General features: G+C 41.7%; 2 protein-coding genes across 2 annotated transcripts; both read right to left on the bottom strand.

Moving 5' to 3' along the window:
- Positions 1 to 46,479: 46,479 nt before the first annotated feature.
- Positions 46,480 to 47,421, bottom strand: LOC308705474 (olfactory receptor 13C9-like; the record flags this gene model as incomplete). The annotated part of the gene is made up of 1 exon (XM_081390496.1): positions 46,480 to 47,421. One exon carries the CDS (start codon positions 47,419 to 47,421, stop codon positions 46,480 to 46,482), a length of 942 nt encoding a protein of 313 aa, XP_081246622.1.
- A 16,591-nt stretch (positions 47,422 to 64,012) lies between these two features.
- LOC308706099 (olfactory receptor 2D2-like) lies at positions 64,013 to 64,951 on the bottom strand (the record flags this gene model as incomplete). The annotated part of the gene is made up of 1 exon (XM_081391482.1): positions 64,013 to 64,951. The coding sequence occupies one exon, from the start codon at positions 64,949 to 64,951 to the stop codon at positions 64,013 to 64,015; it is 939 nt and encodes a 312-aa protein (XP_081247608.1).
- Between the last annotated feature and the right edge of the window lie 7,138 nt (positions 64,952 to 72,089).

Below are 72,089 nucleotides of genomic sequence, written 5' to 3'. Positions count from 1 at the left end.
GCAATAATAATGTTGTCATTTAGAAGAGGCCACAGGATTAAACATAATTAACCTGTTAAGCTTCACCAGTGCGTGGGCGCACTGAAGCGTTTTTTTATTTATATAGTTGAAAGTTACTATCAGATTTAATGTTATACCTTGACAAACTATACATCATTAAAAAGATATAATACTCAAGTTTCAGTATTTGACCACTATTGTATTCTGAGAAACTTATAGTGACAGTTATGTCTTAATTTGTGTCAGGAGTTATGAAATGAAAAAATGAGTCGATACCTTTAATATGAATTATGCGCGTCAGCCGCTTTCATTCATAAAAAACTCCCGTGCTGTCGTCATGACAGCGATACACAAAACAACGTCCTTCAGGGCTTTTAGCTCAAAAATGTGCAAACTTGGAGAAATATTGATATATTCTCATAGATTCACGTCATATTTCTAAAGACAGGAATAATATTTATTGAATTTATACCCAAATGCGTCGATGTAATCATTATGATCGCTTCTTACTGAGATGTGCAGTGTTTTCAATTCATACCAATAGCCTGAGGGCGCTATATGCACAAAAAACAATCCATATATGGCACATGAAGAAGAGCCATAATCATGTGACATTCCAGGACGTCACTGCTACACACAAAGCTACAGAGATCCCGCTGTAATATGCAGATAAAAGATGTTTTGAAGACAATAAACATGTTTGCTATGATATTTGATTTGCCTGTGTTCTTCAAGCCATGCCAGGTATTTCCATAATAATAGATTATATTTATAATGTAATGCTAATCGATATAGACTTTATCAATGTGCATAAAACTATAAATAATGTTTTCTGTCTGATTTTTTTTTTTATCTGAAGCCAAATTATATCACAGAAGATTATTTAAAACACTCGATTGCATTATGAAGTAAGTTTGGAGCACAAACATGGTTTTAATCTCATAAATGGTCGTGTATTGATGGTGTGCTAAGCTAACATGCTAGCTAGCCCAGGTGCACCTGCCACCAGGGGTTATTCTTTTATGAATTTTGTTCTAAATAAGAATGCTTACTGATATGTTTTAGTGCATTTGACCACTATTTAGTGCACTTCAAATGTGAAGTGAGAACTTTGATAAAAGAAATTAGGGATTGAAACCCTGTGAATAGCCAGTCGTTAGTAACTATAATGCAGACAAAAGAAATGCATATTTCGAGCCATAACCAGTCTGGAGAGGTGTGAATGTGTGCAGGGGGAGACTGAGACTGAATGGGGCTCGTTTGCACCACAAAACAATAGAGACAAAAGACTGAATGGATGCTTAGACGATGACTAAACATCCGTAGCATTTTTAGAGTAGCCTAATCAAAATAAAGTCATGACATGATCTTGAAAAACATTTAACTAAATACAGAGTTTTAGACTTATTATCTTCATATTTTAAATATAACATGGTCAGACATGTGGCTTTAGCTGTAGTGCATTTCTAGATTGCTCCAGTGCCAACTTCAATTTTATTTTCATTAATATGTTTCATAAAAAAAAAATTCTAATAACTTTACAAAACTTTGAAGCTATTTAAAAAAAAAAATCATTATGACAATAATAAATTCTACATTTACAATAAACTACCAGGTGTCAGCTTTCAAATGAGATCATACTTGTGCTTTTAGTGCAAAGGGTTCATGAACTGTATCTGTTTCAGTTTGGGTATGTCATTTCTGGGGATTTTTCAAAAGTGGGGTTGCAGCTTAACAGGTTAATGTGTAGGCCTACTCTTCTGTTTCTAACAGTTAAAAGTATAAATAAATGCATGCTTCAAGTGCTCTATGTAAATTAGGATTGTTTACCATATAAATACTCAATATTGTTCAGAGGAATGCACGTTTCAACAGTTCATTATACAGGTAAATTAATCGCTGTTGTCAGAAGGCTTGTCATACGAGCTTGATGATCCGGATAACATAGACAAACTTGGCAGCGAGTGGATGAACTGGTTGGAGGAGCGATTTCGGACAGCTCACGATTTGCACTGTGCTGGACGACTGGCTGTAGAGGTGCGGGGTTGGCAAACGGCTGGATTGTGACTGGTGTACGGATGGTAGGAACTATTGTAGATTCTGGAAGCAATCCGGAAATGGAGGATGATAAGATTGAGGAAGATAGTGGGGTAAATTCAAGTTTAGGGTGGAACGTAGTTAAAACAAAGAAAAGGAAGAAAAGTCGTGATTTAATTTCAGACTTGGAAAGCGACAAGGGAAGTCAACTGGCATAAAGAAAAAAGGAGTATAAAGTACTGATAAAGTTTGCTACCGACTCTGTGAGTAACATCAACCCTTTGAAACTTACAAAGCAATTAAAGAAAGTGTAGGGATTGTAGAGAATATAAAAACTATGAAAGATGGAAGACTGTTGTTATTTTGTAAAGATAGTAGGCAACAAAAAGCAACTTAGGTAATTAAATCAATGATCAGACATAAAATAGAATGCTCAATTCCAGAAGAGAGAAACTGGATTAGAGGTGTAATCTGGAATTCCTTTGGATGTTTCAGATGAGATGATCAAAAAAATGTAAAGGGAGCAGCAGTTAAGGAAGTAAGACGCTTGAAATGTTTCAGAAACAATGAGAAATCAGATAGTCTTTCAGTTATGTTGGTCTTTGATGAGTTCAAATTACCAGAAAGAGTATTTTTGGGATTTGTCAGCTATGGAGTCAGATTATACATTCCTCCTCCAATAAGGTGTTTCAAATGCCAAAAAATATGGACATGTGGCTGCTGTATGTAGAGGCAAACAAAGATGTGCAAGATGTGGAGGAGATCATGAGTATGGTAAATGCGGACAAGGTAAAACCCCAAAATGCTGTAATTGTGGGGGCGAGCACAGTGCAGCTTATGGAGGTTGTGAAGTAAGGAAAGATGCAATTAAGGTTCAAAACGTGAGAATGGAAGAAGGAATATCATATGCTGAAGCACTTAAAAAAGTAAAACAAACCCCCAAAGTAAGCATAGTAGAGGAGGCCCCTGTTAGGATACAACCACAACCAAGTAAGATGCCAACACCAAGGGAAAAAAATGAATTGATTGAAGACAAAGTTGCATTCATAGCTTTTGTGGCAGAAGTGGTGAATTATTCAGACTGAAAGTAGATCTGAAAGGATTAAGATAATCATTAGAGCTGCAGAAAAATATTTGGAATTGAAGAACATATCAGTTGACATGATAAATTAAAGACTCGTGGTACAAGCAACAAACAGTCAGACATCATGTGGGGGCTCATAATGGTTTTTGTAATCTTGCAGTGGAATACAAGAAGTTTAATTGCAAATGGGCAAGAATTTAAGCATTTTATTGCAAATTGTGATGTGTACCCAGATATTATTTGTGTTCAGGAAACGTGGCTTAAACCACAGTTAAATTTTCTTATTAGTGGGTATGAGACAATTAGGAAAGACAGGAATAAAGGAAATGGTGGTGGAGTAGCAACTTTTATTAAACAAGGTATAGGGTTTAGTAAAATTGAAGGTAATAATGAGTATGAGGCTGTGGTAGTGGAGGTATGGGAAGGAAATCAGAGTATTAGGGTAATTAATTTTTATAATCCATGTGACAAGCTAACTAAGGATATGATGGAAAATATTGGAGGAATTGGGGATTTTAAAGGGTCATGAAACCCCCCTCTTTCAGCTCAAGTCTAGCTCATAATCTTTTTGAAAAATGCAACTTAAATGGGCGTGGTGGCTGTGAGAAGAAGGGAGTGGTCAAAGCCAGTGGCCAATGCATATCGACCGTCACTGTCAGTGGTAAAACGTGAGGAAATGCTAGATTTTTTATAGCTGGCAAAGTTAAAGTCTAATGAAATACACTGACACCTCATTTTTGTCCTTAAAAAGTAACTGAATGCCCTGCTACACATATTAGCCTACTACAGTAATCATTCTATTTAAAACATATACATGTACATGCATATCGGCCATTATAAAATATATATTTGTTTATATACACTAACACTATAAATGCATATATTTGAAAATAATAAATTTTCCGCTTAAAAAAAAAAACGTTCCGTAAATAGCCTAGACTACACGCCCCCTAAACCCACTAAAGATGGACAATGAATGTGACATAAATTTGCACAAACTAAGCATGCGTTGATGTATTATCGAAATATCTACATTTTAATAACGAGTGATTATTTAACAAAAGGCAAGTAAAAACGGTCAGGGTTACATTTAGACACAAACACACACACACACACACACACCTCTGAAGCGATAGAAAAGTCCTCGGGACCGCATCACTAGCAAGACGAAACCTGCATTGGTGTACAAGGCTGAAGTCCACCATTCTCCAGTTGAATGGTTGCTACACACACATAGTTTAGATGTGCCCGTGGTTGATGGCCAACCAACCGCCCGCAGTCAGAGTCCAGCCCTGGCAGCATCGCGGGGAAAGATGCACTGGAACTTTTGCACCATGAAAACAAACGCGCGTCCCATCATTGCCTCTTTCATCTACTACGCGATATCACAGTTTGACATGTCTGTCTTTGGAAAGATCCACGTGGTATCATGATTAATTCAGTGAAGTGTCTTCTCATTGGATATGAAGGCTCAGCCTCATTAATAATTATGAGAGAACGATGAGTCATCACCGGACGATCCGTACAGAAAAACGTCACATCCTGTGACGTGGACTCGATGAAGATTTCAAACCCGGAAGACGAAAATAGCCGATACAAACTCAAATTTAACCATTTATATCCTATTATTAAATTTTACAGATTATAACAATGTCTTCTTTGGTGTTCAACACACCTACCTCTGTTAAAATCTCAGAAAAATTGGTTTAGGGTTTCATGACCCTTTAAAATGGTGTGGTGTGGTGATTTTAATGCACACAGTACTTTATGGGGGAGTTCTAATACTGATTATAATGGATTGATCATAGAAGATATGCTGGACTGGGGAGAGCTAGTATGCATTAATGACGGAAGCTACACAAGAGTTAATCTTTCTAAATGCAAACATTCTGTGTTAGATTTGCCAATAGTGTCAGAAAATTTAGCTCGAAGATGTGATAGTGAAAGTGAAAGTGTGAAAGTATTGAATAAAAGTACTATTGGTAGTGATCATTTTCCTGTTTGTAGTACAATTGGAATAAACTTATTAAAAACAGGTATGGAAAGAATTCCTAAGTGGAATTTTAAATCAGGGGATTGGGAGTTGAACCTAGAGATATGCCATAACAAAATGGCTGAAATTAATGATGTTGTTGTGGAAGATATTGATGTTTTAAATTCAAAAATTAGTGAGGTTCTTAGGTGCACAGCAGAAGAAGTATTTGGTAGAAAGAAGGCATGTAGTAGGAGGAAAATTGTTCCATGGTGGAATGAAGAATGCAATGTGGCAATTAAAGAAAGAAACAAAACGCTTAAAAAAGTAAGAAGATCTTTTAGCTATGATGACTTTATTGTTTATAAAAAAGCTCAGGCAATTGTGAGGAGGGTTATCAGGACAGCAAAAAGAAATTATTGGAGAGAGTACTGCAATAATATTGGGGAAAACATTGAAATCAACGAGGTTTGGAATATGGTTAGAAAGATGGGAGGAAAACAAAGAAATAATAGTACTCCGACGATAATTCATAATGAGGAAGTAGTTGTGTCAGATAGCAGGAAGGCAGAGATACACAAACATTTGTGAAAGTACATAGTAATGAAAATATATCAAATGACATGATGAAGATAAGGGAACAGAGTGTGAGGAAGAATCCATATATATTGGAAGTTAAGGAGTCAGCTGGAGATTCATTGGATTATGAATTAACTTTGTATGAGTTAAAAAGAGCAATTGCAGGGACCAAACAAACTTCTCCTGGTAGGGATGAGATATGCTATGAAATGTTTAAGCATTTATCAGATCCTTCATTAAATGTCATTTTAAATCTGTATAATAAGGTATGGAATTCAGGAAAGCTTCCAATGGAATGGAAACATGGAGTAATTATCCCAGTAGCAAAACCAGGAAAAGATCATACGCAACCCATCAAAGGGGGGGTGAAATGCTATTTCATGCATACTGAGTTTTTTACACTGTTAAAGAGTTGGAAGTTTCAAAAATTAAATTGTATGTTAGAAGGAGTCTTTCTGTGCCAAAAATACTCCTTCCGGTTTGTCACAAGTTTCGGAAAGTTTTTTTTTTTCGAGTATGGGCCTGTGTGACGTCAGATGGGGCGGAATTTCCTTATACGGGTCCTAAGGGCACTTCTCCCGGAAGGGCGCACGCGCATCCGTAGACCAGAGCGAGAGAGCGAAAGCAATGCGCCCATCAAAGCGCTGTGCTCGGCTTTAGGGAAGTCAATGTCACCAAAGAAGTGGGTTTTTGGTTGCCAGGGCAAGACAACCCTGCACATATTCCCAAAGAACCCAGCGTTAAGGGACCAGTGGATGGAGTTTGTTTTTCCAGAGCATCAACGGAGTTGTGCAAGTGTTCTTGTTTGTTCCCTGCATTTTGACGATGATCGTTTTATAAACAAGGCCCAGTTCGATGCCGGATTTGCAGATCGTCTAATGCTTAAGGATGGAGCAGTCCCAACGATAAAGGTTCACGGTCGTGCGTTGGAACCGCAGGCGGTGAGTAAAACTGCTTCAAATGTCTGTGTTGTTAGCTATCGGCGCGTAAGCACAGCTTTAGCTCCGCCCACACAAACTAAAGACTTTTTGGAGATATGAAGGATGCAATACTACTCTATAGGTACTCAAGATTAACATGAGATTGACGAAACTGAGTGTTTCACCCCCCCCCCTTTAATTATAGGCCTATAGCTCTAACCTCAAATTTATGTAAGGTTCACGAGTTCACACTTACAAATAAGTCAGATAGAATAAATGCGTATTTGGCGTGCTGTCCGAGGAGAGGGCTCCGGGCTCGGTATTTGGCCCGAACCCAGAGTACTCCCCCCGTATTCCTGGCTGTGAAAGAACAAGCCAAGAGTGAGGAGTCGGGGTGGTGGAGGGATGCTGAAAACTGTCAAGGAAGTTAGGTGAGTTGACAGTGAATATATATGCTTCCTCTCATGCTGATAGGGTAGACATGGTAATTGTTTGATGAGTTGATTGATTGATTGCTTGATTATTTGATCGTGCTCCTCCCGAACTTTGTTAATAAAACATAATTTCACGAGTTCACACTTACAAATAAGTCAGATAGAATAAATGCGTATTTGGCGTGCTGTCCGAGGAGAGGGCTCCGGGCTCGGTATTTGGCCCGAACCCAGAGTACTCCCCCCAAAAGCTGCAAATAAATGCCGGACAGCCACCAGAATGATGTTGATGACCCCCCAAAAACTTGCAGAGTGCAAAGCTTAAGGTATCAGAAGTGGGAAAGGGTTAGTCGCTGGAAGGCTTCTTGTAACATCGGATGGGAGTTGGTTATCATGACGTTGGGATGGTTGTGCCTCTCCGGTAGTAGGCTAGGGATGGTACGTAATGTACTTTTGCGGAAGAGAATGGTATAACCGCTGCAGTGTGATGGAGCAAGTGTGATGATAATTAGTTCCTGCAGGAGCGGAGGAGATGACACTGCTGCGGCAGTGGATCAAACTTGATTTCGACTTGCTTTCCAACTATCTGATGCAGAAGGATGGAGAATTGAGTACTTGTGGGAACGGAAGAGGAAACACTGCTGCGGCAGTGAAAGCGAGTTGGATGGAGAAACGGAGCTCCTTCGGGAGCGGAGTAGATGACACTGCTGCGGCAGTGGACCAAACTTGCTTTCAACTTGCTTTTAAATATCCAAAACAATTTGGACATAGAACTGAGCTCCTGGTGGAGTAGATGACACTGCTGCCGCAGTGGAGCAAGTTTGGACGGAGTAACAGAGCTCCTGAGGGAGCGGAGTAGATGACACTGCTGCGGCAGTGGACCAAACTTGCTTTCAACTTGCTTTTAAATATCCAAAACAATTTGACGTAGAACTGAGCTCCTGCGGGAGTGGTGTAGATGACACTGCTGTGGCAGTAGAGCAAGTTTGGATGGAGTAACGGAGCTCCTGCGGGAGCGGAGTAGATGACACTGCTGCGGCAGTGGATCAAACTTGCTTTTCAACTTGCTTTTAAATATCCAAAACAATTTTGGACATAGAACTGAGCTCCTGTGGGAGCGGAGTAGATGACACTGCTGCCGCAGTGGAGCAAGTTTGGATGGAGTAACGGAGCTCCTGCGGGAGCGGAGTAGCTGACACTGCTGTGGCAGTGGACCAAAGCTTGCTTTTCAACTTGCTTTTAAATATCCAAAACAATTTTGGATATAGAACTGAGCTCCTGCGGGAGCGGAGTAGATGACACTGCTGCGGCAGTGGAGCAAGTTTGGACGGAGTAACGAAGTTCCAGAGGGAGCGGAGTAGCTGACACTGCTGCGGCAGTGGACAAGTTTGGACAGAGTAACGGAGCTCCTGCGGGAACGGAGGCGATGGCACTGCTGCGGCAGTGGACAAGTTTGGACAGAGCAACAGAGCTCCTGCGGGAGCAGAGTAGAAGACACTGCTGCGGCAGTGGACCAAACTTGCTTTCAACTTGCTTTTAAATATCCAAAACAATTTGGGACATAGAATTGAGCTCCTGCGGGAGTGGTGTAGATGACACTGCTGGGGCCGTAGAGCAAGTTTGGATGGAGTAACGGAGCTCCTGCGGGAGCGGAGTAGCGGAGCGGAGTAGATGACACTGCTGTGGTAGTGGACCAAAGCTTGCTTTTAAATATCCAAAACAATTTTGGATATAGAACTGAGCCCCTGCGGGAGCGGAGTAGATGACACTGCTGCGGCAGTGGAGCAAGTTTGGATGGAGTAACGGAGCTCCTGCGGGAGCGGAGTAGCTGACACTGCTGCGGCAGTGGACCAAACTTGCTTTCTTAAATATCCAAACTATTTTGGACGGAGTAACGGAGATGCCTGTGGGAGCGGAGTAGAAGACACTGCTGCGGAAGTGGAATAAGTTTGGACGGAGTGACGGAACTTCTGCGGGAGTGGAGTAGGTTAGCTGTAGTAGACTTGGTTGACTTGCTTTTAACTGTCTGATGAGCCAGTTGGGTGGAGAATGGGCTCCTGTTGGAAGAAGAGATGATGCTGCTGTTGTGGTGTTGGAAACAACTTGCTTTCAAACTGTGATCCGAAAGGTGAGTGGGACAGAGATCTGATCTCCTGCTGGAGCGGAAAATAGCACTGATGTGGCAGTAAAGCGATTTAGGATGGGGAACGTGGCTCCTGCAGGAGTGGTGGTCTGTAGGGTTGGGTGTATGAGAAGTTGTCAAAAGAATTGATGAGGGTTCGTTGGGCTTCTTTGATATGGAAGCGATTTGAGCAGATGTAACTCGAAAGCCTCCGCTGACCAGCGGCCAAGTGCTTGGATCTGCTGCTGAGAGAGGCCTTTTTTGGGCAGCTGTTGCTGCGCCTATGCAAAATGAATGGCTGGAAAAGTGGTCTGCTGGGATGCCTGAATGGAGCAAAATTTGATCTGTCTTACTTTGCTTTATGAAGTAGGAGATGGTTTCATTGTCTAGCACTGATAGGTCTGTGATTGTGGGGTGGACTTTTGGGTTAAAGCTGGAAGTGATGGTGAGTTCTGAGCATCTGAGGAAACTGAAAAAAGCCACTATGAACATTGCGTCCAGTGTGCGGGCAGTGTTGGTGGAGTGGTAGCCTTGGCGGAGGGTGGAGATGCATATAGTAAGTATGTCTAACGTTATTGGTTGTCTGGCATCTGGGCGAGTAGGTTGGGTTATGAGGTTAATTGCTCATGGAAGAGATGGGTTTTCATTTGTCTTTGAATGTTGCCAGGGATTCTGCATTCCGGATGAGGGTGGGGAGAGCATTCCACCAGCATGGAACTGTGAATGATAATGTACTGGAAAGTGATTTTGTGTCTCTCTGTGATGGAACCACGAGACGTCCCTCGTTGATCGACCGTAGGCTTCTGGTAGGGATGTAGGCTTGTAGGAGTGGGTAAAAGTAGGAGGGAGCTGAGCCTGTGATAGATCTGTGAGCAAGCGTCAATGCCTTGAACTTGATGCGAGAGGTAGCCATTGCAGAGAGATGAACAGAGTGACGTGGGCCCTTTGGGCTCGTTGAAGACAAGACGAGCTGCAGCGTTCTGAATCCTTTGTAGATGTTTAGTTGCACATGATGGAGGTCCAGCTAGAAGAGCATTGCAGTTCTTGATGCTGTTGAGATAGGATATGAATGAAGTGATGGCGAGCAGAGAAATTGGGAAAAGGTAGGTTGTATGGGAAGTGGAAAGACTTATAAAGCTTCCATGCGGTTAAGTAGGATTGTAGGGTGCTGGGTGAAACGGCTTGAAAAATTGAATTAAGATAGGCGTCAAGAACTGGTTTCAATGGGTGGTTAATGTGGATATCAGCTCTGAAGTGAGGTACTGAGGTTGGGAATGGGTCCGTGTCTGGTGCCAGCAACCTGAATTTCTGGAAAGCAAAACGTGATCCGGGAACATGTTTTGCAGTTATGAAGAACTGATCGCAGGCTGCAATCCAAATGAGGCATCTTAGAAGAGGCATTACTGCAGGGGAAATTTGAGCGGCCTTGTTGATGCAATGCACGGATGCTTCGTTGTTGCAGTGTACTATGATGCTGTTAGAGGACCATTCTTTACCCCACAGGAAAGCTGCTTCCACTAAAGGATACAACTCGAACAGCGCTGAGGATGTTAATGACTGCGGTGAGTCTAACAGCTGGGCGGGCCATGTAAACTTGAACCAACGGCCTTGGTAGAATCCCCCGAAACCGATAGAGGGAGCTGCGTCGGTGTACAGTTGGATATCCACAGGGAGAGAAATCTGATTTTTTATAGAAAAGGACAGGCCATTCAATTATTTAAGGAAGGTTAGACAGAAACTAAGCTCCTGCGGGAGCCAATGGTCACATCACTGCTGCGGCAGTGGAGAACATTAGCTAGAGAAACTGAGCTCCTGCAGGAGCGTGGGGATACATCACTGCTGCGGCAGTGAAGTCAATGTTAGCCAGAGAAACTGGACTCCAGTGGGAGCAGAATGGACTGCTGTGACAGTGAAGAAGTTTAACCAGAGGAACGGCAGAGACGGAGCTGCTGTGGGAGCGGAGGAGATGACACTGCTGTGGCAATGTGAGAAGCAAATGGGATCCTACGGGAACGGTGGGGAAAGGTGGATATGTTGAGCTTGTAGGTTTAGAGTTTAGAGAGCAGCCTTGCAGGATTATGCACATCTGAAGTTTAAGTGGCCGAGCGAAGATAGTAGTTCGCGTTTAGGACAGCTTAAAATGTCTGAGAAGGTGGATGAAACCAGAAATATCCTTTGCAGTGCAGTGCAGTGCAGCCTGGAAATTAATTGTATCCAAGTTAATGCCCAGAATTCAATGGATGTGGCTAGACCCATGGTTTATCCTGGGTGACTGGAATCCAAAGCTCACCAGAACCGTGTGGGGCTGAGAGATCGATTGCTAAATTATTTTAATTTTATTTATTTTGAATGAATACATTAGAAGCCTAAATGGTTTATAACCTGATTTGATAACGCATCGATTTGATACTGTAGTTGTTTGATCATCAAACAGCAAAGTACAATCTGATTTAGATGATCGTTTGTTCCTTTATCGGTTGCTGGTTCATTTATTTAGCCAAGTTCAAAATAGACTCACTTATGGTAAAAGACAAAGCTTCATAGAATTTTGCGCCTTGAATTTATCCAATTGTGTTTTAAAATCACTAAGGACTTCAAACTTTGCCGTGGAAACACACTGCTTGTGTGTATTTAATCTAAAATTTTCTCTTCAATTCTATGGGTCACATTACCTGCCGATTTTGTTCGTTCTGAAACTTTTTTTTTTTTTTTTTTTTTTTGCTATAACGAAGTTTCGAAGCGATTTTGTAGATAAATTGCAAAACAACGTTAACGATAGGTTCTTAATGATTCTGTGTGCGTGCAATCCAATGTGCGAGCTACTGTTTGTACGTGAGAGTTTAAGCCACAAGGAAGCAGCGCGTTAATGACGTCAAATAATTTGAACAGAAACCGTTTAAAACGTGAATTCCCCCGATCAAAATTAATATCCAGATGGCATAACTGTGCTTGAGACTCGACTGAAGCGATGCGAAATTTAACCAGGGACAAAAATGAGAAGGTTTTGAGCTGAGCACTCACGGAGTAGAGCCAGCGGGTCTAGAGTGTGAGCTGGCCGGCCGGGACTGAATCTGAATCGCGGCTTACTGAGGGCCTGCTGCGGCGGCCTGGTCTTGGAGAAAGACCCATTTGTTCGTGTGAAGAGGGCGGCATTGCCCGAGACGCGAGCGTGGTGCTCGGCGGGCCTTATAGTCCATTTCTCTATTGCAGGAATTATTGAATGGTCCGGTTTAGAGCAATGCGCGGAAGGAGATCGCGGATGTTTCGCCCGTGGTAGTGAGGACCCGGCGTTTGTTTGGCCTGACGCCCGCGTGATAACACCAGAGATTTGCGGCAAAGATTCCTGAAGGACGAAAGATTCTTCATTGGACGGGAGAGCTCATTTCGGGAATGATAGGAAGGTAGGGCGAGGCCAAATGCTGAAAACTGTCAAGGAAGTTAGGTGAGTTGACAGAGTGAATATATATGCTTCCTCTCATGCTGATAGGGTAGACATGGTAATTGTTTGATGAGTTGATTGATTGATTGCTTGATTATTTGATCGTGCTCCTCCCGAACTTTGTTAATACAGGGTACCCGCGGGGTCTTAAAAGCATTGAAAAAGTCTTAAATTTGATAATCTCAAATTAAGGCCTTAAAAGCCTTGAATTTGGTATACAAAGTCTTGGATTTCGTTACAAAGGTCTTAATTTTTTTTTGCCTTTTCTATGAATAAATTCATACCGTAACAAAATTAACTGTTACTAATGTAGACTAATTAAAAATTAGTCGTGTAACGTTAAGTGCACCTCGCGCTTCACGTCATAGAAGAACGCGCGAAAGCGTGCGCACCCGTTACTATGGTTACTAATCAGAGCTTTTCTGTTAAAAGAACATGTTTTCTACCCCGTCTTTTCAGTAGTATCTGGCCACAGCCATCCACGCGCGCGCTCTCTACATTGTTGAAGAAGCGCGGATGATCTGAAAACACAGACAAGCTGGAGTTCAGCGATCTTCATTTGAGAAGATCTGTCACGAGCCGCTTGCGCTGTTTGTGCGACTAAATCTGCGATCAAAATGCAGGCTGATATACAGCAGTGTTTTTAATGTTGATCATTATGCGAGCAAGAATGCAATGTTTCCCGACTATCCACACGATTTCAAATGTGACATTGATTTTATACAACAGTATAAAAAAAAAAGAAAAAAAAAAAAAAAAAAAAAGGGTAACATTAAGTGATGTACTACATTTTAAACAGTATTGTCAGGCTTAATGCTCTATTTTGCAACAAAATCTGTGGCTTTGACAAAGACAATAAGTTACCGCCACCTACTGGCGATTTTAATATCATATTTTTATTAATATTAAACGTTTTTTTAACATTGAATATTTATTGAACATTGTTTTATTTAAAGCATTATTTATTTTTTTAAAGGTATTATAAAGGTGAAAAATGAAATGGAAAAATCGATTAAATGGGGCAAATATTGTCCCTTAATGGAAAGATGTGACTGCAGTCTAAGTGGAAGAGAGGGGGTACGGTACTCTACAAAAATTGGAGAACTAAGGAAAAGGGATATGTAGAATTGCACAAGTGCTACTGCTATAGAGTGCAGTGTCAATACAGCCTGTTAGCTTAATTTTAATTTCTCATAAGCTTAATCGAATTGGCCTAGAGAGAATAATTATGACATTTTCTGTCTAAAGACTACATATAAAATAGCTACCAAAATTAAAGTAACTGCAGTTTGACTAAAAGTAATGACTAAAAGTTGACAAAAAATGCAAACACATTTCGTCAACTAACACTATGAAAGGCAGAATGACTCAAATGTGACTAAGACCGATAAGCATTTTCGTCTGAAGATGAAGAAAAAGACTAAATCAAAAATGGCTGCCAAAATTAACATTGGCCTACACACGTGCACGCTACAACGCTGCTGCGTATATATTTTATATGACTGATAATTTACATAAAATGTATTATTTAATTCAAGTAGTCTACTTGTACATAATTATTTTTTAGGGTTTAAAATGTATACAGATTTGACATTTTCCCCTTATACTTCTGTCGGAATTGGTACGAAGTTGGCATTGAATTTCATTTGAAATGGTATTAAAAAGGTCTTAAAAAGCCTTGAATTTAAGTTGGAGGAACCTGGGGGTACCCTGTAATAAAACATCATTTATGGAGCGTATGGTAATGAGCAGGCTGGCTTATGTTATCAAGAGGAGGGATATCTTCTCCCCTTACCAAAGTGGCTTCAGAAAAGGGAGAAACACTATGGATTCTGTGCTGTGTTTGGAAGCTGACATAAGAAAGGCTCATTAATAAAGAAGTTTTGGTAGGTGTCTTTCTTGATGTTGAAAAGACATATGATATGTTGTGGAAGGAGGGACTTTTAATTAAGATGGATATGATGGGAATAAAAGGTAAAATGTATAACTGGGTTATGAACTTTCTGTTAAATAGAACTATTCAAGTCAGAGTGGGATGTGAGTATTCTCCGATTTATGTAATCGAAAATGGAACTCCTCAAGGAAGTGTCAGCAGTCCAATTTTGTTTAACTTAATGATCAATGACATTTGTTTCTCAGACAGAAAAGGGAAATCCTTATATAATCCTTATCCTTAAGTTTGTACAGGAAAAGGTTCAAAATGCTGTCAACTTGATAGAAAACTGGGCTAATAAATGGGGCTTTAGGCTCTCTATGGCAATAACACAAGTAATTTGTTTTTCAAAAAAGAAGACGAACCCTACTTTAAATATTAAAATGGATAGAGAAACATTGGAGCAGACATCAGTTGTTAGGTTTTTAGGAGTATGGATGGACTCAAAATTAAATTTCAGAGTACATATACAGAAAATAATAGATAAATGTAAAAAAAGTGATAAATATAATGAGATGTCTAGCTGGAGCTGAATGGGGAGCATATCGACAATCGCTCAAAAGTATTTATGTGGCACTAATTGGAGCAACTATAGATTATGGTAGCATGGTGTATAGTTCTGCCTCAAAAACTCAACTTGCTAGGATTGAGGCAATTCAGAATCAAGCATTAAGGATATGTTGTGGAGCAATAAGATCATCACCAGCGTCATCACTTAATGTTGAGACGGGAGTAATGCCATTAGGAATGAGAAGGATTAAGTTAAGAATGAGATACTGGGCAAACATGAAAGGTCAATCGGAAAATCATCCAGTTAAGAATGTTTTAAGTGACTGTTGGGAATATAACTATGAAAAACTAACAAGTTTTGGATGGTTTATTAATGAGGAGGCAAGAGAAATAATTAAAGATGTTAATATTGCCACCTGTGTTGTTCTGCCAGCGATTCCTCCTTGGTTTTTTTCCAATGCTTGTTTTTTTTCCTATAGATATCCAGTTACACAAAGACAAACACAATGAGGAGAATATCCTGGATAGCGTAAAGGTACAAGATTACATAGATCATATATATTATAGTGCCATCCAGATATATACTGATGGCTCAAAAGATCCAGATTCTGGTATAACATCTGCAGCAGTATTTATACCTCAATTTAAAGTCAACATTTTGAAAAGAACATCAGATTACATTTCAGTATTTACATCAGAATTAATAGAAATTATATTAGCATTACAGTGGGTCGAAGAAGTTCAGCCAATCAGATCAGTTATATGCACTAGCAAGTGGTATTTCTACAGCTAGACAGGACTTAATTTATGAAATATTACAAAGTCTTTTTAGAACCAGACAATTGGGAATCATTATTCATTTTCTTTGGATACCAGCTCATATGGGGGTGGCAGGAAATGAAGAGGTGGATAGTTTAGCCAAACAGGCCATAAAATTTCAAGAAGTTGATATTAAAATTGCATTGAGTAAGACTGAGATAAAAAGTATAATAGCAAAGGAAATTAGGAAGAAATGGCAGAAGGAGTGGGATAGTGGAAATAAGGGTCGACATTTATACAAAATTCAAGGAACAGTTGGTTTAGAAAGAAGAAACTTTGGAAATAGGAGGAAGGTTATAATAAAGTTATAATTTCAAGAATGCGCATTGGCCATTGTCTACTAAATCAAAGTATAGTCAGGACTGGGAAACACCAGACTGGGTATTGTGACAAATGTAGTTCCGAAAATATGGAAACAGTAGAACATGTATTATTAAAATGTGAGGCTTATGCAAGAGAAAGATTTAAATTATTTCAAGCATTAAGAGAAATGGAAATGGAAGTTTTTTCTATCCAAGCATTATTAGGTAATTGGCCCAAAGCAATTTCAAATATATGAAGTAGTGTTGTCAAAAATATCGATATTTCGATAAATATCGATACTGAAATATCTGAACGGTACCAATACTAATGTCCCGAAGTATCGATACTCCCATACAAGCCGAGCTATCACTTTCACTTCTCTCCAAAGGCGCGTTGACAAACACCACACGTGACCGCACTCGTCTCTATTCGCTCTGGTTAAATAGCAAAAGCGAAGTGTATGGAAAGATGGCGAGTGCGGCGCCCTCGCGACCGACTTTGGTTGATAAAGAACACCACGAGCTGGCGTGTCGGAGAATAGCGCGGACACGCGCTTCACACTGCAAGCGGGCTGCGGGCACCCAAAAGATTGTTTGGCTATCAATATCCCATCACTCATTTTTTTTAATTCTGAAAACAGACTTAACGAACAAGCTCCAGGGGGACCATTTAGCAGCATGTAGGCCTACCTGTATAATGCTACTCAGCATCAATGGGTCACCTCTTTCTGAATTCCCCTATAACTAACTGTAACCCCCCTGTAACTTCTCATTTTAACGTTTCTGAAACATTAACCAAGATGGCCTAGTATTGTTGTTATGAGTGTGTTGTTTCGTTTTTTCACTGTAATTCTTAAAGTTAATATAATCTGACTGAGGAATCTTATAAGTAAATATTTTAACTGTGGTCAAATGTAAATTATCTTGTGCCTATTTAACTTTATTCAAAAAAATATTATTTAATTCTGCAATTTGCCTTCATTAGCGATTATCATCAATTTGATTACACAGATATAATTAAACTAAACTGAGCTAGACAATGACATCTCTGAATTCAATAATGAAATGCCTTTAACTGAAAATTGAATGTTTAATCTTATTATTATACATTACTGACACTCTATCCTCCAATTTGATACTGTTAAGTGCTTTGACACAATCTTGTCAAGCACTATATAAATAAAGGTGACTTGACTTCCAGTCGATCCAGTGAGCATTGTTTTTGCGCGTGATGCACGCACGTTTGTGTTTAAATCTGTTCATCAAATAACGTTAATGTATTAACCAGCATTTATGACCGATAAACAATGCATTTGTTACAGTATATTTTAATCTTTGTTATACCATGGTCTGGGTGAATACTCGATTCTGATTGGCTGCAGGGTGTCCGTTAAAAAGTGATAATGTACACCTAGGAAAGGTGTCCCGTCAATTTGCCTGATGACAGTTCTAAATGATTGCGCTGGCTCAAACTTACTGATCAACTGCTGCGGTCGGGTCGCTGTGGCCACGTTGCTTGGCAACGCCTGTATACGGGAGATATTAAATAGTGCGCTCGACTTAATAAATAAAAACCCTCACGATTTTTACTCTAAGACACATTAAAGTATTATTAATTGATTAAATATTTCTTTCTTTCGTAAGTAACCATGGTATAAGCGGGTTAATGCCCTTCGAGGTGTCCATTATCAGGTTTTAATGGACGACGGCGAGGCGTGAACCGTCCGACGCACTCGTCGGGCATTAACCCTTACATAACAGTAGGTAATAAAAATACAACGGCTCATGTTAGCTCTGGTCCAATGAAAAAATATTAACAGATAGAACTCAGGACATTTTTGTAAAATATACCTCAGTGTCATGTTCTAGACTTGTTATATTCAGCTTTAAATAAAAAAAATACCCCCTTAATATTGTGGCAGTTTTTTAGCGCAATTTTCCACCGGACAAAATTGCGATTGTTAACTCATGATTTCTGTTCTGTCTGTGCGCACCAATCTTGCACTTCTATCTACTCCTCAACCAGACCACCTAGAGACTTCGGGTTTTCGGCATTATGTTAAGGAAGGTCTAATCTCGGGAACGCACAAAAAAAAATCCAGGAAAAGATTTACTATCTCTTAGTGTTGTGATCCCATGACGTGAGAAAATTGCGCTAAAACACTCACTGAGTTTTTATTACTTGTTTCTCCGTGGTATCGAAAATGGTATCGAATATCGATATTTTTTAAGGTATCGTATCGAAGTTAGAAATTCTAGTATCGTGACAACACTAATATGAAGTATTTAATTTCTTAAAAGACACTCATTTAAGTAACAGGATTTAGGTCACTACTACCATAACGTTATCCACACTCCAATCCAGTAGGTGGCGGTAATGCACCATTTAAGTTTGGTTTGCCAACCACCATTAAACTTGAAAAGAAGAAGAAGAAGAAGAAGAAGAAGGCTTGTCATAGGAACCAAAATAGTTTTTTTTTCATACGGTCTGATATCAGTGTTGTACACAAAAAAGACAGGACTGCAAATGTTCGTCTGTACACTTAATTTATGTTTTGTGAACTGTGTTTGTGCATCGATGTAAGTCCACAAAGTCTTTATTCATCTGGTAGTTATTGTTGATGCTTGTTGTTTACATTGGCGAGTTCTGAGCGTTTTATCGCGGCTGTAATTTGGCGCTAGAAATGCACTAATTATTAGCCACAGGGTTATTATCATACTGTGCCTGGTGTATTTATTTTACAATCATTTCGTTGTATTTACTGTATTATTGCACTTTACATTGATTATATTGATATTTTTGTAAGACACAGACCTGGGGCCCGTTCTTCGTACGTCGCTAACTCAGTTAGCTGGATTTGATTGTTGACGATTTGGCATGATCTTGGATTGTTTGGTTCTTCGAAGCTCATCCTGGACTTGCTGTCATCGTGAGCAGGCTTATTTCATGTAAACAGGATTAGACTGCGGCTTCATAAGCGGAGCTGATGCGGGAAGTCCAGCGCAGCGTGATAGTGCACTTTCTGAGATATTTTTTTCTCGTGACTCGTGAGATTGTCGTTTACATTATTAATTTGTTGGAAACGCACATTTATTTCCGACTTGTCGGAGTCGGGCTTTAACTACAGCACAAACTGTTTGCATTGCCCTAAGATTATTTGCGAGTGGCTCTTTCCTTTACACTATTGGAGATGCGGAGAACCTGATGGAAAGAGCTGTCTGTCGTGTCATTCGGAGTTTACCTGGCACTTTTAGGTTTAAAACTTTTAGGTTTTAGGTTTTTTTTTTTTTTTGTGGCATTGCCAAGCCACTTAAGACCCAATGTTGTAAAGCCATTTTTTTAAAGCAGTTTTTTTTAGGCTATCATAATTTTTTATGAGGATCATACAATCATGACCGTGCCGATTACAGTAGCCTATGTGTCACTCAGGCTTAAAGGGATACTCCACTTTAAAATGAAAATTCTGTCATACTCACATACTCACCCTCATGTTGTTTCAAACCTGTATGAATTTCTTTCTTCTGCTGAACAGGAAGGAAAATATTTAGAAGAATGTCAGTAAACAGACAGTTTCTGGTCTCATTGACTTCCATAGTAGGAAAAATATATACTATGGAAGTCAATGAGACCAGAAACTGTCTGGTTACTGATATTCTTCTAAATATCTTACTTTCTGTTCAGCAGAAGAAAGAAATTCATAAAGGATTGAAACAACATGAGGGTGAGTATGATGACAGAATTTTCATTTTAAAGTGGAGGCTGCCATCAAGGCCTCAATGAAGGGGATTATGTAAACAGAAAGGGGGTTCACAATGTAAATGTGCAGCCCAGTTACTATTGTGATTCTTAATATTCTAGATTATATCAAATAAAAAAGGCATTTGACTAAAATCTTCCATAACACAAATGAGAAAGCAAAATGGCCAGGATCTGTGCATGACTTAAGAATTTTCAGAGATTCACATGTATGCACGTTATTTGAAAGTAGTAAGGAAAGTCCCTGTATTACATATACTTATGCTGATCCTAACAGAACTGCATTTTTTCATAGGTGATTATGACATGTTCCTGCCTGCAGACAGGTGTTTTATGACCCCATTCCCTGACCCAAACCAGTTACAATGCAGCTCTAGCCAGGACAAGGGCACACAATGAAATTAACTTTGGCTAACTAAAGGGAAGATTTCAGTGTCTGAGGGTTGCACACCTGACAGGGCCTGCATGTGACATTTTGTTGCATGTGCCATATTACACAACATTGCCAAAAAACACTTTTCATTAAATGTTTAATAAAAGAGAAATATGCTTAGTTCCCCAATTGTTCTTTGTAAAGAAAGGCCAGTGCTCAAGTGCCTGCAACAAGAGATATTAGACACATGCCTCATGCAACAAATAAAAAGGAAAAGTTGGCTATACACTGCCCACCTGTATGCTTATATCTCCTCTGTCTGTGCAGACTCTTCTGTAGGCCTTTCTGTAGATGTGGAATCCTGCAACTTACTCTGTATATTCCAGCCATAAAGCATACATGTATAAATTAAGTAAAGTTATTTATGCACTTGCAGGTAGGCTAGTTCCTCCATATGACAGTTATCTGAGAGGGTTTATTCACTGTCCAGTGCAATGGAAACAAATTGACATTACAAAGTCTTATACTTTCTTTCCATTGGAAAGTTACAGTAGAAAATGTCCACTTACTGCACATATTTCAGCCACCACTTTCTTGGGAACAGATACAATTGTTGGTGTATTATGTAAAAGTGCACAAAAGAGGAAAACACAATGTCATTACAATGAACTACACTCTGGAAAATGTGATCAATAACTCATGGCAAAATATTTTTACATTAACATAAGTTTATTAGTTTTCACTTTCACAAGTCAAAGCAATTCATCATTACTCAAGATTTAACAGTTGAAATGACTATACGTCCTTAATTTAATGCAGACAAAATAATTTTACAGTGTAGGCTACTAAGATTTTTTTTTTCAGCCTTTTTCTTGGTTGCTTTTATAAACAGACAACCAATTATTTAACAGTGCCTTTTATAAAATACTATAATATAACTAAAAATTACCATTATGTAGAATATTTTTGTACTTCACTTTTATTTGTTCCCATGTTCTAGTGTGGTGACTCTGACACTACAATGAACAAAGTAATTATGCAATTATTAAAATACAAAAATATAGGCTATAAAAAACATCTAACATGGCCACTTCTAACAGATTTAAATTGTCTGCTACTTTTTGCCAGCCCTCTCTCCTGGCTTTTGCAGACTTTGAGATGTTCCCTGGTGTTTTGATTAAACATTAAAAATCTGAATAAACTTCGACTATTAGTTCTTACTCTGCTGCGGAGAAAAACTGAGCGTGCTCTTTGGCCACGCTGAGCAGCCAATAGCAGCGTTGCTGATCAATGTTTCTTCTATCGATACATATCCCCTTTTAAACCAGCGCATGAACGCGCAGTTATCTCAGATAACTCAATCCAGCTATACTAATCATATCCGGGAAGTGTGTTCGAAGAACCTAATTAGCCGGAACATGATTAGCACGATGATATCATCTTGGATGTCTCATTTGATCTCGGATGTTTTAAGCAATGTACGAAGAACGAGCCCCTGATAGTCTAATCTGTGTGTATTGTACATATATTATTGATATTATTACTAATGCAAATCATGTTATTGTAACTCTTATCTTAATAGAATATTATTTGTAATTTTAATTCTTTATTTCTTAATTGTCTTAATTGTTATGTTTACAACAGATATCATCACCACAGATATCAATATTAGTATTGATACGCTGCACATACAGCGCAATCACACACTCGCTAATGCATTCAAATAAATGTAATCTTACTGTGCTATTTGTACATGATTAGAATGAACAGAAATCTAAGAATATTTTTCTTATTTTATTAAAGCCATTTGAGACTACAAGTAGGCCTAAGCATTTTATTACTAAGCATCTATAGGAGGATCTTTGTTGACATCTTTGTACGCATGCGCGAGTGGTTGTGTGGCAACAAATCAAACAGTATACGCTGATTTCACTCAGCCGTTATTTTGAAATCGAAAGCGAGGCTCGGTGGGAAGAAAACCGGAAGTGTCGCCTTTAATCACAGGAGAGTCGCGAATGCGATGGCGTATTGTTGTGTTTAATGATGTTTTGTCAATTCTAAAACTGTACATACATTTCTTTCATACTTTAGACTATATACAGTGAAATTCATTTATAAATAAAATATATATTTTTTATATTATTCAGAAAGTAAAAAAAGAAACAGGAATGAACTATATAAATATCCTATATTGGATATTAACATCCAAAAGTGTAAATCGCGGCAGCAGCTTCAGGTTGGTAGTCCAAAGGCATTGTTGTTTATCTTTACTTCCGGGGTTTTTCCCACCGGAGCCTCACTTTCGATTTCAAAATGGCGGCTGCGTGAAATCAGCGTATTGCGGGCTGTAAAGACGCGATGAGCTCTTTCAAGAGAGTTAGCGGGCAAAATCCACAATATATAAGCACTTTAACATCTGAAGACCGGAGGAGGTTTGGAGAGAAGCTCAAAATTTGTATTGGTGACAAAATCGAAGTTATTCAAAGCCCATATGAGATCTCCGCTGACTGTGCGTGCAACTCCCCAAACAGACGAGGCATTTATACTTGACGCAACTGTTTTGTTTTAGACTGAACACCCATACAACTGATTTAGACGCGCAAACTGGGTGATGATGAGATGTACTAATATCCGTCTGCTCGGGCAGATTCGGCTTAAAGTCGTGCATCTGCGGATGTGGAGGCGCGCGCTGTTAAGCCGAATCTGCCCGAGCAGACGGATATTAGTTTTTTTATTACCTTCGCGCTCATGCGGACGCGTCAAGTATAAACAAGGTTTTACAGCTCAGCCACTTGTTTTTTTCATATTTTTTTGCAAGTGGAAGATCTTGGTTTACATTTGGACTTGGATGTGATCTTATAGGCTTGAAAAGGTTGGTGACCACTGCATAACGCAAACCCAGTCAAACGTTTGACTGCAGTATCTTCTATTCTATGCGCCTTATAATCCGGTGCGCCCTATATATGAAAACAGTTATAAAATAGGCCATTTATTGAAGGTGCGCCTCTGCTTATAGTGCGGAAAATACGGTAGTCTGGGTGCTGTGGATCGCGGTTTGGGACACCTGAATCAGAACGCGAAAACATATGACTCGGTTGATTTGACTCAGTTTTATTATTTTTTATTTTATTCAATCTTCTATAAATACATAGTCACTAAGACTTAGGCCTACCATGAACAAAATGAGCCTCACAAACTCGATCAGGAACGTTAGGAATCCAGGCTTCGGAGCGTCCAGGTTCAATCGCCTAATTGCACGCAACCATTTCTTTCGTTTTTCGCGATCCTTTTCGGAGGGAATTCGAAAAAACTTTTTTATCAGGCCCCCAACGAGCCGTACAATCGACCACACAGCAAGAGTGAACCATCCTCTTCTCTAAATCCTCCTCCAAACGTGCAAAACAGTCAAATTACAGGTATCTAGCGGTGTTTCCTGCCACACGATTCCTGTGATGCAACGCGGCAAACATAAACAATGACATCACAAAAGATCCTCCTATTTAAAGGTGCCATACAACTGAAAACTGTATTTATCTTGGCATAGTTGAATAATAAGAGTTCTGGACATGGAACTGACATAATGTGAGCCTCAAACACCAGTGTTTCCTCCTTCATGTGTAAATCTCCTGTTTGCAAAAGACCGCTGAAAAACGGGTGAATCCCAGCATAACACCGACTGTGACGTTGCAGTCAGGATCATTAATATGTATGCCCCACAAATTTGCATATACCAGCCCATGTTCTTGGCCAGGCAGTGTTAACGTGGACCTGCTCAGCCGAATCATCAGAAGTTCTGCAGGTATTGTAAAGAAGCAAGCAAGGACAATAGTGAAAATGGCAGATCATGTTCCAGGCTGTGCAGCGGATTTGAGAACTTTTCATTCCCTTCACCAAAGAACAGAACTGTCAACAGACATGGTTGATGTTTACAACAGGATACCTCACCATTTGAATTCAAAGTTCTTAGTTTGCTCTGCCCATTTCACCACTGACAGTTTTTCTAACCTGGGACAATATCAAGCAGGTTTCACTCATTGTTTGATACTGAAGAAGGGGGCAATTCCAACTAATGTTATATTTCCATTACAACCCCTACCACAAGCAGAAAGTAACGATAGTGATTTTATCCACTTCTTGATTGTTGAAGCCATTTCTGTTTCAGAGATATCAGAGAACAATTTAAAATATTGTATCAATGCATATGGCACCTGTAAAAAAATTATTTAAAATGGAGGTCAAACCATAACATCACAAAAACATGTAAAGGGCTATAACCACCTGACTGTTAGTCCGATTGACTTGAAAATTGGCATGCAGCGTCTTGGTCCAAGGTGCCATGTATGTCCATGACGACGCTGGCATATCTCGAAAAACATGGCTGCCATCGGCCAATGAGGATTGTGCAACCTATAAGACATGGTTAAGGGAGGCTGATCGGAACAAAACTCAGTGGGCATGTTCAACCTGTGGCCCTAGATGTCTGTAAGAATTCTGAAAGAAATCAACGTTGAACTTTTGCATTTGGATGGGTATAATAGGGTCATTTATAAAATGGGCGTGGCAAAATACACTAAAAAGCCTATAAATCCTAAATGAAAACTCATACAAAAATTGGTGGGCATATGTGACAAAACATAGTAAACAATCATGCAACATTTTATGGAGATCTGATCATAGGTGGCGCTATAACTGTAAAAAAGCTTTGAAAACCATATATTTCCTATGGTAAATTGCCTGTATTGGCTGTAAATGGACTTTTCTATCCGTTATTTCAGTGGTTAAAAGCTAGCAAAATAAATTAAATGCTTATGTGCTTAAAGGCCATAAATGCTTGAACCCCGATAAATGCTGCTTGCAGCTTTAATTTGTATTGTCATTGAATTTATTTGTAGTGTGTGCAAACACCATGAAATAAATTTGACAAGAAGAAATATTTGACAAGATATATTTTACAAGAAATCTGTTTTTACTTTAAAAAGAGCATATATTTTTGGATGTGCCATTGAATTCACAACTGAGAGATATTAGATTTGAGATACAATTCACAAGTGAGACGAGGAATACAAAGAAAATCTACAATGTTAAGTTTAATTAATTAAAAATATTGAAAGTTTAATTAATTAAAAATATGAAAATAGTTCCCTTTCGTGGTCACTACGAGTTACGTCAGTGACGATGAAATGGGGGGTTTCACTTAGAAGCCTATCATCTTCGAGTATTACAAAACGAGCCAATGGCAATGGAAATGCCATGGGTCTGCGGAATTTACATGCTTAACTCCGCCCTACCTCGTCGGTATATAAGGAAGTACGCCGCAACATGCAGATATGTTTTTGCTTCGGAGCCAAGAGGTCCTCTTCAGTCCTGTAGCCTGCATTCTCTGAGTGTCATCAAGTGTTCTTCGAGGTGAGCTGCTTTCCAGTCTGTGTTGGTCTCCAGTCTCTCCCCATCAGGCTCGACTATGCGATTCAGTTCGTCTGTCGATCTCAATCTCCTCCCCGCTTCAGGGGAGTCCGCTACAATATGATTAGGTGGCAATGCCCCTGTCATGCATGCGGAAATCGCTACCTTACTGGTGAAAGGTGCGATCGAGATTGTCTCTCCAGCCGAAATGAAGTCCGGGTTTTACAGCCCCTACTTCATTGTACCGAAGATATCCAGTGGGTTATGGCCAATCCTGGATTTTTGAGTTTTGAACCGATCCCTCTACAGGATTCTGTTCAAGATGCTCACAGCCAAACGCATTTTCGAATGCATCCAGCTGCATGATTGGTTCACAGCGATCGACCTGAAGGGCGCCTACTTCCATGTCTCCATTCTTCCTCAACACAGACCATTCCTTCGGTTTGCTTTCGAGGGGCAGGCATACCAGTACGCAGTTCTCCCATTCGGGCTAGCCTTGTCTCCTTGCATCTTTACGAAGGTCGTCGAGGCAGCCCTTGTGCCGCTTCGGCTACACGGGGTTCGCATCCTGAATTATCTCGACGACTGGCTGATCCTAGCTCATACTCGAGATCAGGTTTGCAAGCACAGGGACCTAGTGCTCTGGCACCTAGCTCGTCTGGGCCTTCGGGTCAACTGGGAGAAGAGCAAACTTTGCCCCGTGCAGAGGATCTCTTTTCTCGACGACGCACAGGTAGATCTGTTTGCCTCCCACGACTCTTCCCATTGCAGCCTGTTTTACTCCCTGACCGAGGGCATGCTCGGCACGGATGCACTGGTACACAGCTGGCTGCGGGGCCTCCGAAAGTATGCGTTTCCCCCAGTGAGCCTTTTTGCACAGACCCTGTGCAAGATCAGGGAGGACGGGGAGCAGGTCCTTCTGGTTGCGCCTCTTTGGCCCACCCGGACTTGGTTCTCCGAACTCATGCTCCTCGTGACAGCCCCTCCCAGGCCAATTCCTCTGAGGAAGGACCTCCTTTCTCAGAGACGGGGCACACTATGGCACCCTCGTCCCGATCTTTGGAACCTACACGTGTGGCTCCTGGTCGGGTCGAGGCAGGTTTGAGTACCCTACCACCAGCAGTGGTGGCTACCATCACTTCCGCTAGAGCATTGTCCACGAGACATGCCTATGCGTTGAAGTGGAACCTCTTCGTCACCTGGTGCTCTTCTCGCTGAGAAGACCCCAGTAAATGCCCGATCAGTGTTGTGCTTTCCTTCCTGCAAGAAGGGTTGGAGAAAAGGCTGTCTCCCTCCAACCTTAAAGTATATGTTGCCGCTATCGCCGCACATCCATTGGAAATCACGACCTGGTCATCAGGTTCCTGAGAGGAGCGAGGAGACTGAATCCTCCTCGCCCTCCTCTTGGGACCTCTCAGTGGTTTTAGCTGCCCTGAGGAGTGCTCCCTTTGAGCCTTTGCAAGCAGTGGAGCTTAAGTTCCTGTCAATGAAGACAGCACTCCTGCTTGCACTGGCCTCCATCAAGAGGGTAGGGGACCTGCAGGCATTTTCCATTGACGAAGCGTGCCTGGAATTCGGGCCGGCTAACTCTCACGTGATCCTGAGACCCCGGCCTGGATATGTGCCCAAGGTTCCTACCACCCCCTAGATAGAGATCAGGTGGTGAACCTGCAAGCGCTGTCCTCGGAGGAGGCAGACCCAGCCCAGTCCACTTCCAGGACTCCTTGTTCTTTTTTACGCTGAAGATAGTTCTTAATGACTTTCGCTGTATGTTTGGGGTCGTTGTCATGCTGCAGAATAATTTTTTTGGCCAATCAGATGCCTCCCTGATGGTATTGCATGATGGATAAGTATCTGCCTGTAGTTCTCAGCATTGAGACCATTAATTCTGACCAAATCCCCAACTCCATTTGCAGAAATGCAGCCCCAAACTTGCAAGGCACCTCCAACATACTTCACTGTTGCCTACAGACACTCATTCGTGTTCCGCTCTCCAGCCCTTCGGCGAACAAACTGCCTTCTGCTACAGCCAAATATTTCATGTCGCTTGGCCTTGTTTCCACATCGGAGGTATGGCTTTTTGGCCGCAAGTCTTCCATGAAGGCCACTTCTGACCAGACTTCTCCGGACAGTAGATGGGTGTACCAGGGTCCCACTGTTTTCTGCCAATTCTGAGCTGATGGCACTGCTGGACATCTTCTGATTGCGAAGGGAAGTAAGCCTGATGTGTTTTTCATCTGCTGCAGTAAGTTTCCTTGGCCGACCACTGCGTCTACGGTCCTCAACGTTGCTCGTTTCTTTGTGCTTCAAAATTCAAAAGAGCTTGGACAGCACATCTGGAAACCCCTGTCTGCCTTGAAATTTCTGCCTGGGAGAGACCTTGCTGATGCAGTATAACTACCTTGTGTCATGTTGCTGTGCTCCGTCTTGCCATGGTGTATGACTTTTGACAGTAAACTGTATTCAGCAACCTCACCTTGTTAGCTGAGTTTGGCTGTTCCTCACCCAGTTTTATTCCTCCTACACAGCTGTTTCTGTTTCAGTTAATGATTGTGTTTCAACCTGCATATTGAATTGATGATCATTACCCCCTGCTTGGTATAATTGTTTAATCATACACCTGACTATATGCCTACAAAATCCCTGACTCTGTTGTGTGCCGGCGTCCTTTTGTAGCTTCCGCTTATGCCGTCACACGTTACCAACATGGCTGGACTGGCCATTGGGCATACCGGGCATTTTCCCGGTGGGCCGACGTGCTTTTTGGGACGATACATCTCATACTCATACATACTTTTTATTATTATTTTTTTTTTAACGGGCCATAAAATTTGTACATCGGCGGCCTATTCGTTTTGTTTTGTTTTGCTTAATTGGCGGTGCTGGGTTTGTGCCGGTGTAATGCATTGGTCAAAAAAAGTCAGTGTTAGTTTTTTTTTTTTTTTCTGACAGACCAGCCCATGAAACACGTAGATCAGCGGCCCATTGGCTCTTTTCTTGATTGACACTGGGCTGGCCCAATCACAACTTTAAACGAGCAGTGTCAGTGTGTATCTGTCAAAATAGTCAGCGAGGTGGAGAAGAAACGCAAGGAATGTGCAGAGAAATAGCGTGAAAAAATAGAACCAGGCCCTTCAAGCAGACACTGTAAACTGTGTCAAAATATATGTTTTCTGACCTTCATCAGCTCCAGTGGCAGATGATGATAGTGAGGAGGACCAGGAGAGAGATGAGAAAGTGTAGAGTCCGCGGTAAGCAGAACTACTTTCAAAACACTTAGGCTATGTCATGAGTGTAGGAACCCATAACCCAGTTACAGATAATTTCCAAATCTGCATAGTTGACGATTGCCGCAATTCACTAGAAATTTAATGAGAGGCGTTTGTAAACCATGTTTTCCGCCAAAATAAAAGCTTGATGCAGTTTGCGTCAAAATAAAAGATCATGTGCTTATCTCTTTCAAGTATAGAAATTGGTACAACACTAATTATGAAAGTTTCCTTTATTTTTTAGTGCATTTGTTTTACAAAATATGGCTATTACTGTCGTTGGATTAATATTATAACTATTATTATGTAGTAGGTGTAATGTAAATAGACACTGTAACTGTTTGAATTTTTCTTTGTTTAATTTGCACACTGAATATGGGTTGGAGCTTTTAATTTTGAACTCTCAAAGTGCACCAGATTGATGAATTTAACAATAAAATGCACAAAATTTTCTCACAGGGGGGCATGTCCCCGAACCCCCCTAGAAGGACCGAGGTCCCACCACTATAGTTTTAACAAAAATCCTGTAAGAAACACTTGGATTGCTATGCCAATGCAGCTTATAGCTTGTTTTAGGATTCATCACTGTGTAGTATAGTTCAACTGTATTAATAAATGTCAAATTTTTACTTATTTCATCTGTTAACTCTCATTCGTTCCTATACTCACTCATTACATGCCATTAGTGGTTTTAATGAATAGGAGTTGGTATGCATATAATTAAGGGCGTGCAAAGATGGGTGGTGTTTATGATCATATAGTGGGCCGGTCTGGGCCAAAATGCCCGGGCCGATTTTTTGTCCCAGTCCAGCCCTGGTTACCAATCAAGATTGGCTTAGTTTCATTCATACTTCAGATGCGCTACGCTGAGGGGCATTCCCCCAAAGTTTCATTCGACGCAGTTCGAGTTCCCTTTCTCAGGGAACAAGGATTACAGTCATAACCCGAGACGTTTCATTCAATACATTATGTAATGCTTGATACAGCGTCCAAGTTTGTACAAGAATTAAGTTCAACATAAGCCTACACTATCATTGAAGTGGGGTCTATGTTTTTTAATCTTTTTTTTATTTTGATAAACATGACACAATATCGAGGGCTTGGAACCAGAGGGGCGTAAGTGGCATTTGACAAACTTTACAGGAGAGCCAAAACAAAATTTTGACCACACTTCAATCAACTGTATTTATTAACCTTCAACCGCAACATTGCAACCACATACATACTTATATGAGTAAGTTCTTAAGTGAACATATTATGGCATATTAACACGATGAACATATTCTAAAACCTTGCAAAATCTTGAAAATATGGCAAAAACATCAAATACGCCTTTTTGGCACCAAACATTTCCAATTCTTCTAAAGAAAAATAGGGCATATCTGCTGATCAATGCAGAATGATTGGTCTAAACATTGGATAAAAACACTTCATAACTTTTCATTTTATCTAAAATACTGTATTACATAGTCATTTAATTTCATCATTTCAAACTGTTTAACATTTCATTTCTAACCGTTTCATTTCAATTCTCATTTATGAGTTCACATTCATGTCAAACATTTTAACATTTCATTTCAAACAGTTTAATTTAAATTTTTATTTATGAGTTCACATTAATGCATTTCAAACAGTTTAACATTTAATTTCAAACAGTTTAATTTCTATTGTTTATTACACATTTCACTTTTTAGGCACCAGAACCACACACCCCAGCTCATTGTATGAAAGTCCTCCACCCAGCCAGCAATGACATGTGGGGCCCAGATGGGTTAAGTACGGGTTCCATGGTTACTGTGTGGGCATGGGCTTTGGCTGGGTGAAATCAGCAGGTCCCATGTAGGTTTTGTAGTATGAGTCCCACATTGGAAGCCCATATGAGCTGATTACATGGGTCCCATAAGGGACAGGCATGGGCCAATTGGGCATGGGTTTGAACTGAGAACACATATATGGGTCCTGCATAGCATATTTATGGGCCAAGTGGGCATGGGTTTGATCTGGGAACACATATATGGGTCTTGAATGGCATATTTATGGGCCAAGTGGGCATGGGTTTGAACTGGGAACACATATATGGGTCCTGCATAGAATTTTTATGAGCCAAGTAGGCATGGGTTTGAACTGGGAACACATATATGGGTCCTGCATAGAATTTTTATGAGCCAAGTAGGCATGGGTTTGAACTGGGAACACATATATGGGTCCTTCATAGCATATTTATGGGCCAAGTGGGCATGGGTTTGAACTGGGAACACATATATGGGTCCTGCATAGCATATTTATGGGCCAAGTGGGCATGGGTTTGAACTGGGAACACATAAATGGGTCTTTAATGGCATATTTATGGGCCAAGTGGGCATGGGTTTGAACTGGGAATGCATATATGGGTCCTGCATGGCATTTTTATGGGCCAAGTGGCCATGGGTTTGAACTGGGAACACATATATGGGTCTTGAATGTGTTACAAGCCTGGCTCAAAGCAAGCAACAGAGTAGGGAAAGACCACACGCGGAATAGCAATATAAATACATTTATTAAATAAAGAGAATTTTAACAAAATAGATTTTATACAGTCAGTAATGAAGTTGGCTTTGAAAAATAACAGTGTATGCAATCAGTATAGTGTGGTGTAGTGAATAAACGAAACAAAAATCCTAAACGGTGCGGGAGAGACGGAACAGCGGCGGCCGATCCTCCCTGGTCTCATCTGAAGCGTTTTTAAAGACCTAGACCAGGAACTGATTAGCACAACTCCAAACACCTGCGCCCAGCTCACCTGTAGGAGACAGACGCAGCACACAGACAGGAGGAGGAGCCTGGCAAAGCCGTGACACCCCCCCCCCCCTACGACAGAGACCTGTCAAAGAGAGAGTCTGGAAAAATTGCATCCCCTCCCCTTAGCACCCAAACATCAAACAAACATATCAAATATAAACCTTTTTTTTTTGTTTTTTTTTGTGAATAAACATCAAATGTTAAAAATACTTAACTTTGTCTAGGGGTTATGACTTGGACACTCCGCCCAAGCCTGCAAAGCAGATGCAAAAATGGTTACTTGAATCCATCAGGCCCACCCCCTCTCTCCACTCCCCAGTAGTTCCAACTACCCTCCCTCAAACTCAAGGCTCCAGCAAATCCCGGTACCTGGAAAGCAAAATTTTAAGGAGACGAGGCAGAGAAAAAGATAGGAGATACCAGAGAGAAAAACAGACAGGACAAGACACAGACTCATTCCGGCTCAGACGGGGCACGGGACAAGGCGTCAGCCATGATGTTATCCACACCCCGAATGTGCCGGATCAGTAGGCTATACGGTTGTAAAAATAACACCCAGCGCATAAGGCGCTGACTTGGGCTCTTTAGAGAATATAAGAACGTTAGTGGGTTGTGATCAGAATAAATGGTAACCGGAACAGCACCCCCACTTAAATGAACATCAAAGTGTTGTAATCCCCAGATTAAAGCTAGTGTTTCTTTCTCGATGGTCGAGTAATTTAACTGGTGACGGTTAAACTTTTTTGAGAAGAAACACACTGGCCGATCTACGCCTTGCTCATCCCTCTGCAGGAGCACCGCCCCAGCACCCACGTGGCTAGCATCGACCTGCATCTGGAATGACTGGTCCATGCGGGGAGCCATTAAAACAGGAGCAGATGTTAACAACAACTTTACATTATCAAATGCGGCCTGACAAATTGCGGTCCAATCAAATTTAACACGGCCCTTCAAAAGGTCGGTCAATGGGGCAACGACAGTGGAAAAGTTAGCACAGAAGCCACGATAATACCCCACCATTCCTAAAAAGCGTCTGAGCTCAGGTTTGGTAGCTGGAACAGGGAAATTATCGATAGCCACCACCTTAGCGTGCACAGGCCTCACCTGGCCTTGTCCCACCACCTTCCCCAAATAGACAACTGTCACCTGGGGAAACTCGCACTTAGCGAGATTTACCGTAAGCTACCGTAAGTACCGTACGAGTTTCAACTAGCCGCGCAAAAAGAGCCTGGATACGCTCAAGATGTTCAGACCACCCGTCACTATACACGACCACATCGTCCAAATAAACCGCACAGCCCTGTAAACCAGAGACTATGCGGTTCATTAGTCGCTGAAATGTGGCGGGCGCATTTCGTAACCCAAAGCTCATCACAGAGTACGAATACAGGCCAGATGGCGTTATAAAGGCTGAAACCTCCTGAGCCCGAGGTGTCAAAGGAACCTGATAGTAGCCTTTAAGTAAATCAAATTTACTTACGAACCTGGCCGATCCTACCTGGTCAACACAGTCTTCAACCCTTGGGAGCGGAAAAGAATCTGGCTTTGTGATGTTATTTAGCTTCCTATAATCGGTACAAAATCTATACGTCCCGTCAGGTTTACTAACTAAAATGCAAGGTGAAGCCCAACTGGAATAAGAGGGTTCTGCCAAACCATTATTCAAGAGATACTTCACCTCTGCCTCTAGGTGCTGCTGTTTCTCGAGTGACACCCGATAAAACCTCTGCCTTATCGGCTCAGTGTCACCCACATCAATGTCGTGCTTGATCAAATGAGTGCATGACGGTGTGTCTGAAAACAAAGCAGGAAAGTTACAAATCAACGACTCAACTTCTAATGCCCTCTCCTTGGACAAATGCCCCAATAGTGTCCCCAACTCAGACAACTTCTCTGAGTTCTTCAACCGAGGCTGGAGCACACAGTCATCTGGGCTAACCACATCCTCATCACCACACGCTGCCACCATGTGGGGAGAGAAGCTAGATATCCCAGCAACGGCAGCCAAAGCAACTGACTTAACCTGATCACCAGTCTCTGCTGCCCCAGAAACTGGAGACCTACTGTAGTAAGGTTTCAAAAGATTAATGTGACAGAGTTGCGTATTACGCCTACGATCAGGAGTTGAAACTAGATAGTTCAGGTCTGACACCTGCCGAACCACCGTGTAGGGACCTGAGTATTTAGCAAGAAAGGGAGAACCGGTTATCTGCAACAGTGCCAGAACCTGATCTCCAGGACTGAACACTCTCGGCTCAGCCCGGCGGTCATACCAGCTCTTCATTTTCTTCTGAGCCTTAGTCAGATTTTCTACAGCCATCTCACAAGCTAAGAACAATTTCCGGCGGAAGCCGTTCACATACTCCAACAAGTTAGTAGGACTCTCAGGACACTTCAGCTTATCCTGCAGGACAGCTAAAGGCCCCCGAACTCTATGGCCGAACACCAAATCATTAGGTGAGAAACCTGTACTTTCCTGTGTTACCTCACATGCTGCAAGCAACAACCATGGAAGCCCTTCCTCCCAGTCTTTGCTGAGCTGAACACAGTAACCCCTAAGCAGTGACTTGAGCGTCTGGTGAAACCACTCCAATGAGCCTTGGCTCTGGGCCTGATAAGCACTACTAACCTGATGTTTAACATGCAGCTGCTCAAGCACTTCTGAAAACATACGTGATGTAAAATTGGAGCCTCTGTCACTCTGAATAATCTGTGGGATGCCAAAGATGGAGATAAACTGAGAGAGAGCCTTCACCACAGACTTGGTAGAAATTGTACGTAACGCATAGGCAGCGGGGTAACGAGTGGCCTGACACATCACAGTCAAAAGGTAAACACACCCTGACTTGGATGGAGGCAGTGGTCCAACACAGTCAATTAGCAAATACTCAAATGGGTTCCCTAAAGCTGGAATAGGGTAAAGTGGAGCTGCCTTGATCACCTGATTAGGCTTTCCAGTTAGCTGACATGTATGACAGGTCTTAATGAAGCATGCCACATCCTTCTTTAGGCAAGGCCAATAGAAGTACTTCATAAGTCTGTCATATGTCTTCCGCACACCCAAATAGCCCGCTATATCACCATGAGCCGTCTGTAGTATCAAGTCTCTAAACTTCACAGGCACTACTATTTGGAAAACAGGATCTTCTAACATCTCATTAGTCTGAGGCATCCACTTACGAACCAACAACCCATCCTGAACAAAATAACCCCTCGCTGCACTATGTCGCTCCTCAACAGGCAAAACCCCAGCAAACAGTTCACTCAATGTTGAGTCCTCCTTCTGAGCTACAACAAAATCACTAAATGACAGAGAAGGTGGCAAATCTGGCAAAACAATAGACTGTAAATCAGGCTTAAGATTTTTCTCTAAAACCTCAGTTCCAGAGGCACGGTTCATGGCACGTGTTACTGCACAGGCAGAAAACACCTCAGGTAAGCTCTGCAGGCTACTATCAGCACCTGATGGGATAGATGGAACACTCTTAACCACCACAGGTGGCGACACATCACGCCAAACACGCTCTCCAGCCAAGTTATTACCTAAGATGAGATGTACACCATCTACAGGCAACGAATGGCGCACAGCAATGACAACCTCACCCTGAACCAGGTCTGACTGTAGCTCAATCTTATGCAGAGGAACAGTTACAACCTGTAACCCAATTCCCCTCACTAAAACATTACCAGTGCTGGACTCACTAGAAAGAGGCAAAACAGACTCTAGGAGAAAAGATTCACTGGCCCCCGTATCTCTAAGAATTTTAACTGGCACCTTGGCAGAACTGCCCACCAACGATACGAAACCATCTGTAATGAAAGGAGAGTAATCATTGACATCGGCTTCACTTACATCCGAACGGCGATACTGGCTAGATCCACCAAGGCTGTCTGCAGACAAGTTAGAGGAGGCCACACCCACTTCAGGGTTTGACCTAATCTCTGTGTGGATAAACTCAGACTGCGCGCGCGCACCAGAAACGGCAAGAGCAACAGGTCTTGCCGCGCCAGGTTTGCTCCTCTGGCCCCTCTCTTTCAAGGCTGGACACTCGTTCTTCCAATGCCCCTTCTCAAAACAGTAACGACAAGCATCCGGATCTGCCTTGCCACGAGACTGCTCCTTGGCAACTGACTGACTAGTGGCAGTATTAGAAATTCCTGAACGTTCACTGAAACGTCCAAAGCGCTGCTCGCGGTAGCCCCTTCCTGGATTATATTCTTTAAAATTTTGCCTGTGCGTTAAAACGTATTCATCAGATAAAACTGCGGCGTCTGCTGCTGTTTTTACCTTCCGCTCATTTATATATACTGCGATTCGATCAGGGAGGATGTTTCTAAATTGCTCTAAAACAATTAAATTACACAACTCTCAAAGGTAGAGACGCCTACTGCAGCACACCAATGATTGAAATGACAATTCAGCTCTCTTACTACCTCTGTGTAAGTCTGCTTTTCTCCCTTCTTCCAGTTTCGAAATCGCAGCCTATATGCCTCCGGAACTAACTCGTATACTTTAAGCACAGCATCTTTCACGCTTTTATAAATCTTTCTTTCAGTCACCGACAAAGCAATAAACGCCTCCTGCGCTTTTCCAACTAAAACTCTCTGGAGTAACAACGTTCGTTCAGGATCACTCCAACCACGATCATCTGCCACACTTTCAAACAGTGAAAAGAACACATCCGGATCTTTCTCATTAAACCTTGGTAACAATCTGGCCATATTAGAGATATCAGGGGTGCGCGCTGGTCCAGTCGGAAAATCGCCACCAGTATCACCTCTAATTTTCCCTTCTGCAATCAACCTAAGACGTTCTAAAGCAATTTCTCGATCACTTTTGATTTTATTATATTCTAGTTGACGTTTAGCTTCTCTCTCTCTACGTTCAGCTTCTCTCTCTCTCTGTTGCATTTCTAACAGCTCTTTTTGTTGTTCAAAGGTAAGACCAAGATTACTACGAGACTCACCCAATGTTGCCAATGGCGTTGAAGCACCTTCAGGCTCCAAAAAATCCATTGAAGCTATTGATGGGAGAACTTTTCTTTCAGCCAATTTAGTTCTAACCGCCTGCCTTACCTGTGCCAATTTCGCATTTTTTTTCAAGCCCAATTCAAAATTATAATGTTCACTAACGTCACACAACTGCTCCTTAGTCAACGTATCTAAAACCTGATCTGATAGAGTAGCAAAAAAAATTATCCAAAGTATCCATTTATTTCCTTTGCCGTTTTACTTTAACCCTTAAACAAACATTTTTAAATAAACACATTTATCAATGTAAGTGCGGCCACCACACTGCAGCTACAAGACAAAAACAAACGGAGCTGCCCTGCACACATCGATCCACTTCATGCATACCCCAATTTTTTATTTTTCATTTATTTTTGTCTCGCAAACACAGCGAAGGCCCGCACTTACCCAACAATGAGCCACCCGCAATACTTTAACCTGGCTGTATTTAAACAACCCCAGGCACAAACAACCCAAATTATCTCCTTGTCTCCCGCACCGACGTAATACAAAAAAAAAAATCAAAACCTAATTATACTGATCCGCGTGCATGTCTTTCCCAAAAATTTACCATGCGTTAAATGCCCAATCAAACTTACTGCGCCGGATCACCATCCGAATACAGACAACAAATTTAGGCACGTTAATCAAAACGGCCTACAATACTAAGTGCGTTTCACAACGAACACTATTAAATACTCCAACTCAATTGAGAAATGCAAAAAAAAACCCGCATATTTACCGATCGATGGTTCAAAATCCAGGACGAGATCCCCAAATCTGTTACAAGCCTGGCTCAAAGCAAGCAACAGAGTAGGGAAAGACCACACGCGGAATAGCAATATAAATACATTTATTAAATAAAGAGAATTTTAACAAAATAGATTTTATACAGTCAGTAATGAAGTTGGCTTTGAAAAATAACAGTGTATGCAATCAGTATAGTGCGGTGTAGTGAATAAACGAAACAAAAATCTTAAACGGTGCGGGAGAGACGGAACAGCGGCGGCCGATCCTCCCTGGTCTCATCTGAAGCGTTTTTAAAGACCTAGACCAGGAACTGATTAGCACAACTCCAAACACCTGCGCCCAGCTCACCTGTATGAGACAGACGCAGCACACAGACAGGAGGAGGAGCCCGGCAAAGCCGTGACAAATGGCATATTTATGGGCCAAGTGGGCATGGGTTTGAACTGGGAATGCATATATGGGTCCTGCATAGAATTTTTATGAGCCAAGTGGCCATGGGTTTGAACTGGGAACACATATATGGGTCCTGCATGCCATTTTTATGGGCCAAGTGGCCATGGGTTTGAACTGGGAACACATATATGGGTCCTGCATGGTACATTTATGGGCAAAGTGGGCATGGGTTTGAACTGGGAATGCATATATGGGTCCTGAATAGAATATTTATGAGCCAAGTGGCCATGGGTTTGAACTGGGAACACATATATGGGTCTTGAATGGCATATTTATGGGCCAAGTGGGCATGGGTTTGAACTGGGAATGCATATATGGGTCCTGCATGGCATTTTTATGGGCCAAGTGGCCATGGGTTTGAACTGGGAACACATATATGGGTCTTGAATGCCATATTTATGGGCCAAGTGGGCATGGGTTTGAACTGGGAATGCATATATGGGTCTTGAATGCCATATTTATGGGCCAAGTGGGCATGGGTTTGAACTGGGAATGCATATATGGGTCCTGCATAGAATTTTTATGAGCCAAGTGGGCATGGGTTTGAACTGGGAACACATATATGGGTCCTGCATGGCATTTTTATGGGCCAAGTGGCCATGGGGTTGAACTATTTTTTGAAGAGATGTTTTTTTTCAGAGTTTTTTTTTTTTTTTTAAATTAAAACATATTTTTGATTTGTTTACCGGTACGTTGTTGTGACGACCACAAAAGTGTTGTATTTGTGTTTTAAGAATATTCACAATTATTGTCTTTTATTTGAAACAAGTGATTGTATTTTTTTTTTTAAAACCAGTATCCCAATTGTTTTATTTTTAATGTGAATTTTCCTGACTTAAAGTGAATTGTGTAGTGTTTGCTCCAGGCCAGTAGGGGCAGTGTAGAGTGACGAGTTACTGTAGCTGCGTGAGTTGCGGGTTTCTCATTACTGCAGAGAGCTCGAAACGTCTCAGGTTACGACTGTAACCTATGTTCCCTGAGAACAGGGAACAAGACACTACGTCATCATGACGCTATGGGGAACGCCTCAGGCGTGACAGGTGTCTGAAATCAAATATCAACTCACGGCAATCATGTTGACCGGCGACAACCCGTGAATCATCAGTTTGATTGATTAACGCGCGACCAGGATGTATAAAAGGGAGCCTTGAAAACATGACAACATCCTATTGTCTGAAGGGACTGTTGCAGGCAGGCCCCGAGGCATGGCAGGGAGACGCAGTGTCTCGTTCCCTGTTCTCAGGGAACATAGGTTACAGTCGTAACCTGAGACGTTCCCTTTCGAAAGGGAACTCTACACTACGTCATCATGGCGCTATGGGGAACGATATACCAACGCCACCATGCTAAGGGGAGTGCATGCCCAAAGGCAGTGACAACTGTAAGAACCAGTAATTCAGAAAACACTAGACCACTCACCCTTAGGTCACATCGGGCTGTCAGTGACAGCACTCCCTACCGGTCATAGCCCAAGCTAATGAACCAAGAAACTGCCAGAACATAGTAAATGGGGGGTAATCTGGGCCAGCTCAAAGGCTTAGGACCACAACTTCCAACAGAAGGGGTCACTTCTAGGGAGTGTGGCTAGGGGACCCAAGGGACCTCCAGCCAGTCACTATTCAGGGGAACGTGCCACCTGAAATGCCACCAGGCAGGCCTGACCTGGTGTCACAACATAAGACACTAAGTCTGACCACTTCCTGTCTGTCTGAAGACAGAGCCTCTGGACACTTGCCTTTAGGTAAGGCATCCAACCCGAGTGACTGCAAAGCAGGCAGTAAACCACTTGTCCCGGATCTCAGAGATGGGATATCCTGGAGAGTATGACTCAGCATAGTGCTTTACAACCCTTGCCAGCGAGGGGAGTTTCTCTACTCGATCCACGGATCTACCCAGTGCTTGTATTTCAAAACACTGGGGAGGTCTGTGAGGACCTAGGACTGAAATGCGGGATATCCCGGAGAGTATAACTCAGCATAGTGCTTTACAACCCTTGCCAGCGAGGGGAGTTTCTCTACTCGAACCACGGATCTACCCAGTGTTTGTGTTTCAAACCACTGAGGAGGCCTGTGAGGGCCTAAGGAAGTTCATGGGAGTTCACTTACAGAGAGGCCTGGAGAGGCCTACTACCTGTTACCAGAAGACCACTAAACTCCAGGGAGGCCTGGAGAGGCCTACTACCTGAAAACCATGTTGAGTGAAAACACATACAGTATGAGTTAGCTCACCTTCAGGAAGGCCTGGTGAGGCCTCTGACCTGATAACCACAACATGTGGGAGCTCATATTCAGGAAGGCCTAGTGAGGCCTATAACCTAATAACCACGTTATGTGGAAGCTATATTCAGGAAGGCGTGGTGAGGCCTATAACCTGATAACCACTGTATGTGGGTGCTTATACTCAGGAGAGCCTATTGAGGCCTCTGACCCTTTTGGGGGGACAAAAAACGACCCCCATGCCAGGGAGGCTATCACACTTAATGCTAAGGCCAACAACCTGTTTAGTACCTAAGGGAAGCGGTAGCCTCCACAGGAAGACTAGAGAGCAGAGGAAGCCTGCACATTTACACCAACGTGGTCTCCAGAACTTATTCTCAAAGTGAAAAGTTCATAATACAGAGCTCAGACAGAGAAAGGCTAAAAACAACTCTCCAATATTGAGAGGGCCCTTATTCTAAACTACTGCCTGCAATACCGTTTGCATGAAAGCCTCAGCAGGATGACTCTCGAAAGAGAGGAGGCCTGACATGCTAGAATATAACAACTGCACTCTTTTAGGGAGTGAAGCCGAACTGTATATATGGAGGCCTCAGCAGGATGACTCTCAAAGGAGAGGAAGCCTAACACATTTCTAGCAACCATAATCAAAGCTCAGGGAGCGAAGGGCTTGAAACACCTCCTCAGGGAGGGAGGGCCCACTTCTCAGACTTCAACTCAAATGCTGATTGCATGGAGGCCTCAACAGGATGACTCTCAAAGAGAAGAAGCCTGACACATGCTAGAGTGTAAACCAAAACAGCCAACTGTATATATGGAGGCCTCAACAGGATGAGTCTCTAAAGAGAGGAGGCCTGACACATATTTAACCATAGACAGCTTAACCATGAATATGGTGGCCTCAGCAGGAAGACTCTCGGAGGAGAGGAGGCCTAACACATATCTAACCATAGACAGCTTAACTATGAATATGGTGGCCTCAGCAGGAAGACTCTCAGTGGAGAGGAGGCCTGATACATATCTAGGGGAGCTAGCTTGACGATAATCAGAGCTCAGGAAGCGAAGGGCCTGAAGCACCTCCTCAGAAAGGGAGGGGCCACTTCTCAGACTTCAACTCAAATGCTGCTTGCATGGAGGCCTCAACAGGATGACTCTCAAAGGGGAGGAGGCCTGACACATTTAGTTAAGAGAGCTAGCTCGTCAATAAAAAGGAGCTTCAGGGAGTGAAGGGCCTAAAGCCCCTCCTCAGAGAGAGGGGCCACTTCTAGGACTCTACCTGCAAAGCTATTTACATGGAGGCCTCAACTGACTAAGAGGAAGCCTAACACACATGCCTGTATATATGGAAGTCTCAGCAGGATGACTCACAGTGGAATGGAAACCTGACACACATCCTTATGATGGCCACTGTATATATGGAGGCCTCAACAGAATGACTCTCGAAGGAGAGGAGGCCTAACACATATAGCTAGGCCACTTCTAAGACTCCATCTCAAAGCTGTTGGCATGGAGACCTCAACAGGATGACTCTTGAATAAGAGGAGGCCTAACACATATGACTGTATATATATGGAGGTCTCAGCAGGATGACTCTCAATGGAGAGGAAACCAACACACATACCTATGATAACTAGCTTATTTACTACCAGAGCTCAGGGAGCGAAGGGCCTAAAGCACCTTCCCCAGAGAGGGAGGGGCCACCTCTCAGCTCCACCTGCAAAGCTGGTTGCATGGGGCCTTAATAGGATGACTCTCAAGGGAGAAGCGGCCTACCACATGCTACAGACTTAACTACTGTATGTATACAGAGGCTTCAACAGGATGACTCTCTAAGGAGAGGAGGCCTGGCACATATATCAGAGCTTCAAGGAGTGAAGGGCCTGAATCACCTCCCCAGAGGGGGAGGGGCCACTTCTAAGACTCTACCTGCAACATCTGTACACATGGAAGCCTCAGCAGGATGACTCTCGAAGGAGAGGAGGCCTGACAGATAGTAGGACCATCAGAGTTCATGGAGTGAAGGGCCTAATGCACCCCCTCAGAGAGGGAGGGGCCACTCCTCAACTCCGACTGTAATGCTGTTTGCATGGAGGCCTCAGCAGGATAACTCTCGAAGGAGAGGAAGCCTGACACACATATGTTTTTTTTTTTTTTTTTTTTTTTTTTTTTTTTTTAAATACTCCTTGACAGTCACTCTATGCAGGAGACGCGGTCTGTAAGAGAAACAAACAAAAGAAAATGTTATTTGCGCACAAAAACATTTTACAAAAAGACCAGACAGTACACCTGCAGTGTATAATTTTAATTCCTCAGAATTAAATGCAGCCAAAAACACTGAATAAGTGAAACACGGTCTGGATGGTAAGCTGAATTAAAATATCTAACTTCTTAAAGTCCATCATTTTAATTCCATATAATTAAATGCAGCCATAATCACCAGACAATACTGTTTTAATTATTATACACACTTATCTACACACTGCCTCGGCAAACGCGAGATTCGAGCCATTAAAATATATTTGGCTTTCATCCCTCGAGAAGAAAGTCAACAGGTGCTAGGTTGAAACATCCGAAAGTGCACGGATGCACGTCTTCGCGCCGAGATATTTCTCAATGAACACTGCCAGCACCCTCAGGAGCTGGCTGTGAATGCCTCGCACACAACAGTATTATTTCACAGATCGCGTGCACCATGGGGCTCAAATGCTGACCCTCCTCCCTCGAAAAAAGGGTCAGAAGAGAGCGGAGAGTTTCTTCAAATGAAACACGCTCACAGTTTGCACAAGAGGCTCTCTCGAGAGCCGTGCGCTCTTAATGCCTCTTCAAAGCGATATTCTCTTAAACAGACAAACAGTCCATGAAGACGAAAAGATGTTGTCGTGTTTTCAAGGCTCCCTTTTATACATCCTGGTCGCGCGTTAATCAATCAAACTGATGATTCACGGGCTGTCGCCGGTCAACATGATTGCCGTGAGTTGATATTTGATTTCAGACACCTGTCACGCCTGAGGCGTTCCTCATAGCGTCATGATGACGTAGTGTAGAGTTCCCTTTCGAAAGGGAACTGATAACACTGTCTCCTCATTTCTCTCCTGTTTTACAGGTGGGTAAATGTAAAAACACCTCAGAAGTAGCATTTATCTATGCTGGAATGTATGTGAGATATGAGTGAACTGTTTTTAGTGAAATTAGTTTCGTTAGGGTCTGTTTTTGATTTAGTTTGAAATGAGTTGAAACGAGAGGGAAAAGTCCTACAGAGTAACGGTCGAGAGACATTACTAGAGAGCAAGTCAGCTCAACACACACTTTCCCCGTGTATATATATATTTTCATGAAGATATTTTTTGAGCTTGTAATGTAACAGACATGTTTAGCTCACTGTATGTCAGTTTCCCACCATCTGTTGGAAATGTTTTTTTGCTCAATGAGTTTATACAAAAATGTTTACAGTTAAAAATGAGGTTAAAAGTTACACTTTATGAGTTCTGAGCATGATTTTGCAGTACTGTATTAACATGATACTGATCAAATATTGTAAATAGAAGATTCTAAGTATCAAAAAAATAGCTGATGAATATTACCATTGTCTTTACATTTCATTTTGATAAATAGTATAAAATACAAGCATGAAGAGTAAGTGAACATGCATTTGGTGGAAAGAGGTTTATTTTATAATGGATTTTGCATTGACATGGACACTAAAAATTCATTGTAATGTTAAAAAGACACTGAACATGTAATATGTGAAACATACAATGATACTTAACAATAGAGATGTGATTGCTGAAGAAAATTCAGAAAATAAATTACTGCAGAGAGCTCGAAATTGATAACACTGTCTCCTCGTTTCTCTCCTGTTTTACAGGAATTAAACTGTTATCCACGGTGCCGTTGCTACGGTACTCGTTACATTGTGACATTTAAATTGTTTTTTAAAGATCATTTTTGTTGTTCAATTTAACAATATATTTCTTGCAGTTCAAAGCGTCAAGTGTCTTGTATTTATCTTGGACTTATATTCATCCTTCATTTTTAGTTTTTCTTAGATTGTTTCCTTAAACCATTTGGCATGGTTGGGCTTAGATAAGCCTTGCATGAATTGCCCAGTGAGGACCCACATTAGTGTTGCACGATGTATCGATACTTCAAAAGTATCGCGATACTCGGAAATTAAAAACGTCACGATACCTACATTTATCAGTATCGATACTTAAAAAAAAAAAAAAGCCTCCCTATGGACGTCTGTGTTTTTTTCCTGACGCACGCAGCAAAGAACCTGCTGCTGTCAGTGTCATGTGACAAAACACTACAGAGATGGCTGCATGTGCGAGCATAATCGTTTATATACTGTCTATGAGCACAAGTGGTCCACGACTCGTAGAAAAAGATGACGCGAGGAGGAGTGACATATGGAAGTAAGTTGCCTACCTTGCTCTGTTGCACGGTGCACCGATACTTCAAAAGAAAACCGGAAATGAAATACGTCACGATTCCTTAATTTATTAGTAGGCTATCGCTTCTAAGAATGACCGCGTTCCAGATTTGTAAAGGCCTGACACACACTGGCTGCGTGTCGTGTCCGTTTTTATTTCGGCTCCCATGATGTTAACTGCCTGCGTGACACACGCGTCTGGGTGCAGCTCGAGACGCGCGGAAAACGCGTGCATTCTAGAAATCTATTTTTCACGCGACACGCACACGTGTTGGAAGCGTTTCCAGGCAAAATAGAATAGGAAAAGATGTTTCTATGTCATTTTGACACGAATACATATTAATCAATGACATTTTGATGTTTGAAAGATTTGACAAATACAATATAAAATGTAATTTAAAACATATGATCGATTTTCAAATATTGCACTTCTCTATACTGAACGAATTATTCTGTAGCCTATTTTGCAATCAACACTGCCGACGTTGTCTTTGCTGCTATATATATTTATGTTTAACATGAAGTATAGGCCTTCCACAACTCTCTCCCCACGTCAAATATATCACCAATAAGGCTTATCATACCAGTATTAAACATTGTTTAACATAATCGCTGTTCATATTTTTATTCAAAGTTCAGAATCAAGATAAAGCTCTTGTGTTTCTTATGATAAATGAGATAATGCTGCTTAATGTATATTTTTTTACCTTGAATGTCATTGCTCTAATTTATTTTTTATATTTTGATATTTCATATTTTGTTCAAATGTTTAATATATCTGCTGTTCATATGTTCATTTATTAGTGTGTTATATGATTAAATGTTGTCCCGGTTTTAAAATAAAGCACAGCAATGATATTTGAGAGTGTTTCTCCCTTTTCAGGAAAAGTATCGAAAAAGTATCGAAATCGCAATACTTGACTTGGTATCGGTATCGAAACAATAATTTTGGTATCGTGACAACACTAACCCACATAAGATCCTTACAGAGCCCACTTTAAGCCCATAGGGGCATTCACGGTTGAATCCTGGTGCAAGCCCACTTTAAACCCCTTTAGGCAGGTGAGGCCCAAATGGGTCTGACATGAATTACCCAGTTAAGACCCACATAAGACCCTTACAGGTCCCACTTAAAATCCATCTGGGCATCCACGGCTGGCCCCCGTGTGGATCCCGGGTGCAAGCCCATTTTAAACGCCCTTTAAGCAGGTGGGGCCCAAATGGGTCTGTCGTGAATTGCCCGGTTAAGATCCCACATAACACCCTTATAGATCCCTTTTAAAGCCCTTCTAATATAATATTATTATATTATATTATTATTAAGAGCACCAATATTATTCATAATAAACATCAAAATCAACACAAAAAATGTGTCACTGAGCACAAAATGAAGCTTCTGCAATGACCATTCCAGTTCCCTGACCTGAACCTTATAGATAATGAGTGGGCTGAACTGAATAGAAGCAACAACATGGAGCTGGGAATCTGAAGGATCTGGAGAAATTCTGTATGGAGGAATAGTATCTGATCTCTTGTCAGGAGTTCTCCAAAATCATTAGGCATTATAGGAGAAAACTCAGAGCTGTTATCTTGGCAAAAAAAGACTGCAAAAAGTTTTTAATAAAAGGGTGCATACAATTATGGCCGACGTGTTTTGGAGAAAAGCATTTATTTCATAATGTGATTAATTTTCATGTTTACCTGGGACATAAAAAGCCTGTTATTATCAGTACATATTTTATAGTTCCACTGTCCACATTTATCACAAGGATGTTATATAGGCTATTCACACAAGTACAGTTTTGGAATGAAACAGAAATGTAGACCAATTATATTTTACCTAGAAAATCATATATATATATATATATATATATATATATATATATTTTTTCACATTGAGTTAACTTTACATTTATAAATTAGTTTAAATAGTCTCTGTCTTATTTCCTTTGCTTGCAAACCATATATTATGGGATTCAAGCTTGGTGGAATAACATGGAATATTACACTAGATAAATTTCTACTTTCAGATAATGCAGGGAAACGATGAAGAAAAATGGTGGTGAATCCAGAAACCATCATGATTATATAAACAGTCAGGTGAGCACTGCAGGTTTTTATTGCTTTGCTGTTGGTTGCTTTGTTTTTGCTTTTGAAGCATACCATCACTATTCTGAGATATGTAAATACCACACTCCCCAATGAGGACATTAGTAAAACCACAGTAAAAGTTAATCCATATACATTAATAATAACTATATTTTCACAGGACAGTTTAAATAGTGAAGCGTTATCACAATACAGATTTTGAATCACAGATCTGCAGTGAGACAGGCGCACACTGAGGCCGATCAGAATTCCCACCAGCACTACTGCAGCACCCCAGGCTCCTGCCGAGAGTTTAACCACCATGTTATTGCTCATTATTTTAGGGTATCGCAATGGATTGCATATGGCCACATATCTGTCAAAGGCCATGATCATTAGAATTGTGTGGGATGCGGTTCCGTTTACATGTCCAAAAAAAGCTTGCAAAGCACACTCCACATATGTGATGTAGCGCTCAGAGGGGTCTGTTAAGATATCACTCATCAAGCGTGGCAAAAGAGCAATTGTCCCTAATAAATCATTCAGTGGCAAGTTGCAGAAAAGTATGTGCATAGGCTGATGTAACCTTTTTTCCACTGAGATATGAATCAAAACCCCAATGTTAGTTACCATAATAAATATGTAAGCAAGCAAAAAAAGCATGAATACAAAATGATTGGACAGAGGTGTAACTTGTAGTCCCTCCATTAAGAGTATGCTGTATCTGAATGTCAGGTTGTCCATCTGTGACCTAAACAAAACAAAACATACAGTACAGTACAGGGCTGCATTTTAGAGACAGTAGATTGACAGTAGATTGTAGTTTCTACAATCAACTTAGGTTTATTATGCTTTTGTGAAACACAGCCCAGATTCAGTAAGAACATGATTTAATGCAGCACATACAGCTAATATCAAAGTACTAAACAAGAACAGAAGTATAAAACTTCTTCACATTGTAATCTTCACATTGTGGTAAAAAAATAACAATATTTGCCCATGCCAGTAATTATTATAAACTTTTATCCCCAGCAGCAGGTATGAAATATTTCATAGTTGCTGATAATGACAAATAAATTCACCCCTGAATTGTTTACCCCACTCAAATATGTAAACTTACCAAGATGACTGATAGATAAATAGTTCACTATTCGGTTTAATATAATATAATAGTCACTTCAGTTTAATATATAGTAACACACTGCTGTTGCATTCCCTTTAACTTGGTAATCATTCGATTCAATAGGAAGACTTAATGTGTTTCAGAAGAGTTGACTTGACCTTTTTATACTGAATGTGTCACACAAAAAATGTTTTGTCGTCATTCCCCAAGAGTGTAAAATAATTATTTTTTGCTGTGATTGGTGGCTACTGATCAGGTTAGCTTGTACTGTAATGTGCTGTAAATATGTTTAGGGATGCAAGAACAGAAGGAGCTGGAATTCTATTTTGTTTGTACTGATTAAATTATTCTTCTTTATTTCTCTATTCTAAAAAAAGTATGGGCATCAGAGAACAGGTTGAGGGAAATGAATCATAGATAAAAGAGAATTCAACCTACCATGAACATTCATTTATAATATTGAAATTCTACCATGGAGAGACATTTTGAGATTAGACCATCTCTGCATATCACCAAAATTTAAAGTTCAAGTTTGCCATAATTCATTCGTGAAAAAAAATAAATAAAAAATTTATTTAAAATTTAAAAGGGGAAAAGCTAAATCATACACTTAGACTGTACATGATGTATACGATGACTCATAAACAATTCATCACATCTTTCTGAGTTTTATTTCAGAAGCATCTTACATTACTACGTTCTCTTGAATAACTGATTCAATAACAAATACATTTTTAAACAGTCACTTGTCATCACCTAGTGGCAAAAAAAATAAATAAAATGTAATAAAAAATGCGTTATTTTAAGCTCCAAGTTTCTATCAAAAGCTGATTTACTCTATTTTGATCACTACCGTAGACATCAGTGTGTAAGTTTGAACTTCAAACTTTCATCCCAGTACTTCTATGATAATTTGAACTATTGTAACACAGAAATAATGATACTATGAGGTTGAAAATACTGTTTGTGAAGCTGTCTCATGACAACTCTATTTGGGTCAGCGGCAACACAGATTTGAATGTTACGATATGATTTTGTCAAATGTTTAATAGACAGACGAATTGGAAGAAGATCATGTGGGTGTTTTAATCGAGATCACAGTCTTTTAAAGATAAATCGTGCAGGGGTGCGTTTCCCGAAAGCATCGTTGGCCAACTATGGTCGCAAGTTCATCGCAATGTCCATTGAACTCTATTGGTAACGAGGGAACTTGCGACCATAGTTGACTAACGATGCTTTCGGGAAACGCACCCCTGCTCTGCTGTCTTATCTCTCTCTCTCAGCATATGAGTAATGTGAGGGCTTTTTAGTGCATTCAGTCTCAAGTCGCTTTCACGCGTCCACTTGGGATATTACGTCACTAACACTCATAGATAACGACACATTTGAACCTCTGTTGGAACAAAAGTGGCTAACTTCTGTCAACCTCGTCTATAAGCATGGACAAAATAAAACAATTGAATTTGTATTAAAGGGGGGGTGAATTACTGTTTCATGCATACTGAGTTTTTTACACTGTTAAAGAGTTGGATTCCCATGCTAAACATGGTCAAAGTTTCAAAAGTTAAGTTGTACGTTTGAAGGAGTATTTTTGTTCCAAAAATTGTCCTTCCGGTTTGTCACAAGTTTCGGAAAGTTTTTTTCGAGTATGGCTCTGTCTGACGTAAGAGAGGGCGGAATTTCCTTATATGGTTCTTAAGGGCACTTCCCCCGGAAAGACGCGCGTGCGCCCGTACACCAGACAGAGACATTCACTGAGCAGAGTGAGAGAGCGAAATGTCTCCAAAGAAGTGTGTTTTTGGTTGCCAGGGGAAGTCAAACCTGCACAAATTACCAACAAAAACAGCATTAAGGGACCAGTGGATGGAGTTTGTTTTCCTGAGCATAAACGGAGTTGTGTAAGACTGTTGTTCCCTGCATTTCGACGATGATTGTTTTATAAACAAAGCCCAGATCGCCGGATTTGCAGATCGTCTAATGCTTAAGGATCGAGCAGTCACAACGATAAAGGTTCGCGGTCGTGCGTTGGAACGGTGAGTAAAACTGTTGAACAAATGTCTCTGTGTGTTGTTACTAGCTCAGCGCGTTAGCACAGCTAAACTTTGCCCACACGGCCCGCCCCCAGCCGCTCGTTTTTTTCCGGAAAGACTCGGTACAGCCAATCTTTCAATTAAAAATATAATAAAACAAAAGACTTTTTGGAGATATGAAGGATGCAATATTACTCTATAGGTACTCAAGATTAACAGGAGATTGAGTGAAAATGAACATTTCACCCCCCCTTTAATATCGATTCAGGAATAAGAAAATCTATTTTAAAATCGTGAACAAAAAAATCACGATAGTTGGGTGAATCGATTTTTTTCTCCTAGCCCAATTAAATATGTAAATGTTGTATCATGCTATTGGATATTAGGAATGTCTGGTAATGTAAGGCATTTCACAGAGACATTTCAACTGTAGTTGCAACAAGCATTTGAAGTGTTTTTTTTTTGTTTTGTTTTTTAAATGTGTTTTTTAGTTGGTAGTTGGTAGATCTCATTGTGAAAGTAGATCTTAAGAAAGTAGATTTTAAAAGTAGATCATCAAGCAAAAAAGTGTGGGCACCCCTGCTCTAAGCCAAACTAAGCCAATCGTGATTGGTGTTGTGTCATGACGTAATGTGTGTCGGCATACACGGAAGCTACAAAGGGACTTTTGCACACAACAAGTCGCTCCCAGGCAGTGGAAGGTGTGGCGAAGGGATGCAGTGTCTCATTCTCTTCTCAGGGAACAAGGGTTACAGTCGTAACCTGAGACGTTCCCATTCGAGGGAACTCGCACTGCGTCGGTGACGACACTTTGGGGAACGAGTACCCACTATGCCACAACGAGCCCTGCCTGTCCCAATCCCTGCACCATGGCATGGCTGGATGTGTGAGGGAGAACCACAGTGGGCAGTGTGATGTCTCTTGAGAAGCGAACAGATCCATGTCCACTTGGCCGAACCTTTCACATATCGACTTCACCTCGGAGTGAAGTCTCCATTCCCCGGGCCTCAGCCCCTGCCTCGACAGGATGTCTGCTCCCCGATTCTGGTCCCCTGGGATGTATGTTGCTCTGAGAGACAACAGTCTCCCCTGGGACCACAGGATAATCTGATGTGCCAGTCTGCATAGAGGGCGGGATCTCAGACCCCCCTGATGATGGATATAGGCCACCACTGACATGTTGTCTGATCTCACAAGGACGTGGTGACCTGAGAGGTCTGGTAGGAAACTCCTCAGAGCTTGGAACACCGCCAGCATTACCATGCAATTTATGTGCCTGGGGGAATGATGGTCCTGCCATAGATCTTTTGTAAAGCAGCCGTCCATGACCGCGCCCCAGCCCGTGAGGGAGGCGACTGTCAAAACGGCTTTCCGGCAACATGACGCTCCCAGCACGTGACCTTGGGACAGAAACCAAGCTTTTTTCAACATAGATAAGGAACAAAGGCATCTGTGCATAACCCTGATCATGCGGAATGGGTTCCCCCTCGGGGAAAACCCCTTGGTTTTCAACTACCACTGATGGCCTGGCCTAGCTTTATCCTGGTCACCGTGGCCAGGATGGACTCGATCCGTGCAGGAGACAATTGTGCCCACATCGTGACCGAATCCCACACCCCTCCCAGGAACGTGGTTCTCTGTGCTGGTGTCAACACGCTTTTTTTTGTGTTGAGTCTCAACCCCAGGCTCTGGATGTGGGCAAGGACGACATCTTAATGCTGAACTGCCAGCTATTGTGACTGGGCCATAATAAGCCCGTCTTAAATATAATTTAGCACTCTGATACCCTGAAGCCTCAGCGGAGCTAGAACTGCATCCATGCATTTGGTAAACGTGCGAGGGGAGAGAGCTAGGCCGAACGGAAGAACCCGATATTGGAACAATTTGCTCCCGAAAGCGAACCGCAGAAACTTCCTGTGAGATGGAAGGATGGATATGTGGAAGTATTCGTCCTTCAGATCTATCATGACAAACCAATCCTCAGATTGAATTTGGTTCACAATGATGGGAATAGTGAGCATCTTGAACCTGAACCTCCTCAGAGACCGATTCAAGTGCATGAGATCTATTATTGGACGCAACCCCCCCATCCATCTTGGGAACTATGAAGTAGCGGCTTTAAAACCTGGAGTCCCTGTCCAGCGGAGGAACACGTTCTATGGCCTCCTTTACAAGCAGGGAGTTTACTTCTTGTTCCAATACCTGACCCTGCTCTGGGTCGACTGCAGTCAAAACCACCCTGCTGAGTCTGTACCCTTTCTGTATGGTGCGCAGGACCCAAGGAGAAATATTCGTGAGATTTTTCCATGCCTCGAAATAATCTCTCTCGAGGCTGGCTTTGGGTATCATTTGAGATTCGTTCTTGACCCCCTGACCCCCGGGGGGGCTCTAGAATCAACGCTCTCCTGTTGCGCCTTTCTGTAAGCGGAGGAGCTGGTAGATGGCTGTGGCTGCCCACTGTGGGCAGACTTCTTAGATCTTGATCTGCAAGGGAGATTTTTTTTTTTTTTTTGCTGAACAGGCCAGAAGGTGAAATCGGGGCATCAAGGAGGAAAACCCTGTCTTTCTCCTTGTCTTTCTCCAAGTGCAGAACGGAAGCTTAGGGGAGCTTGTTGGAGGGCCCCATGATCAGCTGCATAAGGAGAGGCTCAGACTACAGAGCCTGACTACATGGTGCACAAACATTTAGAATGACAACACACGTGCATGAAGCGCAGGGATTTCCAGGTTGTAAAATCTGATGAAAGTGGTTGGAGGACCAGCCGCAAAAATATCTGCGATAGAGATTCTGCTTTCTTTTTCTCGGCCTGAGGACCACTTTACAGTCATTAGGACCGAACTCAAGGCAGGAAGGTTCCACAGACAGAGCCTGCATATCTCCAACTCGCTTGATGCCAGCAAGAGGTCTTAAGTGACTTAACCCTCTGGGGTCTAAGGTGTTTTTGGGGTCCTTGAGATGTTCTGACATGCCCTGACATTTTTGCTTTTTTCAGTTGCTTATAAACATGTTAATAGAAAAAAAAAATTACACACTATTTAGCACAAACAGGGCTACCATGAAATGTGAGCAACAAGAATGTACATGTCTGCATTTTTGAGAGAATAATGTTTATGCCTGGTTATTGAAAAAACTAAAAACTAAAGTTTCTGAAATAAGGCCATAAAACACATTCTAAATATGTGCCAATAAGACTTTTGTCTAAAAGATGTCATCGCCTAGTGTTTTTTCTTCAAAATAAAGTGAAAATTACCCTGCCTTATCATTCACATAACACAATACACTGATTTGAATTTTGCAAAGCACTTTCTGTTTGGAAAGGCCATATGCGGAGTGGGCGTCAACGGTCATGTATATGTAGTGGTTCACACCCGAGGAGACAATGGGGCCGCATACTTAATTAGCCATTCATTCAGGTGAGTCACTGAGCCACAAGAATGCAAGAGCAACAGTTGGAAGCATCTCAATTCTTTTTTATTTTTCCACATAGTGTTCTTGCAATTTGGCCTATAATATCCAAGGAAAACATGTCTAGTAATTGTGCAGTTAATTCTCATTCTGTATTTTCAGTTTTGGAATATTTATCCTCTCCCCAAATTTGTCAATAATAAAACACAATAAAAGTTATTTAAAGAAAAGGCTTATATTTACCTTTTAATAGTTTGTTTACATCTACCTTGTAAATATATTTTTTTATTAAAAAGGTTACAATTACAACAACAATTCAAGTGTAATCTTTCTTTGTAAAAACTAAAGTATACATTTTATCATACATATTTCAAAGTTAAGGATTTGATTGATTATTTGATAACTTTATTTTTGACAAAACATATTATATTTAACATAAGCAAATATTGGCAAACAAAAGCTTATTTGAGGTGGCAGATATTTTACAGTGAAAATGTATAATCTATCCAAAAATAATCAACGAAATGTTGTCTTTCATATGTCTGTAACATAGGTCTTTCATTTTTATTATAAGAAATATAAATGTTAATTTGCAGTTTAATACGTTGCTTATACAAATACATTTTATTTCAACATATTTTAGTCGATATTTACTGAGTGTAGCAATACAGTTTGCTAAAACCGAAACATTCATACACAAACAGAAACGCCTGACTGTAACGTTGTTTTTATGAAATATTAGGGCATATAAATGTTAATTTTCAGTTTAAAACGTTGCTTATACAAATAGCCTACATTTTATTTCAACATAGGCTATTTCTGTCGATTTTTACTCAACTCAGTATAGCAATACAGTTTGCTAAAACATCATCATTCATTCACACAGAGACGCAATTTAAATTTAAACTGTCTTTTTGCGAGCTGTGGTAAACAGTGCGCATCTCTGCGGCTGCCGTTCATTCATTCACAGAAACGCGATTAACTTGAGAAGGAAAAAAAACTTACTACATATTCGGATCCTCTCTCCTGCAATACCCGCACTCTGAGGTAGATTTTCCATTATTAATATTTCTCACAGCGCTGCCAGATGGTGTAAACACGTAGGCTACAATGATCTGAATAAACTTTTTTCTCGAGCTGAGATGGGGGCGTTCACAGGTTTGCTTGGATTGCCTCGGTAGTTTGCGTTTGAATAGCACGCGTGGGCGGAGTCACATTACCTTTGAATTAGCTCTAATGAGCTCGACTGGGATCGCTCTCTTTTAATACAGATTTCACAAGATGAGAATATTTGTTTTTTATATAAATTACCTCATTTAAAAGCATATAATTCAAGCTTCATGTCTGTGTATCTGTATGTCTGTTTGACTGAGTATTCGCTGAGTTACAGTTCATTTTCGGACGCGTTTCAGAATGGACTACACTGACAGACAGAAGGCAGAACTCGCATCACGTTTATTTTTCTTTATTTGGCAAAAAGCACAACACTTTGTTTTTATTTTGAGTATACACAAAAATAATACACATTTAACAGAATCGATTGATGTATGAAACTTGTTTTGTAAAATCAAAGTCAAAAGAGTATTTTGGGTCTCAATTCAACTCATAAGGAAAAAAGCGAGCAGATCACGCCGGCGTGATCTCCGACCTCTGAGGGTTAAGTGAGAGAGACTGAAGGTCATTTGTCTTGAACTGCTCAAAGGGAGGGTCCCAAAGTGACCTAGATGGGACCAACCACAGGCAGGGAGGATTCAACCTCCTAGCCCCCCTGAGAAAATTAACGAACAGGTAATGTTTCCCAATTGATGAATATTTTTAGCATGGAGGGGGTGCGCCCACCATCCAGCATCTCCTGCAGAAACTTGAGAACTTACACATTTTCGCATTAAGCCGGGTCTATTTTCCAAGCTAAGCACCAGCTTGAGAAAACAGACCATTTCTGATTTCTGGGCATAAAAGCACCTTGTGGAAGGGGCCCTTGGTTCTGAAATCATTCTCATAACTTTATGGGGAAGGCCTTATGGTTCCTGTTGAGGGGCCAAATGTGCAGGTTCCAAAACTCTGGTTGAGAGTGCAAAATTGTCAAATCTCCTGATTTTCAAGGCACACTCCTGTGAGAGCCAAGCCTCCATTCACATTCGAAGACCGCCCCCAGGAACAAAATTTGTTGGAGCAGCGAGCTCTACCCAAAGTTGGCCCTGAAGCCCAGATTTTCCAGAAGGCTGAGGAGCCTGCATCTGTGGGCACATAGCTCCCGTTCCAATTGGGCTATTAGCAGCCAATTGACAAGGACGCATGGTATAGATAAGGTTACATGAAGCCGGGGAAATAAAAACTGATCAGTGGGAGAGCAGACATCTCTGCGCTAGCTTGGACCTTTACTTGTTATGGTCTTGATACATCTGTTAAATATAATGAATAACTGTGTGTCTGATTGGTCAAGCCGCTTTAGAACTGAGGGCTTATAACCACACAGAGATCGTTAACGTAACAAGAAACATCTGCATAACTTAATCAATGACCATGGAGACAAACCAGCATAGGAAACACTGGTAAACAGGAACAGAACACAATGAACACAAAACTAAAACTGATTATACATGTTACACTGTAAACTCAATTATTTCTTTATTTATTGAGTTAATTTTTTCTTATTTATTCGCTTAAATTCTCAAGTAAGTATATTAGGTCAAAGAGGTTCAGCTGACAAAAAAGGAAGCTATAGAGCGCACCAAACAATGTCAGCTTCTGTGCCTTCAGCAAGCGATCTGTGTGATCTGTATGTCTTATTTACTGTTTGTTTATCCCATAAAAAAAAAAAAAAAACATTTAGTTATGATGAGCAAGCGACAATTCAAACAATGTGCTCCTCCCTGCCCACACTACATCAAGATCCGGATATACACAAGTTAAGTGTTGTTTGTATGGGAGCTGAGCATACACGGTCATTGTTAATGTCTGCCGCTGTGGATGCTCCACTCCCGCCTGTTGCTCTTCAAGGAGAGCACTCAGACACGCGGTCCTCGCGGTTCGGGACCCGCTTTTGCTGAGGCAGAGCGACGACTTAGAGCATAGGAATTGCAGATGGATCTAGTAGTGGGGTTAGAGACGGGCACTGCCTTTTCTCTGCCCTCACCTGCTACATTTAATGCCTTCTATCAAGTGTCAGGAGCATGCTCAGTGGTTTCTTCCACCCGAGTGAAGGCACGGTGCTGCAGCTATCCAGCTCTGAGGAGGTTGATGTGCTCAGCATCAAGGCAGAGTTTGAGGACTCAACTCCTCACTCTTGCATATGAGGAGCTGCTGGATGATGTCACTCGTGCTGTGGCCAAGTTTAAAATCGACTGGCCAGCTGAGTGGCAGGATGCTTGTCCTAAAAGCAATCTTGATCAGCGCTTTCTGCCTAGCGTGAAAGTGAAACCTCCACATTGGGGCCTGCCATTTCTTTTTTGATCTCTACACTGAGGAGAACCATTTTCTGCCTTTGTCTTCAGACCCCATGTCTCCAACTATTCATCGATTATGGGGTTGAAGGAGCATGGGTATGGGGTGATGCCTAAGGTGGAGCAGACGTTTGCTGGCTATCTCTCCCCTGACATGCCATCGTCCCTCAAGACCCCAACATTACCAACCAGGCCATGCAGAACAGCTTCAGATGATTAAGGTTACGTACAAGTGTCTTCTAACCTTGGTGATGTAGAAGGGGTCACACCCATTTTACAAACTGGCACACCAGATCCTTCTGTGGACCCAGGGCGGTCTGCTCTTGCTGAGAGAAGTTTATATCCCTGGGCACTTAAATCAGTGACTAGACACCATTTCGAGGCAGTGGCTGAGGCCTAGGAAATGGAGACTATGGAGACTTTGGTTAGGCAGAAGTGGACTTATTTTGTCCATCTCAAGAAATAACACCCTGTCCGCTCTGGTTCTCTCTCACGCCTCCAGCTCCGCTAGGGCTGTTCCACTGTTCCATGGCGGATTGCTATTATAAAGGTGGATTTGCCAGAATCGGTTCACAGCCGAGGAGACCAACGTTCTTGTCAGGGCCGTAAAAGACAGAGAAGTGATATTGTATGAGGATGGGAGAAACCCACCCAAATTTTGGTTAAATAGGTGTATAATAATTTGGGTAAATGTGTAAGCTAGATTTATGCCTAATTTTTTACATCTTCATGGACACCACAATGATTTCCCTCATGTGGAATATTTTTCCTTGTAATTATGTATGGTTTGCAAAAACGTTTGCGCCAGAACACGTGTCCTCTTTTTGCTGAACCTCCCCCGGGAGCGCAAGTTCATTCCCTCATTTACCGACGTGCATATGTGGAGGGAAAAGTCCGCTATGCGTCAGGTGCAAAATAGGAATGATACATGCGTAGCGTAGGTGTCAATTGTGCTGGGTGCAAGATAGGGCCCTAAATGTCTCTCTTTGATGGCTCTCCATGGGAGATTCCTGTCAGGAGAAACCTCCTGTCCCAGGTAAACACCGGTACGCAATACTGGCACTTCTATATTTTAATCTTCAGCATACCCTCACATTTTAATTGTGCCACTTTTCACATGTTGCCGGTACTCTGGATTTGAATGCAGCTTCCAAAAAGCAAAAATAATATTTTTACATTTGATAATTAAACCTTTGAAGCATACAATCATACCGGTGTGATTAAAACATTCAGTGTATCACATTGTCAACTTCTAAATTAAAATCTGCATACGCACTTTGGCTGGCACTGAGCCAGAGACGGATGTGCTTATTTTATGTTTCTGACATTTAAATACAAATGAATACTAGCAAAAAACATTTATACTGAAGTTTGAAAAATATACTCATATCAATGGAAGCGACAATAATCCTTTCAAATATAATTTTACGGCTTGTTATATTCTGCCCTGCAAAGGCAAAAGACCTTAACTTGCTAGAGTGTGAAACATGACTTTAAAGTTTCTGTTTTGTCCAGACAAAAGTATTATAGGTAGGACTCCCAAAATTTGACAACTAGTTGCTATAATGAAGAAATGTTTGTATGCAAAAAATATTGAGCTCAAAATTGACCTTTGCCCCTTGTTTGGCAGTTACTGTATTCTGCCATTGTATCATGTGCCAAAAATAAGGAGTCGTGCAAAGGCAAAAGGCAGTAACTGACATATAATCAATATTTGCTTGCTGTCCCCCATACTTACATCCATTATAAGAACACTTAACCAAGGTCTAGTCATCATGGTATGTGTTTTAAATTATATAGAAGAGCTTTGGTTGTTCCTATTTAGTGCTATAATGATCAGAATAGTGCGGCAACACTAACAAAGTTAAACAGTATGACAGATAAGTTACTTTGCAGTACAGTATGAATAAATACAAGAAATATTTTCACAATAAAGATAATTTAATTATAATTGAATACAGATGTTTTTAAAATAAATTACAGAGGATCAGTAATTTATCAATTTGCAACAAGAATATTTCATATTCATTAGGTGTGTTTAGGCCTTTATTTTGAAATAGCAATAAACATGAAAAACCATGAAAGATTGGTAGAAAACTCAGTTTGTTTTCATACCAAGAGTTAAAAAAATTAAACCAATTCAATTTTATAAAAAAAAAAGGTCATTCTTTTTTTATATATATAAACAAAAATATTATGGATTCTCGATTTGTGATGCGGCTACCAGCTCAAATACTGCCTCAAATTAGCCTAGAAATCTAGACGCACCCTAGCGGCAGCAAAATGTATTTCGCAGTCAGGTACATCTAGCAACTCTCAATAAACCTTCTCGCTGCAAAAACCCAGATTGGGTCAGGCCAATCACGTTGTGTATAGAGTAGGCGGGGGCGGGCTTAACATACACGACAGAGTTGCGACGGTTATCTGGCTGCTGCTACTTGAAAACAAAGAATGGCGGCTGCTGATGGAGAACAACGGTCTTTCGAATCGGCTTTGGCCGCGACTCTGGAGGACTTGGAGTTAATTTTTTCTTTGAAAAAAGAGCAAAGAACGGCACTTAAGTCATTCTTAAAAAAAGGAAGATGTGTTCGTCGTTTTGCCGGCCAGATATGGCAAAAGTTGAATCTATCAACTAACGTTAGCTCCGCTGTTGGGAAAACGCTCTGGTTGGTTGAAGCGCTGTCCTATTGCGTGCAGAGGGAATTTGAAAGACAGCCGTTTATCCCGCCCCTCGGATTGAGCCGTGACTATGGTGAATTTCCAGACCTAACATCTTGATGTAGGTCTGGCTTGCCAGGCTAGCCTCAAATACTAATTCAAATCAAATACTGCCAAACCACCCATTCTACTTCTGAATAGGATGTCTACTTCATAAATTGTATGAAAATTATGGAAATACTTGGTTCAGATCACTTAAAACATATATGAAAATGGAGGCGCCCTTATATGGTCAGTAAGGAAGCTTGGCTGTCCATCTAGTGAAAAAGCTTGTTACTGCGCCCAAATAAAATCTTACTGAAAGCTAATTTTTTCAGATATCAACCTAAAATTTGGAATACAACTTGTCCATAGGTCTATTACAAAGCATTTTTGAATTACAACCATTTAAGTTTGGATTGTGATTTTCATGTCTATGCAAAAAAAGGGAGGGGAGGGGTGGGGGTGGCAGTTAAAGGGTTAAGGGCCACCAAACTGCTCAAGATGCACAATCAACGAACTCGACTTGGATTACTGCTTTTTAATTCTGAGATAATATAGACAGAGTCAACTGAAAAAAAGTTGGAATTACTTTTACCATTTAGGTTAGTCTACTTTGTATGTTAGCGATAACTAGCTTAGTGCTATATCTGACATGAACACCTGCAAGAAGGAAATATGGCTCAAACACGTATGGATTGTTGTGGATACAGCAGATGACGTACATTGCTATGGATTATGGATTATATCGGATTGCATGGAAAGGTAGGATGCCTGTGTATTTAATAATTGGTTTTCGGCATCTGATGTGAGGCGAGTGTCAGCGTCAATGTTAGTGCTAACTTACGTGACACAGATTAAATTTAGCTAGCTCCGGGTTGTCACTGACATTGACAGATCTGAACCATCGCCCTGAACGAAAATAACAACATTTATGATAACCTATTAGCTTGCATACCATCTATGTATGGCTTGTTCACCTTGCTTTGTTTCTGTAATAATACAAACAAGCACTCGGCAGTCCACACTTTATTTCAAAGATGTGTCATCTGTATGTTACGTGGTTTGGTGACAATTAAAGAGCGGCAAACTTTGACAGTATGACAAAGCCAGAGTACAGTAACATCTCAGCAGCATCGTAACATCTCTCTTGATGCCAGGCTAAACAAAGTCAGAACACCTTAACTCAACTTCAGCGTGCTGGAACAAAGGCAAAGAGCCGTAACAGTTGTTACGGCGTTCTGCTGTGGTTTCTCGTATGGTTTTGGAAGTTACGGTTGTCATAGCCCTTTATTTTCTCACTAAAACAATCAAATTGACTCACAATATTTATTCACATGATAAAGGAGGTCTCAAATACCACAAAAATGGCACTAACTCATTTTTGACCAAACATGATGTTACAGCGTTTTGCCTTTGTAGGGCAGTATTGATGTCTGGTATTCTACAAATTGTGTAGGTAACTGTAAAGTTACTCTGATCTTAGAATATTGTAGGTACAAAATGAATAGTGCTTCAAAGTTGTCGTCTATTTGTGTATTTCTTAGTTTTGAACCTAAAATCACACAGCCTAGGTGTTCCGTGCAGAATCCATCAAGTTTTTGCATGAGGGGGGTTGTTGGTGGAATCCATCAATTTTTAGCCATCTGTTAAAATTACTTGTGAATTACTTGTGAAATTACTGATCGACCAAACTCAACGGATGCTAGGTAATGAAGGAGGTTTGCAAGACTTCAAAGAACATCCTCTGGTTTTCAAAATGCATTGTACAAAGCCGAGATAAGGTGCAGTTGCCTTAAGGTTTCGGTGCTTGTTTGCTTTAAATTTGTTTGTTTCTATAAGCTACAAATTATGTGGAAGACTTAATCGAAGCAGGATTTATAGGCTTGATATTCTTAATATTCTGGTATAGCAGCATGATCTATAATCTTATAAGCCTTTTGTCCTTCTCCATATCAGACCAGGGGAAACTGAATCTGCCTACAGTGTCTACAGAGTTGCTCTGTGGAAGAAAATCCAATCAGCTATTTGTCTGTTTTGGTACGCCCAAGAAAGGTTCTCCAGCAACCAAACAGACAATAAGCAGGTGGATAGGCTAGGCTATCTCTCTTGAATGCGAGGCATGCAGTCAGCCTTCACCCATGGCTGTCAGAGCGCACTTTACTAAGGGTGTATTCACACCAGGAAAGTCCGATAGTTCACTTGCTTTGGTTCGGACCAAATAGAATGTTGATTTTTTTTGTTTGGTACGGTTCGCTTTCACACTGCTCTTTTTGCAAGTGAACCAAAATGTGTAAACAAAACCACACGTGTGCTAAGGTCGTCCATTCATTGGATAGGAATTCTCAAGCAGGGAAAAGCAGGAAGTGCACAAACAGGCTCAGCATGGAGATATTTCGTAATGTAATATTTGTTATTTTACTGATTTGGTGTTATTCTCTACAAACGCAATATGAAGAAACTATATGGTATAGATAAAAGCCCGGCCGCACTGACAATTGATTGCTTGGGTCGTTACATGCGCTTCGTGAGGCACACTAGCGCACACACACACACACACACACACACACACACACACAAGGTCTCTCGCTCCCTCTCTCTGCCGTGCGCGCGCTCTAGCTCGCTCGCTTTAGACACCATTATGCCAAAATGTCCGTTTTGTTAAGTATCCTCATAAGAGCAGTCAAATAAAAAGGCGCAGTTTTCTGCAATTGGGTCGGTTCATGTTCACACCGTAAACGAACCGTACCAGAGTTCGTTTGGAACCGTACCGAGACCACCTCTTCAGCTGGGTCTCGGTTCGATTGTTTGGTCCGCACCCGAGTTCGATTGCTGTATTCACACCTGCCCAAAAGGTCCGCACCAAGGGGGGAAACGAACTAGAGTTCGATTCAATCGAACCAAACGAGGCAGGTGTGAATACACCCTAAGAGTATGGCGGCTTCTAAAGGTCTGTGCAGGAGTTTCACTACAAGGTGTATGTGATGTGGTGGACTGGTCCTCTCTGCACATTTCTGGCTTCCAGGTCGTGACATCACATGCAAAGGGATGATGTCCCGCCATGCCATTGGACTGATTTCACATGTCCAAGCAAGCAAAAGCTGTCACTTCACCGTCTAGGTTAATTATAGACCCAATATATTCTGGCTATGAGGAACCCACTTCTAGCCAAAATAACCTTGAATTTGGTTACATGTAGTTTTTGCCAAAATAACTTGTGAGATGAATGATATTCCATCATGTAAGCAAAGTTTACAGTGATTACAAGGCGTTTAATTTCTTTGACATGTTCTATGTGTAGCCTGTGCGTTGATGACTAGGCTAGTCTACTCTTGGGCTATGGTTAGACGTCTATTAAATTTTCACTGACAGCCCACATTTTGCCTTGGTTTAGCCTAGACATCATGGCTGTGTTTGGACAGCTATTAGACATCTTTTAAACGCAAAATTGCTTGGCGGGGTGCCTCAAGATGCAAACATGCAGAAGTGTTCTCATAGTGTAACTTCTTCCGACGCAGCATCTCGTTCTTTGCAGAGACCTTTTCAGTGAGAGGCTCATGACTAGTGGCTCTGTGTGTGCAATTCCACAAACCTGGAAGACTTTCTGAACATATTTAAGTAGCAGGCTTTTTTAGATAGGAAACTGTCAATGAATTATGAAAAAAAAATGCCACTGTGAGAATAACATGAAATCATGTAGACAATAAAAAGTAACTGTGGTCTGATTATGAGTATTTTAAAATGTAATACAATATAATTACAAGTACTTCTTTTTTGGAATTAGATTTTGTAATCCAGATTCAGACATCCCAACCTGCACAAAGTCATTTCCGGGAGTCAAGAAATCTCCAACGGGGGGGGGGGGGTATTCGGTTCGAGAAATCTCCAACGGGGGGGGGGGGGTATTCGGTTCTAATTAGTTCGGTTCGAGAAATCTCCAACGGGGGGGGGGGGGGGGTCTGATTAATTCGGCTCGAAAGTAGAGATAAAATCCCGAGGCACACACGCACACTAGCGCACACACGCAAGGTCTCTCGCTCCCTCTCTCTGCCGTGCGCGCGCTACGCTTGCGCGCTCTTGCTTCCGGGAGATTTTAACTGATTTGCGGGCATCAGGGAGCCGCTATCAATATGCGGGAGACTCCCGGAACTTCCGGGAGACTTGGGATGTCTGCAGATTAGGCCTACATGTAATTAGTTACTACCCTGCATTGGTGTCCTGTGGCTGTGCCCTAAAGGAGTCTTTTCACTTTTGATACAAGGATAAAAAGTTGAACCTTCTGAACCTTTTCAGCCTTTGCAAATCACATAATCCTAATATATCCTGAATGCATCTCTTTTTTGCTACAATGCATCCTCTGTAACATAATGTATGAAATTAAGAAAATAACAAATTAACTGTAATTATTAGTATTTATTCAGTCTACCAGTTGTATATTATGCACTTTAGTCTATATCCATGAATTGGATGATGCATTGTACTATTTCTTAACTGTTTTGTCATAAATATACAAGAAATGATAGAAAGAAGCTCCTGTAAAATACATATTAAAGTATATTTCACATTTAAAATTTGCAATGCTTATACATCATTACATTTGGGTACTTCCTTACATGAATATGTAAATAAATTAAAATCAGTTAGAAAAAAACTTTTTTCTGCAAAGATTTAACATTCGTTGTCTTATTTCCTTGACTTGTAAACCATATATTATGGGATTCAATCCTGGTGGTATAACATGAAACAATATACTCCCGAACTTCCTACTCTCAACATACTCAGAAAAACGATGGAGAAAAATTGGAACAAAACCAAAGACTATCAAGATTACATACACAGCCAAATGAGTGCTGCAGGTTTTTATTGCTTTGGTGTTGGTTGCTTTGTTTTTGCTTTTTATACATACCATCACTATTCTGACATATGTCAATAACACCCACCCCATTGAGGTGGTGAGTAAAACCACAGTAAAAGTTAATCCATATATATTATTAACTACTGTACTTTCACAGGACAGTTTAAATAGTGAAGGGTTGTCACAAAAATGGTTTTGAATCACAGATCTGCAGTGAGACAGACGCACACTGAGGCCGATCAGAATTCCCACCGGAACTACTGCAGCACCCCAGGCTCCTGCTGACAGTTTAACTATCATTTTATTGCTCATTATAGTTGGGTATCGCAGTGGATTGCATATGGCCACATATCTGTCAAAGGCCATGATCATTAGAATAGTATGGGATGTTGTTCCATATAAATGTGTAAAGAATGCTTGGAAAACACACTCCACGTATGTGATGTAGCGATCAGAGGGGTCTGTAAATAAGTCCTTCAGTAAACTAGGTATGACAACAGTTGTTCCCATAATATCACTCACTGGCAAGTGACAGAAAAGAATGTGCATAGGCTGGTGTAAACTTTTTTCTGCTGAGATCTGAATCAAAATCCCAATGTTAGACACCATCACAAAGACAAAAGCTATCAACAGAAAAATGAACGTGAGCTTGCTGGACTGTGGTGTAACTTGCAGTCCCTCCACTAAGATTACACTGTATCTGAGTGTCAGGTTATCCATTTGTAACCTAAAGAAAACATACAGATTAAGTGACAAACACTTGTATTAACAACATATTATCTCAAAGCATTGTTACATGAAGATCATATATGCTTACAGAGATAAGTCATATATACTAATGTTCAAAAGACACTTACTAAGGTTTTCTTAGTTGTGTCAATCTTTATTATGTATTTATTCCTGTGGAAAGGTTACTTCTTAATTTTAAAAGGGTATATGGCCTTCTTTTTTTGTCATTTTCACATGTGCTTACAGAACTCAAGAAATATTGTTGATCACTGTACAGGTATGTAACATGAGTTTGATGTAATATGACTAAATCTGAAATATTCTTTACTCACCAAGGTAAATGACCGATAGATACACAGTTGTCACGTCAATTCATATACAGAGGTATCTAATCTATTAGTGTTACTGAGTTATGAAGAGCACAACCTGCTTGTCTCTGAATATATTTAAACTGGCTAGACCATTTTTTTTATGTGTCACCACAGCTTAAGTCTTGTCATCATACCCAAAGGTGAAAATAAATTTTCAGCTCTCTTTTCTGTGATTGGTGCACTGCTTACCAGGGGTGGGTTTACCAAATGCATTTTAGCCAACTGTGATTGCAAGTTTTGTTGTTATTATCAAAGGCCACACTTTGGTGACGTCATGTAGTGCAGACCTATAGAGCCCTTGGCGCGAGTCCACGAGGGCACATTGAGAGGTATTTTTGGGACAGACTCGATCGTCACGCTCAAAATAACGGTCTGGTTGATGTTGGAAAGGAGAAATCACATGTTTTTTTATATTGTGTATGTATGATATGTATTTTGATATTATGCATGCCACCTGGGCATTAGACAATATATACATCATGCTTATTTAAATGATTTATACAGTTGTACATAATAATATATAATGTTCCATTTGAACTATGATTACAATTTTAACACATAATGAAAATGTGCATGAGTTTCAGATGAATTTACAGGTTTCAATATTAATACTATGTTTACATATAATATGACTCAGTAAAGCCCTGACATTCGGTTCTATTTATTTAATGAATCATAATGCGATCGTATTACTCAACACGCTATTATTATGTTTGAGACATCAACCACTGGTCGATGACCATAATGTTTGTATAAACTGTAGGTAACAACTGGTAAAATGTACATCTAGGTCATAAAAAAATTACTATTTTCTTCTCAGCCATGTCAACAATTGTCTGTGAGCGAAATCTCCTCTCATCCGTTGTCTGATTGGCCTTTCACAAGGATTCCTGGGTAGTTAAAGTGTGTGGAGCCTGCATCTATGCGGGCTTCGCGGAAGACCGCTTCAAGGGTACAAAGGGGGCGCTGCTGAGCACACTTGAGAGCGTTAAAATGCTGAATTGGACGGCCTACGGACTCGTAGACTCAGCGAGCATGCGCAATTTAACCCTCTGGGGTCTGAGGTGTTTTCTGGGCCCTGGAGGTGTTCTGACATGCGCTGACATTTGTTCTTATTTCCATTACTTGTAACATTTGCATGGCTAAAATCTGATTACACTGTATTTAGCACAAACTCTGCGATAATAATATATCAGCAGCATGTATGTAAAAGTTTGTAATTTTGAGATAATAACATTTATGCGTGGTTTGTGAAAAAAAAAAAAAAATTGTCACTGAAATAAAGCAATGAAACCCATACTGATTATTTCTTCACACGACTTTTAAAATTTTATCACGTAGCCTAGAATATTTGCTTCAAAATTATGTGAAAATCATCCTGACAACTCAGATAAAACATTATATCAATTTTAAATTTGTAAGACATGTTTTGTGTATGAAAGCTTTATGCGAGGAGGCGTGAACACATCATTAATATTGATGGATTTCACACCTGAGAAAGACAAACACCCTCCCATAATGGCCCCATCAGGTGCTATCTGTCAGGGTTCCTGGGGTGGATGAAGAAGGAGATGAACACGGAGATCTATTACGAGGTTTTAATGCTCAATAATCACAAAATACAAAGAACAGGGAGCGAGGGCAAAGAACATAGATAGAACCTTAACATAAACATTGACCGACACTGAACAAGGCAAAACTCAGGGCTTAAATACAAGGGAGAACAGATCAAGGAAACAAGACACAGCTGACAAGACTAACGAGAAACCAGGTGATACAAATGAACTAATGAGGGTAACCATGGGAACCAAGGAGTGGCGGGAAAACAGAACAAAGGAAGACATGTGATCAGTGACAACAACATTCAGACAGAACAGAACTGTGACATAACTCCCCCCTCCCGGTAGGCGCGTCCTCGCGCCGTAGACAGACCAACAAAGGGGTGGGAGGGTGGGCGCCCTGGAGGCTGACGGGGGAAACAAGGTGAGGGAGACAAGGCAGGAAGCCTCCAGGGCGGAGCAGGCAGTGGGTGTGGCCACGGCGGAGCAGGCAGTGGGTGCGGCCACGGCGGAGCAGGCAGTGGGTGTGGCCACGGCGGAGAAGACCCTTCAGGTGGCCACGGCGGAGAAGACCCTTCGGGTGGCCATGGCGGAGAAGACCCCTCGGGTGGCCATGGCGGAGAAGACCCTTCGGGTGGCCATGGCGGAGAAGACCCTTCGGGTGGCCATGGCGGAGAAGACCCTTCGGGTGGCCATGGCGGAGAAGACCCTTCAGGCGGCCACGGCGGTGAGGACCCTTCAGGCGGCCACGGCGGTGAGGACCCTTCAGGTGGCCACGGCGGTGAGGACCCTTCAGGCGGCCACGGCGGTGAGGACCCTTCAGGCGGCCATGGTGGTGAGGACCCCTCCGGTGGCCATGGCCCCTCGAGTGGCCAGGACGGAGGCATATGGCCCCCCCCCAAAAAATACTTGGGGAAAGTCCCGGGTACAGGAGAAGGATGGCTAAAAACAGTCTCTGATTGGGCTGATAGGGATCGTGAAGAGAGCTTGATGCTGGGCAGCGATAAGGGCTCGGTGCTGGACAGCGATGAGGGCTCGGTGCTGGGCAGATCCAGCGATGAGGGCTCGGTGCTGGGCAGATCCAGCGGTGAGGGCTCGGTGCTGGGCAGATCCAGCGGTGAGGGCTCGGTGCTGGGCAGATCCAGCGGTGAGGGCTTTGTGCTGGGCAGATCCAGCGGTGAAGGGGTCTCTGCGCTGGACGGGACCAGCGGCGAAGAGGGCTCTGAGCTGGACGGGACCAGCGGCGAAGAGGGCTCTGAGCTGGACGGGACCAGCGGCGAAGAGGGCTCTGAGCTGGACGGGACCAGCGGCGAAGAGGGCTCTGAGCTGGACGGGACCAGCGGCGAAGAGGGCTCTGAGCTGGACGGGACCAGCGGCGAAGAGGGCTCTGAGCTGGACGGGACCAGCGGCGAAGAGGGCTCTGAGCTGGACGGGACCAGCGGCGAAGAGGGCTCTGAGCTGGGCGGGACCAGCGGCGAAGAGGGCTCTGAGCTGGGCGGAACCAGCGGCGAAGAGGGCTCTGAGCTGGGCGGAACCAGCGGCGAAGAGGGCTCTGGGCTGGACGGGACCAGCGGCGAAGGCTCTGGGCTGGACGGGACCAGCGGCGAAGGCTCTGGGCTGGACGGGACCAGCGGCGAAGGCTCTGGGCTGGACGGGACCAGCGGCGAAGGCTCTGGGCTGGACGGGACCAGCGGCGAAGGCTCTGGGCTGGACGGGACCAGCGGCGAAGGCTCTGGGCTGGACGGGACCAGCGGCGAAGGCTCTGGGCTGGACGGGACCAGTGGCGAAGAGGGCTCTGGCGGGCCGATGAGAGGAGGAAGATCGCTGTCAGTCACAGGCGCGGCGGGCACGACGCTTACTGCCTTGGTCTCGGCAGCTCTGGCGTGAAGTGCGGGCTCGGCTGGTCTGGCGTGAAGTGCAGGCTTGGTTGGGCTGATGAGAGGAGTGCCTGGAAGGGTGCTGGCGAGATCCTCTTCACCAGAGCATACTGTGAAAGCAGAATTACAACTCACCAACACCCATTCCACAAAGGCAGCGAAATTATCTTTCGGGCCTTCTCCAGTCAACTTCTCTCTGCTTGAGTCGTCCAGACTCACCCGGTAGAATGTGCAGAGGCAGTAGTCCGGATAGTGAGTGAGAGAAGCAGTCTCTAGAAAGCTCTGCGTGTGGTCCTCCAATGTTTGATCCCCCTGATCCAAACACAGGAGGCGGACAGCGGGATATCCATTTTTGCGGTCGGTCAATCTGTCAGGGTTCCTGGGGTGGATGAAGAAGGAGATGAACACGGAGATCTATTACGAGGTTTTAATGCTCAATAATCACAAAATACAAAGAACAGGGAGCGAGGGCAAAGAACATAGATAGAACCTTAACATAAACATTGACCGACACTGAACAAGGCAAAACTCAGGGCTTAAATACAAGGGAGAACAGATCAAGGAAACAAGACACAGCTGACAAGACTAACGAGAAACCAGGTGATACAAATGAACTAATGAGGGTAACCATGGGAACCAAGGAGTGGCGGGAAAACAGAACAAAGGAAGACATGTGATCAGTGACAACAACATTCAGACAGAACAGAACTGTGACACTATCAGGCCCTATCATTCTGAGCAACCTTGCACAAAGAATGAGGAGATTTAAAAAAAGGAAGGGTTTTTGATTGTTTGGATTTATGTACAACACAACTTAATCCAAAGATACACAACAAATGGCAAAAAAGCACATTATTTAACACACTGATCTAAAGACAGAGACTTGAACAGTCACACACCTTTGTGCCATTCCTGAAATGTACATACCTGTCATTTCCAAGTTGTTTGATTTTCCACTTTACCATGTAACATTAACGACTCTGAGTAAATGCGAATTAGCTCAAGGATATAGGGAATTTTGGAAATATTAATAATCATAACTCATGGTCATAATAATTCAGAAATCGCATGTGAATTTACTTTATCAATTATCGAGATTACCTTGTTCTGTAACTGGTCTGGTCATCAATCATTCGTCCAGCGAATAAATGTAAGATTATCACAGTTAAGAAGGGGTATCTATTTACAAACTCCAAGAAAGTTTATATTCTGGCTACGAACATCAAACTTTCTGAGTTTATTAATTAAAACTACTCAATGTAGTCTATAATATCGAGCTTGTAGCTTAATTAGATCTTTTGTTTCATTGACTTTATAAAAGCGGGCTTTCAAACACAGAGACAGTTAAAGTATACATGGATTTTAATAAATGTAAAACTAGAGATTATATGAGCTACAAATACAAACATACGTAAAAATGCAAACAATAAAACAAACAAACATTTAACCAAACAAGAACATACGTGATCAGAATGAATGAAATGAAAGAAAGAAGGATATAGAGAGAAGGGAAAAGCTAGTAATTATTACATACAGAAACCTAAGAGCCAGACACCTGAAATCAGCTTAAGAGAAATCAAAAGATACTTGCAAGTCTGTTCTCTGTTCGGGTGAGGCTGAGACAGGAAGGAAGCGCGGACGGTGTCCTGTTTCTGCTGCGTCTTCCGGTGTCGCTGGAAGCTTGAAAGGCTCATTGAATGTAACGTTTACCGGAAAAAAAGGTCCATCTCTCGTGAAGGAAGAGGCAAAATATAACTTAGTTGCAAAGAACGGCAGCTACGACTCAAACACGTGTTTGTCCGAGGAGAAGGCCTGAGCCTTTCAGATGTTTCTTGGAGAAGCGTTGCGCCGGGGAGAAGAGGAGGAAGGGTGAGAGATCAGGGTGAGAGAGCAGGGTGTGAGAGAGCAGGGTGAGAGAGAGCGAGAAGAGGAGGTCTCTTCTTTTTAAAAGACATCTGTTTACGCCCTCTTTTTGGGACACCAGCAAATCAGATCTTCTGATCTGAAGCGGGAAGAAAGTTTCTTTGTTGTTAAGAAACGCCAATTTGACTGTCATGTGAGAGATCGAAAATAACATTCATATTTAGAAATATGGTATTTCCTGGAATAAATACATATTATTGTACTTTGCAGTCAAGATTCGACTCCGTTAGATGGAGAGGATTACAGAGATATCAAAAATAGAATATAGACGTTGTAGCAATACATTATTATGCATTAGTATAGGCATTTTAGTTCTATTAATGTTACAATAGGACATATATGCTTTCCTATGGTTTACACACACCTCTTAACACAAAAGGGAATATATTTAGTACATTTAAGAGTGACTTTATGGGTGAAAAGACTTTTTCTGTGGTGGGTTTCTGTTTGAAAGTCCACGAGTGTGTGTGTGTGTGTGTGTGTGTGTGTGTGTGCGTGGAATGTCTGGAATGTCTTTGAGGCTTGTCACGTGATTCAAAGGGATGGGGGTTTCAGAGGGGATTCTCAAAAACAGGGTTCCCTTTGTGACTCAAATGTCCCTCTGGGGAGCAACAAGGTTGCAATTTTGACAGTCCGAGCAGACTTAAAGGCGCCATGGACAGACCCGTTGTCTAAGGAGACAACGAAGGATGTGTTTGGAGATCAGGATTCACTCATTTGAACAGCATGTCATAGTCAATTTCGTTACATATTCCCCTTTTTTGTTAGATAAAGACCTGGGATGGACTTTATCGAACAACAAATTAGCACAATGGATGGCAGGTGGATCATGATGGTCAAATAGCAGGTGGTTGCTAGGCTGATGACTCAGCTCAAATGAGGTTGAGGTGGTCGATGGTGTGGGACCCCCTTTTCCAGGGTTCGCAGGAAATCGCCAGGCACGGCTTTGTGAGCTTGGCTGTGGATGCTCACGTCTCGTTGAGTCTGATATAGGATGAAAGCCAAGACGAGTGTCGGGGCGTGGTCGGTGACCGTGGAGATGCACAGCACAGTGTTAGCTGCGGTGTTCAGCACATGGGGCGTCATTGGTGTCATAGGAAAAGTCTGTTCGTCAGAGGCCCGCATGACCTTCTTTGTACACAGCGGAGGTAGCGTAAGCGGCTCTGAGGCGTGCAGTGTAGTTGGTAAAGTTCGTTTGTGCTGTGTAGTCACTGCAATTGTGAGGGTGGTTGGTCTATATGTGGTGCAGACATTGGTCTGGTTACTCAACTGCAGGTCAGTCATGACCTTGAAGCAGTAGGTGTCAGTGTTTTCGTTTTCTGTGTCTGTGTCAGACGTGGCTGCACTGTCTTAATCTGTTGTGTAAGAAGACTTGGGCTCACCAGTGTTCTGGAGAGAG

Source organism: Scardinius erythrophthalmus (assembly GCF_964197995.2).
Source record: "Scardinius erythrophthalmus genome assembly, chromosome: 17".
Classification (NCBI taxonomy): Eukaryota; Metazoa; Chordata; class Actinopteri; order Cypriniformes; family Leuciscidae; genus Scardinius; species Scardinius erythrophthalmus.
Note: the sequence above shows the minus strand (reverse complement) of the source record. Positions and strands in the feature narration are given on the sequence as shown.